The sequence below is a fragment of the Lynx rufus genome, unplaced genomic scaffold, assembly GCF_022079265.1.
Source record: "Lynx rufus isolate CCGP_SWC_20201006 ecotype Redwood Valley unplaced genomic scaffold, mLynRuf1.p SCAF_3, whole genome shotgun sequence".
Classification (NCBI taxonomy): Eukaryota; Metazoa; Chordata; class Mammalia; order Carnivora; family Felidae; genus Lynx; species Lynx rufus.
In genome coordinates, this window is record NW_025814845.1 from 11931962 (window position 1) to 12004050 (window position 72089).

General features: G+C 36.1%; 1 pseudogene; it reads right to left on the bottom strand.

The window, feature by feature from the left end:
- Window positions 1–13349: 13349 nt before the first annotated feature.
- On the bottom strand, window positions 13350–47387 carry LOC124520487 (probable ATP-dependent RNA helicase DDX10; annotated as a pseudogene).
- Window positions 47388–72089: the final 24702 nt, after the last annotated feature.

Sequence of the window (72089 nt, forward strand, 5' to 3'; positions counted from 1 at the left end):
GCTCTTCATCTCTTGTCTGCGTAGATTCTATGCATTTTTCAAGTCATGCTTTAAATATCACATCCTCTTACAGGGTGCCCTAATCTATGTCAGAGTCCCTGTTATAATTTCTGTTAAGTTTCTTCCACTTTTCCTTTAGGGAAGGAAGCACTTGTCCCAATTCATTTTTAAGTCTAGGTAACACCAGTGTCAAAAATTTTCCAAATAGAAGAAAAAAAAATAGACAATATCACAGGTAAGTACAAATGCAAATATTAAATAGCAAGTCGATCAATCAAATATATTTGTACATTATAAGAGAAGTAGACTATATATATTTATCCTGAGGCATGTAAAGAAGGTCTGATATTATGAAATTAATATCAAATAGTGCAAATGAGAAGAAATGATCATACTTATTGATTCCAAGTAACCATCTATGAATCCAATACGTTTCTCATTAAAGAAAAGTAAATCTTAGTCATACACTTTCCCTAAATTAATCTTTAGGTTTGTACAATTCTGTTAATATGTCAAATATGTGTTTTAATGTTTCTGAAAGTAATGGTCCTAAAGTTTCACTAAAGATGCTATTTGTAATAATATTTATAAAGTGATCCTCCAAATTAATATTCCAGAGTGCATCTAGAAGGTACATAATCTGGAATATCTGGGAAAACATTTAAAATGGAGTATAATACAGACTTTTTAACCATTCTTAAAAGGTATTATAAAGATAATTAAAGTCAGTATGATGGGAGTATCAGATTATTATTTTTTTAGGTTTTTTTAATGTTCATTTATTTATTTTGAGAGAGACAGCTGAGAAGGGGAGGGGCAGAGAGTGAGGGAGAGAGAGCCCCGATGTAGGGCTGGAACCCATGAACCATGAGATCATGACTTGAGCCGAAATCAAGAGCTGCATGCTTAACTGACTGAGCCCCCAGAAGCCCCTATTTTTTTTATTTGAGAGAGAGAGAAAGAGAGAGAGAGCATGCAAACACAAGTGGAGGAGAAGGGTGGGGGGCGGGGAGACAGATAGAGATAGATAGAGATAGAGATAGAGATAGAGATAGAGATAGAGAGGATAGAGATAAAGATAGAGAGTTTTAAGCAGGCTCCACACTCAGGGCAGAGCCTGAGGCAGGGCTTGATCCCACAACCCTGGGATCTTGACCAAGAGTGGGATTCTCAACCAAGAGCCACCCAGGTATCTGGGAGTACCAGATTTTTGAAAGACAAATTAATAGAACTATTGGTAGACTCAAGAAATAGATCCATGGCATGTATATGTATGTACACACATAAATATTTGTATGTATGTATATACATCACATATATTAGTCAGAGACAAATTATTTTGTAAAAATTCATAGTGCAATTTATTTTTTAGTTAATCCTTATGCATCATATAGTTAAACAAACGTTAAGGATATTCAATATTTCTTTTAAAGATCAAAAAATAAATATTAGCAAAGGTTATAGGTGACTATTTTAAAATTCATTTAATGTGGAATATCAATTAAAAATATGATCAAAGGTTGAAATTAAAAATAAAGTGGTTTAAAATTACTACGAGTGTAATGAAAGGAAACACAATGAAGGGAAGTAAACCAAGTGACAAGTGGAGAAATAGTTAAATCTATCCATGTGGAAGATATACATAATAGAATAGTATTTCAAATTAGGAGAGAAAAGACAGCATTCACCGCCCACTGCCCCGCCCTCCCCCCCACCCCAGCCTCATTTCTTTCTGGGTCTTCCAGGTGTGTGTTCTCTGTCTTTGCTAGCCTTTTCTTCACTCTGCATTGATGATTAGACATTGCATTGTAATGTTTAAGACACAAGCTCCTAGATCCAACAGGTCTGAATTCCAGTCCTATTGCTGTTCCTTACACTTTCTGAACTACAGTAGGTTACAAATCAGTCCTGCATTTGTAAATTGGGGAAGAAGAGTTACTTATTTTGCAGGATTTGTGAATAGATGATTTATTGTGAGCTAAATATTTACTCTAGTGCCCAACACATAATAAGGGCTCAGTAACTATTAGCCATTTTGGTATGAGTGCAAACATAAAAAGGGTAAAGGGGAAAAGAAATTGAAGAGCAAGTAACAAAAATTGGTAGGACACAAAGAAAGCATAAAATAAATAAGAAAAAATTAAATTAAATTAAGACCAATATATCCAATATGATGATAATGTAAATGTATCAAAACTCTCCTATACAAAAGTCTCAGCTAGAATTTGAAATACTTAATTAACACAGCTACCTGTTGCCTATAGAAATGACATGGCAAATGAGCTCTGTATATTGTCTATTATCAAAACATGGTACAAAAATACATGTGTGAAAGTAACGCTTGGAAATGAAAGTGTCAAATGAAGGTATTTCCAAATATCAACCATGATGATAGATAGTTTGGAAACTATGGGCATTTTTATTGCCACACCAATTTGACAATGCCCATACATAAATTGAAAAACTCTAGTGCTTCATCTATCGAAGCACTTTTATGAACAAAACCTCTGGATAACTCACTAGTAAGTTTGTTCCTGACAGTTTTCACTTATTTTCAGAAGGATTTCAAGATCTTGTGTTTGCCAGGTGAATTGTTTCAGGGTTTCACACTAGAGAGGTGCTGAACATACATGGATATAGCAAGCTTAGGGTCTTTTATATCTACTTGGGCTCCAAACAATGAAATTGAACACCCAATTTCAATGCTGCAGCAAAGGTTAAGGAACTTAGAGACAACTGCATGGGAGCAAAAGCTTTTAATTAGCAGAGAGTTATAGTTGGAGCAAGAGGTCATTGAAAGCTCCCTGGGGAACAGGCCTTTATTAACAAGAGCCCACACCCTAGGTTCCATTTATTTGTTTTCTTTCGTACTTATTTCACTTTTTTAATAGCAACCCATAGTTGAGACTTTTCTAGATGTCCTACTTGTCTCTACTTTCTTTGCAGTGGTTATTCTTTTCAAATTATAATGAAATTATTTCAATTGCCATGATTTGCCATTTCTCCCTTTTCTTTTAATGGCTTTTTTTTTCAGATTTATTTGCTCATTTCTTCAAAAAAGTGATAATAAAATCAAGATCTCTTGCTGTATCTCTTCTTTAGAAATATGTTCTTTTTCTCTAAGTTTTCTTCAAGGTTATTTTTTGTTTTTTGCTTCTCCCTATAATTTTCCTTAGTCCCAGAATATTTGTTCTTAATTGTTCAAGTTGTACACCCTCAAGAACTCTAAATTAGCATAACTAATATAATTAAAATTAATTTTGATTTTCAAGTATTTACATTTTCACATTGTCAGTGTATAGGAACTTGCTTTGTTTTTCTTTGGGGACAGATTTACTGAAAAAAATTAATAACCCAGTCTTTGTGATATAAACGACTCAACATGTACTAGGGAAAAATAAGCCTTGATAAAATGAACCATGAAACTTTCACTATACAAAACTATCTAGAGTAAATGTGAAATCATATTTTCCCTAATAAATGCTCTCCTTTTTAATATTAAGGTGGAAAGTCAACAGAAGAAGTATATTAATTCCTCTTGCTTGAAATGCTCTTAGTAAATAGTTCTCTGTCCAAAAATGAGAAAATGTGGAATATTAATTCTAACTCCAGACTAAATCACTCACCAGTTAAGAGTATCTGTTTCTAAATTATTTTAATCATTCTGAAACAGCAAATAAAAATATGTTCAGTATTTTCAAGAATCACAAGCACCCTGAGATTTATGAAATAGGGGAACGCTGGCCATTTTTCCATTCGGCTGTTGTAACCCTGAGAGTTATTGATGGATTAACGATATGTGTAAGTGGCAGCGATATAAGTAGGTGGAAAGTTTCAGAAGTCTGGAATGTGTAAGTTTTATGTCAAGTGACTTTGAAATGGAGAACTCTTGCAGTTCACTTACAGCAACATGAAATAGCTATTCACTTAGGTTCCAATTTTACCCTCCATAATTGGTTTGCTGGAAAACAATAATACACCAAAATTCTTATTTGAGCAATTTTTCTATAGCAACAAGGCTTGCTTTTATTACCTGTGTATTTTGGTTTAGTTTTTAAGAGTCAGGCTATTCCCAAAGAGGCTTGTATGTTTCCATTGAATTTTTAAAAGTAATGAGTTTCCACCTTATAAATGAAAGATAGGAGGGAAGGTTAATTTTGCAGTGGAAGAAGTTACAGGAACCAATAGGCTACGTTTGTATTTCATTCCAGCAGACAACAGTTTGCTGCATTTGCTCAATGGAAGCCAAATAGTAACTTCCATCCGTGGTTAATTAGCAGGGGATGAAATTTCAATATGTTCTGAAATGTAGACTGCTATTTAAACATTTTACCCATTTTACATCTAATCTTCAAAATCATGGCAGCTGGTCAATGAGTTAGACATTGGGCTCTTAGAGTTCCCTGTCACTCAATAGGGGTTTTGGTACCACCTGGTAGACAGGACAAAACGAGATGACTTTTTGGTCTTCAGTTGCCCTAGTAGATAATATTGCATAAAATACTACATTTTTAAGAGAGCCTATAAAAGCATTTATGAAGATTATGAATATAACAAAATTCTCCTTATAATAAAAATATGTATAAGTCCTAAAATAGTCTAGAATCCTTGAGACACATCACTTAAAGCTTCATGTAGGAAACCTGAACAAGTTAATGTAACAAGCAGAAAGCCATCTGTATGAATGACCACATGTTGAAGCAGCTATCAAATCACAATGCCATTACTTTCTCTGAACTATGTTGCTATTAAGTAAATGAAACTCTGGTTTTGGTGAGTTTTAGAAAGAACATATTACCTTAATATGCCTCATTCTTGTTTGGAGAATTGTGGTAGACAAACTCTAGGATGACAAAGTATGGTAGACAAACATCCATGATTCTCACCTATTGGTGTTCAAGCCCTTGTCCTGTCCCCTCACCTTAAGTATGGGCATGACCTGTGACTTGTCTCTAACCAATAGAACACAACAAAGATGACAGGATGTATGTGATTAGATGTACATGATTTTGTACATGATATTGCGGCATCTGTCTTCCTGGAGACTCTCTTTCCTTTGCTAGATTTGAAGAATCAAGTGGACCATCTTGAGTATTCCCAGGTGGCAAGGAATTGGGAACAGTTCTAGAGCTAAGGCAGCCACTGATTGACAGCCAGCAAGAGCCTGTAACCCTTGGTCTTACACATGCAAGGAACTGAATTATGCCAACAATCTGAGTGAGCTTGAAAGTGGTTCCTCCTCCAGTCAAGCCTCGCATAAGACCAGTGCCCTGGTCAATGTCTTGATTCCAGTAGAATCATAGCTATGCTGTTTCAAGACTCCTCATTTATAAAAACTATAAAATAATAAATGTGTGTTGTTTTAAAACATAATATTTGTGCTAATGTGGTCACATAGTAGATGAGTAATATAAGGATCTATATCTTGTGACTGGATATCTGGTACTTCTACTATTTGATACTTATTCCAGTCAAAAGATCAGAATAGTTAGATGACAGAATCTCCGTAGAAGGTACTGTTTTAAATGTAGTACCATACGACAAACACCAAAGTGAAATTTTTTTTTTTTTTTTTTTTTTTTTTTTTTTAGAAAATCGTACCTAGAAACTATTCGACTTAGCCATTTCTCTTGGTAAGAGGTCTGAGGTCTCAAAATGGTAGCCAATGAGACAAATTTGATTTATATACATGCTTAGTGTGTGGATTACACAGATATTTTGTTTTTTAATTGCAACATTTATCGTTTAAAAAAACCCACAACTTAGCAGTGTTTTTGTAAAAACTACTTTTAAGATTACAATAAAATGTCCAGCAACACTGTGCTTATATTGTACCTGGAAACAAGCAACAGAAGCAAAGTGGTTGCTCTTTTTATGTAGGGAATGTATTGTCCGATTTAGCTTAAGACAAACCCTTTTCTATTATCTTCCATACTGGGGCCACATATCAGGAGTCATTTATCATTGTTTAAGCCATGTATTTGTTTTTACTATTGTCCAGTCGCACAAATTGACATAGTTCTCTCAGCCCTTTTGTAATATGAGTAAGTATGGAATATGAATTAGTGTTATGCTTAAAACTTGAACGCCAACAGGCTGTATATATGGACTACATTTATTTAATATTGTCCATTAGCTAGGAAATCTGTAACTGAGATATGGTATCCTTGACTCTAATTTTCAAGAGACTCAGAGATTGATTTTAAGTGAAGCAAACATTCCTCCAGATTTGTGTGGTACAGAGTCCATTTACTATAATACACAGCCTCTCCTTCCTTTTGTCAATGTTTCCTGGTTCAGATAATGAATTATTCAGTCTATTCGTTATGTATTACCAAAGAAATACCATGTATAAAATGATCAAAGCCCTTCAGTGTCACACAAATGAGTTGGCAGAGTTCAGTTGATCTAGACCTGCTGAGCTTTGTTGGGCCTGCTCCTGTGTCTGTGGTTAGATAGAGATCGGCTGTGAGGCACCTCTGACCTTGGTTGAGCTCACTCACATATCCCAGGATTGACTGACTTTTGGTTGGTCTAAGCTGGCCTTGGCTGGCTTGATTGCAGTGACTCAGTCCTGTTATCTGCAGGGTAGTCCAGGAATATTCTTTTGGCCATAGCAGAAAAGCAAGAGTGAACAATCCCTATCACATAGTTCTTCAAGTTTCTGCTTTGTCGCATTTGCTATATCATTGGCCAAAAGAAATCACATGGCTGATCTCGGAGTCAGAGCTAGAGATCAATAAAAGTTACCTAGCAGAAAGAATGGTCACAAAAGTAGTTGGAGAATTAGGCAGGTAATACATTCAGTCTGCCACAGATGTTACCCTATGTATGTCTGTTTTTCCAATCTGTTCCAATCTATGTAATTTATGAAATATTCTGGCTTTAAAAAATACTGGAGCTATACAAAACCAATGGAATGCATTAGTTCAGAATGTCTAAAGTCATAATATTGCATAGTAAACTCTATGCAAGAGTTTACTATGCCTTAACTATGTTTGCACGTTGAAAACTATAAATATTGTAGAACTTGTGTTTGTAACGATTATTTCATATCTAAACTAGCTATTTATTTGCTAAATCTATTAGCCTAAAATGATTAAGATATTTTCCTTTGTCAGGTTTCTGTGCTGATATAGGTTTGTGTGACCCATTTTTTCTTTTCTCATTGTTTTTCTGTATTAGGTATAAAGTGTGTGTGTGTGTGTGTGTGTGTGTGTGTGTGTGTGTGAGATCTTTATAAAAATTGCTTAAAATTGTCAAGTCTCACTCAAATGAAAGTAATGGGCTTAAGAAAGAATGTTCTTAAGAAGTCTTGCAGAAAACATCAATTTAATTTTGTTAAAATCACTCTTTTTCCACTTTATTTGTTCAAAATTATTTTCATTATAAATTTATGAATATCTTACAAATTTTGTGTTTTGCAATTGGACATGTGGGCAGTTTATCTTGACTGTGGAGTCTTTAGAAAATGTATTTAAATGTGACTTTTCTCTAGTTTACCACTAAATACCTATGTATGGTACTACACTCTACCTATACGTATATCTTTTTAAAAAAATATTTATATTGCTGACATTTACTGACTTTCTAAATCTTTCTTGGTTATTTCTATACATTTCCCCATTATATTTGATTCGCATTTCCAAGAAACATGGCCTGTACTTCCTTTCTCATGTTGTTATTTTTATTATTAGTTTTATAACTCTTTTTGTTGCTGTGGTTTTTTTTAGTTTAGCTGCTGTATTTATAACACATTATTATTACAGGCAGAAAAGATGACATTTTTATTTTGCATATTACAAGCTTGGTTTTGTATCTCTGATGATAAAATAGGCCATTTCATCTCCACACAAAGATTGAAATAGTTTTGGTGGTGCATTGGTTTCTTATATGAATGGCAATTGTACAACGGAAGCATAAGCTTCCTGTTGGAGGAAGTACTATAAAGCTGCTTCTTTTTTCTGCTGTCTACTTTGTACTCTGGGTTATCCACAATATAGACCTTACTTTATAGAGGAGGAAGTAGAGGCTTAGGTAGGTAAATCCATCCACCTAAGATAATGTTACTAATAAGTGATAGCTTAGACTTGAACCTAATTTATTCCAATTAACTAAATGAATAAATGAGATTGTTAATAAAATGGCAATTTATGATAATACAGGAAAAGTATAATGTGTTAGAATGGATACTGGATGCTGAAAAATCTTGAAAGTGTGTAGGAAAAGCTTGAGAAATCAAGTTAGAAAAGGGGCTTATTGTGAAAATATGCATCATTCTTTGACACAAGTGGAATACTAATCAAGTAGTATGTATTTAAATGTCAAATATACAGTGGAAATAATAAGGTGGATATTAACTGTTTCATTAGGAAATCAAGGTCCTTGCATTTGAAGATTGCAAGTATTCCAATTTAAGTGAATCAATGTATACAATTAGACATTTATTAAAAGTTAGACACTGTCTTAGGTGCTGTAAGATATATAATTTTAAAATATGATCATTAGGGGTGCCTGGCTGGCTCAGTCGGTAGAGCAACTAACCCTTGGTCTTGGGGTCATGAGTTCAAGCCCCACGTTGGGTATGGAACCTACTTAACAAAAACAATATACATGATCATTGGTTTCATGAGGCATAACATTAAAGAAAGAAAGAACATATATGTTGTTCAAAAGTTAAAATAAGATAAACATATGGCAATTAATTTCTTTAGGTAGATAACGTATCAAATTTTAAAACTACTTAAATTTTTTTTTTTTTAGGTATCGTGGGAGTTTCTGTGCATTGGGGTGTGAAGGAAGGAGATACATAGATGTTTATAACAATCATGCAATTGGAGTGAAAAAATTGTAGCAATTCTAGCAGTTCTAATACCTGGGGCAACAAAGTATTTACTAATTCACTTCACAGTGGAGAAATCTGGCAGACAGTATCCTACTTAGGGTTGAAATTTAATATTACCATTGATGGGACAAATAAACCTCATGTGCCTCTTGATATACTGTGATGAGAATGGAACATCATTTCTATGGTGTTTCTGGCAAAAATGTGTAACCTGAATCTGTTATGAGGAAATAGCTGGAAAACCTAAAGTGGAGGGCATTGTAGAATATCTGCCCTAATTGGTTAAAACTATTAAGGGCAGTATATACAAATAAAGTAGCAATTTTTCTAGATTAAGGGCGATTAAAGGGCACAGCAACTAAATTCAAAGTAAAATCTTGAATGAGATCTTGATCAGAATAAAAAGGGAATGAAAGGATGTTTTGCTCGTTTTTATTATAAAGGTCATTATTTGGATAAGGACAAAGTGTAAAATGGGATCTGTGGCTTACAAAGTGGTATTGTTATCAGTGTTAATTTACGGATTTAATATATATGTTGTGTGTACATAGGATAACATCTTGCTCTTAGGAAATGCAAACTGGAGTAATTAGTAGTAGTGACCATCATTGACCATCATTTTAGCAATTTAGCATTTAGCAATTTCAAGTACACACAGAAACACACATACACTCACACACGCACACTTCTATGAAGGACATCCTTCAAATTTCTTACATGATACCACTGCCGATGCCATAAAAAGGTAACAAAACTGAAATACATGAATATTCATAGGTATTAAAAGGACCAACACTGAGGTGCCTGGATGGTTCAGTTAGTTGTTTGAGCATCTGAATCTTGATTCAGCTCAAGTCATAGTCTCGTGGTTTGTGGGATTAAGCCATGCTTCTGATTCTGTACTGACAGTGCAGAGCCTGCTTGAGATTCTCTCTCTCTCTCTCTCTCTCTCTCTCTCTCTCTCTCTCCCTCCTCTCTTTCAACCCCCCACCCCTCCCCAGTTCACACTCCCACATGTGCTTTCTCTCTCTCAAAATAAACAAATAAGCATTTAAAAAGAAAGAAAGAAGTAGGAGTGCCTGGGTGGCTCAGTCAGTTGAGTGTCTGACTCTTCAGCTCAGGTCATGATCTTGTGGTCTGTAGGTTGGAGTCCCACACGGAGCTGCATGCCGATGGTGCAGAGCCTGCTTGGGATTCTCTTTCTTCCTCTCTCTCTGCCCCTCCTCTGCTCGTGCTTTCTCTCTCTCAAAAATAAATAAAGGTAAAAAATCATAAATAAATAAATAAATAAATAAATAAATAAACGGACCAACATAAATAATTCAAGTTCTTGAAATTGAGATACATCATACACCTTAAATTTTAAACGTGTTTGTTTTGTGTTTGTATGCATATTGTAAAGCAAGCAGGTAAGAGGCAACTTTAAAAGATGACTTATCAGTTACTTAACATACAAATTTGAAGTCTTTAATTAAGTGAAGAATGGAAATAAGAAAAGTGCTTCTGCTACAATCTGCATCTGCTGAGTTTCCTCTGTGCTCAGTAGACAGGGAGGCTGGTGTGGAACACAGAACACTATGGGCTACAGTTCCCATCCCTAAGGATGTTACAATCTAGTTGAGAAGACAATACCAACATTTAAAGGACAGAATTGATTTATACAAAACAGCAATCTCTTTCAGCAATAAGTCTCATGGAATTGACTGAAAGCACAGGAAAAAATCAGAGAACAAGTCTTCAGCTTGAAGTGGTGTTCTCTGTGTTGACAAGGAAACTTTAAAGAAGATGAATGAATTGAATAGAGCTTTGAAAGATGAGTAGAACTTGTCTGAAAAAGGGATGGGAAAGAAAAATGGATGAAGGAAGCCAAGAGGACAGATTGGAGAGAAGAGTCTGGCTTTGGGGAGAGGAATGGGAAACAGAGAAAACAGGTAAGTAAAAAGGTTGCTTAAGGAGGACTAGAATCCAGGAGAAGTTGCCAGACACAGAGGGAATAAAGAAAGATTCTTTGAGCCAGGAAGTGACATGATCAAGTTGACTTTGAATAAGTTGATGGAGAGACCAGAGCTAGAAAAACAAGCCAGGGGGTGAATAAAAATAAGTCAGGAGGTAGAGAGCTAAGTTAAACTAAGGTATTGGTGCAGGGAGTGGAGAAAGTTATTTAAATAAAGGAGCTGTTTCCAGGAAAAGCTAAAAATTGTCAGTGTAATCTATCTTTAGGAAACATACACATTGAACATTAGCTACTCTTGGGACTACTTTATAACAAGACAAAATACTTAACCAATGACAGTAAAAAAAAAAAAAAAAAAAAAAAAGTGTTCACCTGTTGTGTGTATCTCACCACCAATTCTCCGAACCCAAGCAGTCAGTTCTAGTAAATGAATTAGAAATGAGAGCACGAAGAAGGGCACCTCAATGGAAATTCCAAAATGGTTCGATGAGTGGAAGATTTGAATCACACGAAAATAAAGCAAGTTCAAAGTGCTAGTTTCCAGTTCAGTTGAGGGACTTGCAGTTTCCAGTCTTGCCCCTGGTCCTCTCAGTGTCCCTTTCCCGGGAACAGGGAACTTTCTTTTTCCTTCCTTCACCTACCAGCTCCAATTGTTTTCTAAGAGGGCCTCACTTTTTAACCCCTTACTCCGCACACTGGCTGAAGCAAGCACACCTCCTCCATCCTACTCATGTACTCCTATCAGAGCCCTCTCCAGATTTTATTATAACGTTGTACTTACCAAACATGTCTCTGTTAGACTGCAAGCGCAGAACAGAATTTTTAAAAAGAAAAAATAAATGAGAAACAAAACAAAACCAAACCACAATGTTGAATAAATGAATGAATGACAAAGGCAATGTCTGTCCCTAGGAAGTCTATATTCTATAATGACAGAGTAAGAAGAAAGAAAATGACACTGGAAAGGCTGTCTGAGATGCACGTAGAAATTGTGCACCATGAAAATGCTTCGCTTGCAGGTAATTTCCTGTCAAGGAAAGACCTGTATATCCTCACATGAGAAAAGTGCCTAAATGGTCACTTAAGGTTTTGGCTTCTTCCTGAATCCCTTATGAAATTTCTGCCTCTGCAGTGGTCAGTAACAACATCCAACCTGGCTTCCATGGTTTTGGATCACCATTTTCCAATAAATGTCCTTTAAAAAAAGCCTTGAAACGCATCAAGCCCTGTGTCCCTTCTCTACATTCCTCCTTTGGGAACAGGAACTGATGAAAATGGACTTCTCAGACCATGCCCTTTAGTTATTACAGCTAAGAAAATAAAATTAAGTGAAAATTTCAGTAAAATAAATTAAAATAAAATCACAATATGTGAAAATAAAATAAAATCACGATGCGTGAAATTAGTAAAATAAAGTAAGTTGAGAGCTACCTAAGAAGGTGTCTTGCTCTTAAATTTGTAGTTAGTTGTTTAAACAAAAAGAATACTAAGACCCCCCCCCCCCATTTAACAGTTTTTGGGTATCTAGTCTTCTGTGAGTCCCCAGGATCAGTGTCTTTTCCTTCTATCTTCTGAAGTTCAAACACTGTTACCTTCCACATTTGGAAACTATAGTGCAGGAAGCTCATATCCAAGCCCGGGGTAATGCCTGTGGAGTATCACTTTTATCAAAGCGACTTTGGGAAACTAACTTCCTTCAATGGCTCTTGGGGAAAACAATAATTGATTCTTTGGAGCGGCTGTTATTTTAACTTGTTTCACTATTCTTATGTAGTTTCTGTGTGCACAAACATTTGGAAATGTGTATCAGGTTAACATGGCTTATTTTCACTGCAATAAAATGGCATTTAAAAAGCAGAAATCCAGAATTCTCTATTTTTTCCCTCAAAAATCTCTCAACAATTTACAATGCTTGTTTTGGTCCTCATTTCCTAGGTATGACTGCCATAACCCCAAACTCGTTGAGGATTTCAACAACAGTGGTTTATTTCCCCATTTCAAATAATGGCTGTGGGTTACATGGGGGCTCTGCTCCGCACATTTTCTCATTTTAGGATTCAGGCTAATGGAAAGGCCTCTTTCCAGAACGTGCGATTCTTGTGGCAAAGGAGAAAGACAAAAGAACTGGCAAAACATGCTCTGGATATACATCACTTCTGGTTATAACCCTTTGGTTACAGCAGATCACGTGGCCACGGCTGCCAATGGCGGAGGAACATACTGCTTCCGGTAAGACACGGCAAATGACACAGCGATGAGCAGGCGGGAACAACAGGATACTTTTCCATAGTATCTACGCATACAACAATTCTTTTTCTTCATTCCCTCCCATTTCTTTCTCCCCTTTCTCTTCTACCTTCTGCTTCTCTACTTCTTTTTCTTCTGACAGCAAAAACATTATAAAATCAGCTGTTTCTATGTTGCTCACGTATAAGTCAGGTAAAGTACAATTTTATGAGAAAATTTTACCTGTGGACTTCTGTCATTGATTGCATTACCTTTAGCATAATGTTATTTAAATATTTACTTTATAAAACTAGTATAATTTTCTCATACTTCTATCTCTTTTACAACCTGGAAAGAGAAACAATTTTATACGTTAAATACAGAAATCAGTGAAACATTAAAATTTAACTTCAAAACATTAATTCATTGTGTCCAATGATACTTTGCATAAACTGCTTTGCCTATGTCACGTTCAATTGTGGAGAGAAGTATTACCTGGCCTAGTTCAAGGGATAGTATTTTTACTGGAATAAAGTTAAAGCAGAAAATGCCCATTCGAATTAATATGTGCAAAAGTGATCTTAATGCATCTAATTCATGTTTGTATTCTACATGCCTGCCAAGGTGTCTGGTTCATAGTGGATGTAAAGAAATTATATGTCAAACTTTATTTACCAGCTCAGGATAATCAGACCCCATATTTAACAAATGTTTAAGAAAATGATCCTTCAGCTGTTTATTTTAATGAATGCCAGGCATCCTGTCAGGCACTGAGAATATGATGGAAAGCAAAACAGATTATTTCTCAGCCTGCAATAAATAAAGAGAAAATAATGCGGTAAATACTAAGGTTTAGAATTATTTGCTGCTTAAGAATTTTTAATAGGACAATTAATCTAGCTGGAAAGATAATAAAATGATGACTGAGGTAAAATCTGAGGGAAAAAAGAGTTAGCTTTGGAGTGGGGGAAAGGGGGAGAAGGTGCTCCAGGCAGGAAACACCAACTATGAAGGCAATATGGCAGGAGGGGACACAGAGCATCAAATAAAGCCGGTGTGGTAGACCATAGGGAGAAGGGGATGCATGGAGTGAAATATTGCCATAGAGATGCAATAGATGGGGTACTAAATATTAAGATTGTGAAAGGTATTATCTTAAGGAAAAGGGGAGGCCACTAATGTGTTTTAAGCAGAGAAACATGAATATATAAATAAATATAAATATATAGAATATATATATATATATATATATATATATATAACAAAAATAAGTGGCTTCAGACTACAATTGGGTAGAAAGGTAGGCAAATCCTCCCCCATATTTTGTAAAAATAACACACACACACACACACACACAGAAATAAAGCAAAAAATAAATCTTTTCAGTGATTTGGAAATTAATAAAACCAAAGGCATAAAATAGTATGAGAAGTATTTTGTTTAAAAAAACAAAAAACAAAAAACAAAAAAAAAACTTCTGAACTTCTCACCAGAAGAGTGGGACTCTGTGATATTCTGGCTCAAGGCTGTTTCCTACCCATCCACACCCCCACAAGACAGTAGATATGAAAGTTCTACCAAAGCATGGCAAGACATGAGGAACCATAGCTTCTGCTGCCATCAAAAGGCACTATTTCAGTTCATAGTGGTGGTGATGCCCACTCTTAATCACAGGGAAAACCAAGGGTTCTATTGGCCCAATGTGGTAATCGTTGAACCAAGTGTATAGGAACATGCTTGAGGCTTGACTGAGTCTGAGAAAGAAAAGACCTACCAACCACACCTCTGACCAAATCTGAAGATGCTCACATGCACATAGAAAACCAAAAAGGGCTCAGTGGAAAGTAAAATCTAGAGTAGTTGTGATAATGATCTGAATTTTAATGAACTTTTCCACATATGCAGATATATCTCATATGCAGCACACCAAAATCTTACCGACTTGAGGTGGGTGAGCATAACTTCTGTCCAATTATTAGTTGATGACTAAAGTATACTAACACTGGGTGTATTTTAAAAAATATATTAAAAGAAAAACCAAGAATAATAAAAATGAACTGAGCAAAGATATCAATAACTACAAACTGAAGAGGAGACAGATTTCATAGATTTAGTCCAAGAAACTATTAAATGAAGATAAGAAAAGAAATGAAATGAAATCACAAACAAAAACCACCAACAATCTTTGTGTGGGAAAAACCCCACAAAAAAACAGAGTTGTTACAACTACCTTATCTAAAATGTCCAGTTTCCAACAAAAAATGTTGAGATATGCAAAGAAACAAAGATGTGTGGCCTGGACCAGAAAAAAACAGTCAATACAAACTGTCACTGAGGGGATCTCAGATGTTGCACTTGGCAGACAAAGACCTAAAGGCAAATATAAATGTGTTCAAAGAACTAAAGAAAAGCATATTTCAGGATTTAAAGGAAAGCATGACAACAATAAATCAAAAATAGATATGGTAAAAAAAAAGGATTATAAATTAAAATTAAGAACTAAATTAAAATTTAAGAAAGGAAAAGTACAGTAACTGAAACTAAAAATCTGTTAGTGGGATTCAACAACAGATTGAATAACTAATTAAAAATCTTCCTCAAAGAAAAGCCCAGGCCCAGATGGTTGCACTGGAAAATTCTATTCAGATATTTAAAGAATAAATGACAATCTTTCAAGAACTCTTACAGAAGAAGGGCACGCTACCTAACTCAAAACTATGACTCAGGTGTTACCCTGATAACTAAAAGTTCACAAGAAAAGAATACTACATACTAATATTCATTATGAATATATGCACAAAAATTCCATATCAAGAGTTATCACACCAAGTCCAGCAATCTACGGAAGGATTAGATGCCACAGCCAAGTGAAGCTTATTCCAGGAACGCAAGGTTGGTTGAATAACCAAAAATCCATGTATATTATATACCTTATTAGTAGAATAAAGGACAAAAATCAACATGATTATCTCAATAGTTGCAGAAAGAACATTTTAAAAATTGCAACACTCATTTATGATAAAAACTCCCCTCAAAATTGGAACAGAAGAGCACTTACTCAACTTGCTACAGGGCATCTTCACAGGTAACATCAAAATTATTGTTGAAAGACAATATGTTTTTTCTAATATTTGGAATAAAGGGAAGATGTCTGGTTTGTCAATGTTACTGAACATTGCTAATTAAGGTTCTAATCAGTGTGATAAGGCAATAACAGAGAGTGAGAGGGAGAGAGACAGAGAGATTCATATTGGAAAAGGAGAAGTAAAATGTTTATATGATATTGATGCTCTGAAAAAAAATCCTAAAGAATCCATGGGGATAAGGATGGTTCCTACAAATTTCTTGCTATACACTAGCACTGAAAAACTTGAAGTCGATAAGCAAAACAGTTCTTGTTATAATAGCATCAAAGATAATAAAACTCTTAGTTATAATAGAAGATAAAATGCAAGATGCGCTGAAAACTACAACACATCACTGAGAGAAATTAAAGATGATTTAAAATAAATGAAAAGGCATTTCATTTCCTGGACTGGAAGACTCAATATTTGTTAAAAGATGATTCTTTTCAGATTGATCTATAAATTCCATGCATTTTCTTTAAAAATCCCAGTAGTCTCTTCAAATGGAAATTGATAACTAAACTTTATATGGAAATTCAGAGAACTAAGAGCAGTCATAACTCTTCTGAAAGAGAAGAAAGTTGGAGAATGTACACTATCTGATCTCAAGGCATACTATATAAAAGCACAGTAATCAAGGTAGTATACTGGCACAAAGATAGGTATAGAGAATAATGAAACACAATTGTGAGTCCAAATGATGCTGAGACAATTGCAAATCTCTATGCAAAAAGAAGGAGGAGGAGGAAGGAAAGGAGGAGGAGGGGAAGAGAGGGGAAAAAGGAGGAGAGAAACTTAGATCCTTAACTCACACCATATGCGAAACATTAACTCAAAATTGATTGGATACCTGAATGTAAGAGCTAAAACTATAAAACTTCTAAAAGAAAATGTAGGATAATCTTTGTGACCTTAGGTTGCTCAGTGAATCCTAAGATATGACCATGGTAAGAGAAAAATTCTACAAATTGGACTTCTTCAAAACTAAAAACTTTTGTGCCTCAAATATACCAGTAAGAAAATGCACAAACTAAAAGAAAATATCTGTAAGTCATATAACTGTAAAAGGTTTGTATCCACAATATATAAAGAACTCTCTCAATTTAATCATAAGTAGACCATCCACCCGATTGAAATAGGCAAAATTTTGAATGGACATTTCACTAAAGACTTCACTAGTGAAAGCTAGTAAGTGCATGAAAATGCTCAACAATATCAGCTATTAGAGAGACACAAATTGAAACCACAGTGAGGTACCACCACACACCAACTACAATGACTATCACCAAAAAGAGAGACAATACCAAGATTTGAACAGGATGCGGAAGAAATGAATCTTTTGTACATTGCTGCTTAGAATGTAAAATGATACAACTCTTTGCAAAACCAGTTGGCAATTTCTTAAGTAGTTACCATTTTCATAAGATCCAGCTATTCCACACCTAATAATCTTCCCGAAGAAAAGAAAACCTATGCTCCTAAAACAATATGTACACAAATGTTCATAGCAACATTATTCATAATAGCCAAAATTTGGAAACAATCCAAATTTCCACCATCTGGTATATGGATAGACAATATGTGGTAGTATCCCTATAAAGTAATGCTATTTATCAATAAAAAGGAATGAACTACTGATACATACTATAATATGGTAGAAACTTAAACTATTATGCGAAGTGGAAGAAGCCAAACACAAAAGACTGCATATCGTATAACTGAATTTGGTGAAATGCCCAGAAAATGCAAATTTGTAATGACGCATAGTAGATCAGCCATTGTCTCACATTGTTAGTGAGAGTCAGGACTAAACATACACAGGTACAAGAGAGATTGGGAGTTTATAGAAATATTCTAAATTGTGGTGATTGCAAAATACTCTATGAATTTACTAACAATTGTTGAATTACACAATTACAGTGGAGAACTTTTATCATATGGAAATTGTAACTTTATGAAGCTATTGAAAAATGAGTGACTACAGGGAAGAGAACTGTTTGGTGGGTGGTGGATAAAAGATTAACTACAGAGGATTAGCTAGGAATATATTGCACAAATCCAGGTGAGATTAAATTGAAAGCACCATGTATATACATCGGTGTGCAGAGGTAGAGATGGAAGTGACCTTAGAGAGCTTTGTCTTCCCACACTACTGGATTTTAAATTAAAGCTCAATACGAGTAAGCGAGTTTTCTATTTTCAAATAGCTAGTTACTGGAAGAACTAAAACTAGATCCTAGGTCTGTTGAAATATCCAGTGTGCATTGTATAATTCATTTACTCAAAAACTGTTAAAAACTCAGCTGAAATTGTTAAAAGCAAAGTTTTCTCTTTAAAAACATTATTGCTCTTTAGAATTGGCACAAAAAAGCAAATGCTTTTGTATGAACTCTGTTAGAATGGGCTCTGAGTACATATTGAGAAAGAAAATAAAACCAGCTAAAGGTGTTTTTTTGGAACTTTAAGAAACTTGAATGCATTTTTTTTCCAAAGGAAACATAATGAATACCAATTTGTCTAAAAAAAAAGAAAACCTATTAACAGTGGAAAGTATTCAGAATGCAAGTAATTTCCTTGAAATAATAGGCAAGATGTAAGCCTGATCGTGTTTGTTCCACCTGGCAAATTAGGAAGGGAGTTTGGTGGGTGGGGGTGGGGAACAGCGATGACACATCAATGATATCAGTCAACTCAGTAACAATTTTGGCACTCAGTTTAATTTATTAGTTTTATAATGACGATTAAATCCATTTGAGGCCAAAGAAAGAGTGAGGATTCCAAAAGCCACAATTCTCCTAGGAATAAGATAAGCAAATTTTAGTTTATTTGCCCTGAATTACTGAATTGTATTTCTAGAGGGAAAAGAGTGATCTATGCTCAACATCTCTGAAATTTCAAGGTGACAAGGTGAGCCTGTGAAACACTAGATGCCTGGAAAATCAATCCAAGGATTTCTTTTTTCCAGTGAAGCAGATGATATTTTAATAATTAACCTACCATCAAGTGACACCTACTATAATAAAAATACCTTTCTTACAATGAATACTAGAGTTTAATATACAGTGCTATTCTTATTCTATAAGCACCTACTTTGGTGAGGGTAAGTCTAGAGATTGTTAATGCTATGCTGGCTGACTGAGAGGCTTTGCATAGATTCAGATCTTCATCATAAATGTTCTTTTATTATGGTGATCATAATCCAAGTTCTCTAGATTATAGTAAACATTCCACAGGATGGAAAGATTTGAAAGCGAATCCTGGTAACATCACTAATTATCTTTGGAAGCTTAGGGAAATTGTTTTAAATCTTTGAACCTTAGTATCTCCTACTATAAAATGGGAGCAATTAGATTTATCATCTTTATCTCAAAATACCTGTATTTGATAGTTTGGTCTAGGCTATGTTATGGTAAATTAAAATAAAATAAAATAAAATAAAATAAAATAAAATAGCCCTAGCATGTCTATGTCTGTGATTTATTTCCCACTCATATAAAGTTCAATCTAAATTGCTGGAACTATTCTACTTTGTAGCTATATTATCTGGAATATGTAGTCTCCAAGGTCACAGTAGCAGGGAATGAGAGAGAGGTGAAGGAAGCACACTACCTCTTAATTGCCTCAGTCTGGAGGTGATGTACACCATTGTCCCTCACATTTCATTTGCCAGTAGTAATCACATGGTCCCAACAAATTGCAGTGGAAGCTGGAGATGTGGGAGGCTGCTTGATGAACACTGTTATTGCTCACCATCATTGATGACTCTAATAATAATAATGATAATAACAATATAGCTAACATTTACTGAACATTTACCATGGGCATGATGGTGTGTTAAGTGCCGAATAGCCTTTATTTAATGGAATCTATTCTACAGTCCTCTCTGAAAAGTACTATTATGCTTCCATGAGAAACCGGACGTTTAATCGCTTTGTGTTTTTGCCCAAGTTTACATAGTTAATAAGCATTGAGGCTGGTAGTCAGATTCAGATATGTCTGGTTCCAAAGTTTCCCCTGTAAACCACTATGCTATATATTACAGAGATCCATGAGGCAAATGTAATTCTCATAATGCCAAATGGAGTGTCATTGTTGTTTTAACTTTCCCACGGATGGTCCTTAGACCACTATGTAGGATCTAAATTCAACAGTGGTGGATTCAGGTTCAATGAATTATCATGGGGGTTAGGAGTGAGTGATTTCTCGTATAAAACTGTTGCTGGCATTGCCAGCACGCCCACCCCAATTGTCATTGACGCATTATCCTATCTTGTCTCAATACTCACTCTAGGCCCAAAGCAGATCCTGGCAAATTCAACTCTATTCCCATTGTGGGAAATGGATTACATCAGGCCTTGCAAGCTACAGTGGTTGGTGCCTTGGGAAGCAAGGACTATAACGACATGTGGCATGTTGAAATCAGAAAAGAAGGAAGGAGAAAAAAAGGGGCTACAAAAAGTGGGAGAGGAGGGGCACCTGGGTGGCTCAGTCAGTTAAGGGTCCGACTTTGGCTCAGGTCATGATCTCACAGCTTGTGAGTTCAAGCCTGTGTCAAGCTCTGTGCTGACAGCTCAGAGCCTGGGGCCTGCTTCAGGTAGTATGTCTCTCTCTCTCTCAGCCCCTCCCCCGCTCATGCTCTTTCTCTCTCTCAAAAATAGACAAGCATTAAAAACATTTAGAAAAGAAGTGGGACAGGTAATAAAATCAAGTGATAAAATCAAATTTATCACTGATCTCCAAACTTCATCTTTGCTAGGCCATAAACTAAGTATCAGTTTTCAGCACATATAGGGAACCAGGTGGAATAGTGATTAAATCTTCGCGAGACACCTTCTTCTGAAGTATCTTGGTGCTATAGCCTTTAATCTTGCCCCTAGAAAACAAGTAGAGTTATAAGAGCTGATAACAGTTTTTCTTTGAGGAATGTTTTCAAAGACTAGCAATTTTTAAGTGAACGTGTTTTTATATCTGTTTTTGAAGTTAAATATTGTTGATATTGCTTATGTTAATTGAAATAAACTGGTGTCAATTGTTTTACTATTATGTTTTGTCCTTTATGAAAATATAAATTCTTAACGAAAACATTTTAATAGCACAATTGCAAGCCAAAGTGACAGACCAACAGGTGTTATCCTGTTGATATAGTACTTTTCAAATACAACTAGATACTATTTTAATTTCTTGATTAAAATCAGATTGGAAAATGATGTCTGCCATTTCCACCTTTCTGAATAAATACTGGCTTCTGTGTCATTTTTCTTTTACCACATAACAACTCACCTTTACACCACCAAAATGGCATCTACCTACAGAGATTACGAAACAATGTCATATGCTTTAACAATGGTATTTAATGAACATGCTGCTGCATTGAGAATGTTATAATAGAGAAAGCATACTTGCTATGATACTAAACGATCTGTAATCCAGAAAGGTAAGCTATAAATGAATAAAATATTCCTTGTTATTATTTAATGTAACTCATCCTTCCAGGCATTCTATGCACAATGCCCTTTACATAAATGGAAAGAAGAAGATGATAAAGCAATATCAATTTACATAAATGCTAGCCCATTAATAACTTTGCAGATCAGGTTGAGGTCAAGTATTCAATTAAGTTCCAATATAATGATGGTTCTTTCTGCTAGAAATCTGATTCTCACCTATCCTGAAAATCAAATGATCCAATCTTGGGAATTAGTGGTGTCACAAGCAATTAGATTAACATGTTTGTATTCTGCAGTAAAAACATTGGAAGAAAAAATGCTTTTGAAAAACATTAAAATTATATTAAATTTGATTGAATTGTAGAAGCAATTCCTGAAATGTTGTTCCTAACTGACAATTCATTCTAAAAGCTTTATATTATAGAAGATATTTATAGTTAGATGAATATATGTTTACTATTGCCTAGCAGTGAGTTTTTTGTTTGTCTTTCTTCCTTTTTGATTTTTTTGTAAACAAAATGTATTTCTTTCCCTAGGCTCTGGTTGTAAATTAGCATTTGAATTCAAATGACAGCATGTTCCTTTTCTTTTCCTGTACAATTCTTGTCACAAATGTGCTGTTTTTAATGGCAAATCAGCTAATTAAAGACAGTGTGGTGAGGAAAATGAATGGAGTTAATTGAATTAGTATTAAAACACTTAGTAATTAATCACTTCTTGCATTGCAATTATTCAGAGCTTAAAATTGTTGGCAAAGCTTATTCTTATCCATATGTTTTCTCAGTATTACTAGCATTTAAAAAAAAAACACATTCTAGGCATATCCTAAATGTGCAAAAGTGTGCAAAGGAATCATGACTTCATTTAAGATTTGTGTAAATCTAACAGAATTCATAACGTTACTAGCTCGTCCTTAAGATCCTATATTTAAGTGTTAACTTTCCTGTGGAAAGTTAATAGATACTGAAAAGAGGACTCTGGGACAAAATATTAGTGCAAGTACTTGCCTTGAGTCATTACTTTCCCTTGCAACTTGTGGGCTGCTTGCTGAACACCAGCTGCTCTTCACTCTTAGCATCTCTGAGTTCTAGGAAGATTTTGGCCTTCAGGTCCCAGGTATTTGAATGACTTTTCTCCTTACTCACCCTGCTTGCCTGAAAAATCAACTAGTTCACATCTTGTGAACCTTCCCTCTAATTTGTGAGTCAGCCTAGCGAAAGCTTTCTAGTCTCTAATGGGTACAGCTCTCCTTTGGAAATACAGAAGTTAATGGAAGTAAGACATATATGGTATTGACAAATTGGATAATTGCAAATAGAAGACTGGCAAGGACAGTTGTTTATTTAAATCACTTTCAATTCTGTTGCAGGAAAGTTTAAAATTTGGGCGTACATATCAACGAAATATGTAACATGATTTCTGTACACATTTGTGATGACATTTTTCATTCGTTCACTCACTCACTCACTCATTCAGTTAATAGTTCTATACTGGTGGGACCCAACCCTCAAGCCTAACTGAGCATCTGAAACCTCTCTTGGCTATTTTAAAATAGACATGTCCATACCTTGGAAGATTCTTCATTTGTAGGCCCACAGTAAGTCCAGACAACCATATTAATATGGCTATATAAAAGATGAAAGAATGAAAAATGCCAGAACTAAGAACCATTATTCCAGATGTTCTTCTAGGCACTGGGAATATGAAGACCAATAAAAATGGTCCCTGTAAGATCTTACAGTCTAGAACAGTTATGAACCACTGAGTGAAATAATGATCCCTCTTACACATGGCACTGAGACTGAACAATTAACCACAGGGATATATCCAGTGGTTGAGGAAGTTTCTCCCAGAATCATCTTTATTTCTAAACTTCTGAGTTTAAAATGTAATCCAAGTACATTTGTTTTATTGTGTACACAAGAATATTGGGACTGATTAGAGGTAATAGCAAGAAAAATGCTTTCTCAATTATACTCGTAGATACTTGGAATTAATATTCAAAACCACATTTCTAAAATTTATTAGACTATGGCATATGGATGCCAGGCCCAGGTTTTATTCACCATTTTATTGTGACACCAAAACAGTAAGAGACACATAGAAAACACCCAATAAATAATTGTTGAATTAATGACTGAATGAATAATGCATCTGCAAAATGATGATTACATTGGTTATTGCTTTGCTTTGACTAAATTAATTTTGCTAATGCTCCCCCATTCTTTTAGTGAAAGTCAAGGAAACCTTTCAGTATTATAAAAGTGGTTTTCTGAATTGCTTCCCCAAATCATGACAGTCATAATGGCTAACAGAAATAATTTTCTCACCTGCTGAGCAAAGTACCTCACCTCTTTAACAATCTGTGCAAAGTCAAATGCTATTGCTGCCAAGATGAGATTTTGAATTCCACAAATCTTGGATCCTTCTTTCTAGAATATATCCAAAACAAGGTTCACAAAACCAAGCAAAACGCTGTCAAGGCAATTACCCTGCTGCTTTCCAATCCCTGACTGTTTTAGAACGCAAATAGCATTGGGAACCAAATCCCATCAAGAATTAATTATGGAATTAGGTGAAAATGACAAGGATGATAGAGAATTTGAGCCAATTTGGAGAATTAACTGAAGAATTAAAACTACAGTAATGTGGCAACAATTGAGAGGATTTATTGTACTCACAGTATAGCTTTTGCCATGATTTGAGCACATGAGTAAACAGTGAAATGTCTGACACTCTAATTATCAGTCCTCAGACAGAAAGGTGAGGGAATGACCTATCAGGATCAACTCCCAAGAAAAATAATACCCCATGCTCATCTAATGTTGTTTGTACAGTGCTGTTATAATCTGAGCTCTGCTCTAAGCATCTTGTGAATGTTGATTTCTTCCCCACCACCCTGTGAGGTAAGTCCAGTTATTAATTCCTATTGTTTTTATGGATGAGTGACAGATCAGGAAAGTGTCAGAACCAGGATTTGAACCCAAGCTTTCTGGCTCCAATGCCTATGATTTTAACCACTGTGCTAAAAAAGGAGAGTTTCAAAACACCCTATTTAGAAGTTCCTACTCTTGGCTGTACAGAGATGATAAATCAAATGTTTTATATATCATCCAGCTTTCAGAAAATTTTGTCATGTTTTCAAACTCCTCTGCCTTCTATTATGACACTGGTTCTCCATTACTGAAAAGCCAGCCTAATCAGCCTTCATTTTTCCCTCCAGAATATAGTAACGTTATTATATCTACTGTTAATAAGGACCCACTTAAGGCTGAGATATTTGAGGCACAAATGTGCACAATAGGCTCTCAAATAAACTGCTGAGATTCCATGACTCTGTATAAACACTTAGCAGTTTCGGTGATGATGTCTTTGACAGTGTGTTAATGGTGGGAATTCTTTTCAACTGATGGCATAAATATATTTGGAAAATGTCCCTGTGTTATGGGATGTCAGCTTAGAGAGAGAACCACTAAATGAAAGCAGGAGCTTAATGGATCAGGTTGTGACTTCTGAAAAAAAAAGAAGTAAAGAATTTAACAGAAGACTAAATTCTACTTGTGTGATTGTCTCAGCTCTCTTTGAATAGCAAAATTTCAACTGCATCCAGGTAGTCAGTCACAAAACCCAGTAAGAATCTTTATCTTCTTCTCAAGCCTTCTTAGACAGGCTGCTTGTCCTAAAGAACTGAAAAATCTCTCCTCTTTCCTCTTTGGATTAACCAAAAGAATAGAACATGTAGGTTTATAAACTTGGCATGAGGTCTTAAAATTTGAACTTTGATCATTCTGGTCTTCATTCCGATCATGGCCTTGGTTGTCTTCTACAGGTAAGGTGTGCCGTGTATGACTCACAGGAATTCTTTCCCTCTCGACTAACTAGGCTGCAAGCTCTTGAAAATGTGACATGACTCTGGCATCTCCCAGATGCAGTTGATAATAACCTTCACCTGCAGGCTTAGTCTGGCCAAATTCCTGACGACTTGTGAACCTCTGATCAGCAGCAGGTTTGGCATTCGGATCTTACCTTCTTATGTTTCTTCCTTTGGCTGGATTTGTAACTTCGTGGTTTAGTTTCTGGGTTGAGTGCTCCACTGCCCCTCTGAAATGGAAATCTTTCTTGAGTCCTAGATGGCTTGCCCCTTTGCCATCCTTGATTTCCTGGTTTTGCGACTCCTGGTCACTGGAATCTATGTGTGAATAGTTTAAGCTTAAAGACCATAAACACCTTAGCTCTGCCATTTCTAGACTTTTATCTTATTTATTATTTATCATGGAATGCTTGGCCACTGAAGGCAAGGGAATCCATTTGTAAATCAAGGGTGTGGCTCCATGTTTAACGTTTGGTTGTGAACAACTTTCCTGCTCTTGCCCCACTGTCCCCTTCCACCCTACATCTTGGTGAGCTATAAGAAAGCCTACTTTCTCTCTCCTTTGGGGTCAGTTTGAAGATCAAAACTTGCTCTTCTAGAAACTCTCATTATGTAAGAAACCCTTCACAATTCCTATCTATCTATATCTCTCTACATCTGTCTCCTCTGTCTGCATCTCAATTTCTCTGCCCTAATTTATGTCTCTGAAATCTCAAAACTGAATTAGTGTACCAACTTCCTAGCTAATCTCTCTGCTTTCCTTGACTCCTTAGAGCATGCCGGGACCAAGGTCCCATAAATACAAACCCAATATGACACTCCTATTGAAAATTCTCCAATCACTCCACATTTTCTAAATATGGCCTCGTAGGCATTTCAAGGTTTGGACCTACTCATGCAGACTTACTGCCTGCTAACTTCCTCTTCACCTTTCATACTCCAGCAGCAATGAGATGCTTATATTTTGTCTATACCTCACCCTCTTTCCAACATAGCACACTGCTTTTTCTTATGTGTATCTCCTAGCTAATCCTTTCCTATGCATGGACCTTTTCCTACCCCTGTCTCCACAACCTGCCTGGAAAAATTCTACTCCCACTTATCATTTAAGACTCAGATTGGAGGTCACTCTAATATCTCTGCTGTGACCCCTCTATGCTGGGCTATGTGTTTCTCTTCTGTATGCATTTCACTTATTAGATTCTGTAGCATGTTTTGTGCCTACCTTTACCATTAGACTGTGATGTCCTTTAGGGCACAGGCTATGTCTCATAAATCGCTGTAACTCCAGCACCTAGCAAAGTTCCTGACACATGGCTAATAAACTTTTATTGCACAGGGAGTCTTCAGGCTGTAAAATGATTCACAGGAGAATTAATGGAGAAGTAACATGGTCCGAGAACTCCTCTGGGAATCAGTGCTCTGTGTCATGCTGGCGAGGTCCCTTAACCTTTCTGTGCCTCCATTCTCTGAGCTGAGAAGAGACCACCTATATTTTAAAGTTCTTTCCAGCTCCATATTTCTATGAAATACAGACTCTTCATGCTGCATTTACGTTTTTGACTGTAGAAATTTAACAACTCTCTTGAGATACATGGCAGACACTACATACAGAGTTAAGAAGCTATTGTGAACTAAGTCATTTACACGTGTAAGTTCCCCAGGAAATAATGTAAGTGAATGTACATTGAATAAACAAATACATTTGTGTAACTTTTTATAATCTTTAACTTTATACAATCATTTATGTATATATAAATATATAATTTTCTCGTCATTACAACTTGCTTCTGCAAACTTGGCCACTCTTTCCTTGACACTGGATTTAGAAGCTGCTTTCTTCTGTGCTGCTTCATGCTCTTTAAGGTCCAACCCAAACATTGTGCCATTTCACCTTGAAGAAATCAGCATCATATCTCTTCCTCCTCCTCATCTCTGTCCGGGAACTGCATAGGACCTTCCTTGATCTTCTCTGTCTCGTCAATGTTAGCAACGGATGAAGGTTGACAACCTTTTGCTTTTCCCAGTTGCTCTTTCATTTCTTCCTCATCTACTTTCGATTCTTCCTCTTTGTCCCTAATACCATTAGCCAGTCTGTACTCTGACCCTTCTAGTCCTTTACCCCCTTTCTGAAAGATGGACATTTTCTCAATGAAGTGAGAAAATTTCCACTTCGTCACTGGTGAGGGAGGAAGTTGTTGGCACAACTACTTTGTTATCTTAACTAACAATTCTTTGGTGTTTTTTTTTTCCTGCATTTTGTGAAGAAATCTTACCTGTGATGCCACAGCAAGACCAAGAGACAAGCCATATTCAGGTATAGATAACTTATCCACATCAAATACTTCTTTATTCTTCATCAGATATGCTGAATGTATGTGGGGGACAAAACATCTTCGAGCCTTCTCTGTTATTTTTCTAAAAATTTTTTTTTAATGTTTATTTTTTTTTTTGAGAGAGATTGACATAGTGTGAACATGGGAGGAGCAGAGAGAGAGAGGAAGACACAGAATCTGAAGCAGGCCCCAGGCTCTGAGCTGTCAGCACAGAGCCTGATGCGGGGCTCGAACCCATGAACCGTGAGATCATGACCTGAGCCGAAGTCAGACACTTAACCTACTGAGCCACCCAGGTGCCCCATTTGAGCCTTCTCTTTTAAATCTTTGTCTTTTTCTAAAAACAATTCCAAATTTATTTTTCCTAAACATCTATAAGTTTATCTGGATTGGTTTTGATTTCCTTCACAGGCACTTTCTTCTTGAGAAGCTGCTGAACCATTCCCTTTTTCTTCTGAGAGAAGCAAAACTAATAAAGCTTTGTCATCCTCTCTGTATCTGGCCATTCTACCTTCTCTGCGGATGTGTGTTGGCATTCTTTGGACAATCAAACCGAAGAAGGCAGCTCACAGCCAGGAAGTCTAGACCTTGGCTGCAATAACAGTAGCAAAGAGCACTGCAATTCTCGTGCAGACAGATTCATTATAAACTTCCATTCTGCTCATCGGCTGCTGTCAAACATGGAGGGCAAGAATAGAGGAGCCAGGATGTAGCTGGCAGGACAGTCGATACACACACAGAATCTCTTACAGCTGAAGAAAGATACAATACTTTTCCTCTTTAGGTGGCTTCTCAAAGTGGAACATAGCACATTTATTTTATTATATTTTGTTTTATTTTACTGTACCTCACAAACTATGTCATTCTGTTTCAAAGTGACCCTGGGGCTGCATTTTTCTTTTTCTTTTTTTTTCTTTAAATTTTTTAAGGTTTATTTACTTTTGAAGGAGAGAGAGACAGAGCCCGGGCCAGGGAGGGGCAGGGAGAAGGAAACACATAATCCAAAGCAGGCTCCAGGCTCTGAGCTGTCAGCACAGAGCCCAATGTGGGCTCGAACTCATGATCCGCGAACTGAAGTTGATGCTTAACTGACTGAGCCACCCAGACACCCCTGTATTTTTCTTTTTCATAAACCCACATACACATATGTGAGTTTTAGTCAACAGGGTGAAAAACCCACACAAACATCTGTGAATGTGTGTGTGTGTGTGTGTGTGTGTGTGTGTGGTGGAGAGAGTATATATAGTTCTGATAACCTATGTACTAAAACCAAAGCATTATTTATTTTTAAAAAGTTTTTTTTTCTAGAATTTACTGAGTGTCAAGACTTTCATTATATTCAGTGGGCAGTCTAATCATTAGTAACAACTATATCAAAATTATCAATGAAGTTATACTTTTCCATACCACTAAATACTTATTTCTTCAGCATCTGGGGAACTTTTTAACTCATTTCTCTATGTTTCTGGTAGAATATAAGTTCTGGAAATTCACCATTTTACTTAAAATTCTGGCCCTGCATTTCCTACTTCTGTGGCAAGATATCTGACTTTCCTGTAGCTTAGATTCCTCTTCTATAAAATGGAGATTAATATTAGAGAAACTACACATAGATCAGGGTAGGTATACCATATGAATTACTACATGCCACATGAAACAAAAATATAAAAAAATTAAACAAATTAGAATTGCCTATCATACATAATATACTCAAAATATTATTTTAGTAGATTCTTGCTAAATATATGGGGGATAACATGAAGGTGATAAGCATCTAGACAATAAGAATCAAGGAGATAAGCCATATAAACAAAAAGTCTACTAAGAGGAAAAAATAATGCCCTTATGGAGAGGTGAAATGTATTATAAGGATTCAAAGTTGAGATATATCACTGACATTGAAATTTTTCTAAAAATGCATTATTGCTTAGCCAAACAAAGCTACTACGTTATATATTGTGCTTCATGCTGGAAATAGAATGGGAACAAAACATCTAGTTCATTCCCTTGTGGTACTTAGAGAAGATATACACTGAATAATTTTTTTGCATTTATGAAATTTAGAATGATAAAGTTTTATATCCTATATAAACACATAAAATATAAATCCAATTTAATCTGTGTGGAAGACAGGGAAGATATTACGGAGGAAGTAACTTTTTTGACTGAAACCTGTAAGTAAATTGTTACTGAGTGCAGTAAGAGGTGGGTAGGAGGAGTAATGGAAGAAAAAAAAAGTTTATTAAAATCAATAAGATTAGTAAAAAGTAACTCCTAAAAAGCCAAAACCAAAAAACAAACCTGACCCATATCAAAAGTCTTTCCATGCTTTTGGGGATCATCCTTACCACTGTATCAGAAAATTATCATAGGGATGCCGGGGTAACTCAGTCAGTTAAGCATCCAACTTTGGCTCAGGTCATGGTCTTAATGTTTGTGGGTTCGAGCTCCACCTTGGGCTCTGTGCTGACAGCTCAGATCCTGGAGCCTGCTTCTGATTCTGTGTCTCCCACTCTCTCTGCCCTTCCCCTGCTTGAGTTCTCCCTCTCAAAAAAATAAATAAAAACATTAAAAAATTAAAAATAAAAATAAAAAATATATAAAATAAAATATATTTTATATATATAAAATATAAAAATAGAAAATTATCATGAATAGCTAATGCAATCAAACTTTATACAATGATAACAACATATTCATATCAAAATTTTAAAATAATTATCCTACACAGTTTCTCATTTAAATTTGACAGTTACTAGATGACTTCCATATAAATGTTTTCATTTTACTAAAAAGCTGAATGGTGTGTAAAGCTGAATGGTGTGTGCAAAGTCACACAGCTGATATTTTCAGAAGTCATGTGATCAAACTCTAGATACTGAAGGGTATGCATTACAGAGAGACCTGGCCTCTTTGTACTGATCAGGGCTCAATCTGTAAAGTGAATGGTGGGAAAAGCTGCTCATTCAACAAATACCTGATATTTACCTACCAAGCACCAGGCACTGGCTTAGGTGTTAGGGATAAAGTAGTGAACAATATAAGATACAGTCCCGTCTTTGTGGAATTTATCTTCTAGAGGTGAGAGGCAGAAATTATACAGGATTCATGGGCAAAATATGTAGTATGATGGTGGTAGTGAGGACTCAGAACAAAAATAAAACAAGAAAAAGGGATAAGGAACATTAAGAGAAATCTTAGAGGGGTTATAGAAAGCCTCACTGGAATGGTAACATTTGATTAAAGCCCTGTGGGAGAGGAGGGATAGAGTCCCACTGAGATCTCAGAGATGGGTTTTCCAAGTAAAGACAATGAATGTGCAAAGACCGTAGGCAGGAGGTGTCTGAGGCCAGGTATGTGTTTGTGGAACAAGGAAATCAGTGTGTTTAGAAGAGAAGGAACACAGGGAGAGTAGCAAAAAGAGTAACAAGGGGCCAAAATTCACAAGAATTCTTAGGGCATTGCAAAGATTTTGGCTATTTGACTGAGGGAGACAGGCAGTCATTGCAGGGTTCAGAGCAAAAGGATGGTATCTGGTTTCCATTAAATAAAAATCACCTCGTCTGTTGTATTGCCACGAGACTCTGTTGACAGAAAATGTAGAAAAGTCAGTTAGAAGGCCATTGGAATAATCAATGACAGTGGATATGGTCAGTGAATAGGAGATGGTGGAACAGGATCAAATTCTGGATATCTTTTTAAGATTAAGATGACAGGATTTGACTTAGGACCAGATGTGGGGTATGCAAGGAAGAGAGGCGTCAATGAAAAGCACAGTATAAAATGTAATAGGTCATATTTCACCCTCCTTCATTTGCCAGCTAGGTTTGTGAGTATGTGCTGCTGTTGTTTACCTTGTTTTTATCGTTTTTATCTCTTTGTTGTTTTTGTAGGAGTGGTCCGAGAAAGAATAGAGAGTAAGAAGGGTGAGGGAAGTTAATGTTACTGGGGGTAAGTTCAAAGAGACTGTAAGAACTATATTCCCAGCAAACTTGCAATAAAAATATCATTACAGTAAGCAGGGCCCCATTGCTTATTCTGTTTTTCACCTAAAAAACAGTTATTGTCCCATAGGCAGAAATTACAGGAAATGGCAGAATTGGGTTAGATGTTCTATGGAATTTGGTTGATTATAACAAAATCAACAGTAATTATGCAGACAGCATCCTCTAACAGATACTAACAGCTGATTCATGCAAATCATTTGGAATGTTTTTATTCTCAATATTTCACCTGGAATAAAAATGAAGTATTGTGCTTACACATGGAAAGCCATGCTTATCAGTCTGCATTTTTCCCAAACCTGGAAGTTGAACTGCTTTGAGAGAAAACACCTTGAAGTGAGTACTTGGAAAGTGTACTTAAGGAGTAGCGGGACAGATATTAGTGCTGAACAATGACAAGTATGACATAGGTGCTAGACTTCACACTGAGGGGTCACCGCACATGTTATTTCACAATGGCTGCCTCAGTAGATGAGCTGACATAGCAACCCACCGCCGGTGCCATAAACAATTGCCAATTTCATTTTACAGGAGTCACATGGATGAGTTGAACCAGAAGAAGTGATGATGATAGATGAAACTGAATATGTATGACTCATTCAGAGCTGCCTTATTAGTCCAGGGGAGCTAGCACGGATTCAGCATTGCAGAGCCCAGGTTCAAACCTCAAGGCTGCCATTTATTAGCTAAATGAACTTGAGCAGACCACTAAGCTGGTTTCCTCACTTTATAAAGGAGGAAATTAATGTAGACTTGCACTGGAGAACCATGTGAGTCAAATGAGACAATGCATGTGTAAAAATGGTTAAAATACTGTATAAATATTTGATGTTATTACTGAACAGGCTTTCCCTTTGGAAAATGGAAAGGAGAGAATAGGAATGAGTTAGCAGTTATTGAAAACTCTCCTTGATCTCAGGGATTGCCCACATGCTACTCCATTTAACGTAAACAAGAATGGCATATCTCTATCTTGCTAGCTATCCACGCATCCAAGAATTCTGTTGTGCATCTTGCCCACTGTCACTGTGTATGTTAGAGTCAAGATCCAAATTTAGGTCCATCTTTGCTCCCAAGCCTGAATAATTCCTATTATACTAAGTCACTGCCTGTGAATTTTACTCGGAGCCACACTGTGTTAGAAATGGAAGATATAATAGAAATCACCTTGTGGAATGTTTTTCAAATATTTAGCTGTAAAGTCCTATTGGGAGGCTCAATATTTGCTAGAGTAAGGCTGCCCTTATTAAAGCAGATGTGGGGACTCCAAAATGACTTCCCAACCTGGCTTTCCTCCACTTTTCCTCTTGGGATTGTGGAAAATGTAGGGTTTGAAATATATGAACTAAGCTTATCCCCCCTCAGTTTAGTGACTAAAAAGAGAGGCCAAATGAGTGTAAATGATTTACCCAAGAGCACAAACATTTTTAACCCCAAAACAAGAACACGGAGCTCAGTTCTGTGGAACTTTAGTAACATATGCACCCATAGGCTTCCTGCAATAGTCCTACAGCACTGATATTTGAAGGATCTCATTAAATTATATTCCTATTTCCCATCCAACTTCTGAACAAGTTAACATATATGAAAAGGATTTCATCATATGGAGATAAAAACATCATTCACGTAATTGGTGGAGCTGCTGGAAAAAAATGGCTCATTGTATGGTAACAAAAGACTTTTCCTCAGAATCAGGGCTTACCTTGTCATAGGTAGGACCCCCCCCACACACATACACCAAGGAGGAACTTTTACCAGTAAATTTACCATTATGGACAAAACTGGACCAAAATATAAGCTTATTGGAGACCATACTCAAAAACCGAATGGTTAGGGGGTTGAGTTCTGACCACCCAGTTTCTTTTTCATAATTTACCAAATTATCCATCCTCCATGAGAATACACACACATACACCAAGGAGGAACTTTTACCAGTAAATTTACCATTATGGACAAAACTGGACCAAAATATAAGCTTATTGGAGACCATACTCAAAAACCGAATGGTTAGGGGGTTGAGTTCTGACCACCCAGTTTCTTTTTCATAATTTACCAAATTATCCATCCTCCATGAGAATACAGGGACAGTAAGAGTTCAGTGCTATCTTAATATAAGACTCTTGTTATGAAACAACACGTCAGAAATATCGGCTTGTGACTTTACATAATGCTCTTCAAAGAGCAGAGATCTGAGATTACACATAATAGCATATAGTTTTATTGTGTTTAAAATTCTGGCTTTAATTTCTGATTTTTTGTCATACTATTAAATATTTACATTTTCATGAACATATCCAAGTGTTTGAGTATTTATCAAATTTATGAATGTTCTGTATTTCTTGGTGGTTTCATAATTTATACATGAACTTATTTCTGAAACTAAAAGTAATCGCAGTGACATGTTATAGAAGGCAAAACTAAATGTGGATAAAATCTTGAAATAGTGCTTTTCTCTCTGATCCTGAAAAAAGAGAGTCAAAGTGGTTGTCGTATCTTTAAAACAGAAGACTTCCCAAGGTCAGGGAAGAAATTGGAGTCTTGGAATTATTGAGACCATGCAGGACTTATGAGAATCATATAAAGAGCCTGTGGATAGATGGTAATTGAGAAAAGAGGCTTGGAGGTAAAAAGGGATTTGAAACACACATCCTTCAGGTAATGTTAAAGAGTTGTTGAAGATCCTAAGTAAAATTCCAATACATCTTGAATCTATGATTAAAAGAAGATTACGAATTGTCCCTTGAAAATAACGATTCAATTTAATTCAAAAACAGGTTTAGCATTTGGGAGCAACAATTTAAAAAGCCTTCATTGAAAAGTCAATGCACTGTGGTGATCGTGAAGACCTTCTTCCTATGTAATTATAAGGTATGGTTTCAACAGCTAGGAGTTCAAAATAAAGTTACAATTATTTTAATATAAAAATTAATATAGATCTAAGCTTTAATGGTGAAAGCTCTAAAGAGCAAATTATATATTTTTTCTTATTATTCTCCCCTTTCTTCTGAATCTCAAGCCTAACTTCTATCACTAAGAGGCAGATCCCTCTGGTGAAAAACCCATCTCTACTGACGATGCTGTTGTCACTACTTCAACTCATCCTCCAACTCTGAGCTTCAATATCACTTCCACAAGGAGGTCTCCTATGATCTTCAAATAATAATGAGTTTCAGAAAATAATGCTGTGTTTCTCATATCATCCCAAGATTTCTCCTCTCCCTTTGATCTGAGCTTGTAATTTTGTTCATTTGGTGAGTCAGAAATGTTTATTGGGCATCTATTACATGTAAGACATGTTTCTAGGTTCTGGATATACAATTATGAATAAGACAGACTAGACCGCTCTCCTTATGGAATACACATTCTAGAGGGGATACACCATGCCATCAAGGGTCTTAATACTCTGTTTTTCCTTCTGATATTTGCTAAACTTCTACAACAGTGGTTAATATTTTGTGGGTTCTCCATAGATATTTACTAGCTAAATAATGAATAAACAAGTGGAAATTACGGGGAATACATTAATTAATAAATAATATGTAAGATATTGATAAATTCTCTGCAAGGAATTACTACTGAGTGAAATAATTGATAGTGACTGACTTATCCTAGATCGGTCGTTATGAAAGACCTCTCTGAGGTCTTGACATTGACGCTGAGATATTCATGACAGAAAGAAATCAATTTTATGTGCTATTATCCAGAAATTTTCATGTTCTCAGAAAGTCCAAGCAGTGGTTAGAGGCCTGGAGTTTGAGATATGTCAGAAGAAGAGAAAGGGAGAGAGAGAGAGAAGAGAAGAGAAGGAAAGAGAAGGGAAGCAAAAGAAGAGAAGAGAGACATTAAAGTGAACTAAGGCAACAAGCTTGAGTAAAGAAGTCATTTGAAGTGGATCTTCTGGGTATAATTGTCACTATGTGGATGAGAGATCAACCATCTGAATTCCTTTCTCACAAAACTGAGAACAAAGGTAAAATAACAGTTTTACATCACCATGTCCTACAGTTGTTTTACAACAAAGAATAATTGAACCGTGTCTTTATAACCACTTCTGCATTCACAGAGCTCCATTACTGGCCTGTATTAGGTGAGAAAGAAAAATTGGACAAAGAATAATTAAATTGAATGAGGAATCACACCACTTCCTGCTTCTTAGATTCTCTAAGCTTCAGGCTCTTTCTTTACATGTAAAGTAAGGACGCTACATAATTTTCAGTGATTGAGAAAATGAAATCATCTAATATGTAATGTGTCTAATATTGTGCTTGCACACTATATGGTAATGGAGGTGGTAGGAGTCCTTTGTTGATTTCATTCAGTTTTATCCACGATGCCTAAAGCATCACCTATTATACATAGTTCTCGTTTGTATTTTTTTTTTAATGAATGAGGGAATGAGTACATAAAGTAATCTACCAGATCCTGTTCAAGTCACTAGGACCATGTACATCACAGTGGCTCTAGATATTCTGTCAGTTCTAGTATAATAAGTACTATAGTCATAACCTGTGCAATGGACTATATGAGTCAAGAGTGCAACGTCTGATTTTGTCTGGACAAAGAGAGTCAGGAAATATTTTACAAAAAAAAAATAAAAGACTTGTTCTATCTTAGAGCACACTTAATTGATGATTATGAATGCATCAAGTAAGCACATTTCTAAAAAAGGAAATTTTGTTTTTGAACAAAGACAAAAACGAGACTGATAAATCACATGTTGAGGGACTTGATGACTGGGGTTGGGCATAAGATAATGTGGAAGAATGACATGGTAATCAGAAAAGCAGAAATCTGATGATGAAGGACTGCACATTTCACAACAATGAGTTTGACCTTCATTGTATAGGGAATAGAGAGACACTTAAAAATTCTATTCAGGGGTCTGGCACTTTCTGACTCTTGATCATTGTGAAGAATGGATTGGAATGCTTCAGATGAAGGCAGTCTAGCTAGGAGGCTGTTGCTATTATCAAGCAGGGAAATGATGCTGACCTGAATGATAGTAGTGGCAGATGATTAGTAAGTAAGGGACAAATATGGGAAAAAAATTGTAGGGATAATTTATAGGACCTAGTTGACTAATTATATATGGAAGTTGAGAAAAATAGTAGAATCAAGGATGATTCATTTTGATTTGCATTACTGAAAACATGATGATACAATCAAGAGAAATTTTTGTTTAGTGCAATTTTGGATATTGTGGTAATCAGATACCGTCTTCCATAATACGGTAAAACAACCAACTTAAAAATCTTAGTGACTAATGAACCCTGTATTTTTCTTGCTTACATGACTACATGCTTGCACAGGATTGCAGGCTGTGGGTAGAGCATAGGTCTGTTTCATGTGTCATTCATTCTTCTTGGACCAGATGCTATCTGGAGCATTACCTATATCGTAAAAAATGCAGGAGCCCAGGATAAAAAGGAGAAACATGCAGTACCTCTTAAGGTATAGGTACATAGCACACATACTGTCATTTCCATCCACATTCAACTAATTGGTAAAATGGCGAAGCCCAATATCAACAAAGCACCAACACACACTTTGTTCACACCAGGAAACAATACATAGTCCTATAACAAAGGACATGGATACACAATTCTAATATATGGAGGGGAGTGAGGATTTGGAAACAATGGCCAGTTGATCATGACAGTAAGTTAGTACATCAAGTGAGGATATCCATGAGTGTAGCTGAATGGAGAAACACTAGAAATTTCCACACAGGGTCTCTTTCTTGCCCCAAAGTTTCATTACTCTCACTTCACAGTGCTTTGAACTTATTACTTTATGGGGTTTTCTATACTAAGTTACTTTTTATATCACATTCGATTAATTTTTGGACTACTGCATGTAAAGAAAGCTGCCATATTACAAAATGCAGCCAAATGTCTCCAATACTAGCAAGCAATGAATGATGGCAAGTGTAGATGCATGTCAGTACCCTGTAGTCTCAAAGGTTGTTCCCAAGAATGAACATTTTTCCTTAAAAAATCAATCCCATTTTGGCTTCAGTGTGGTACTATTTTTCTAATGCTCAAATTTGGATTCACAACTGTTCTCTTACTGCCTGCAACATGACCAGCACCATGAGGAAGGAGGTAGATAACTTTGCTAAGCGTTCAGGAATGAAAAATCAAGATCAGTCTAACTCCTCTTTGCTTCATAATCCAGGAAGTGACCCTTAACTTGGCTCCTAGACATAGGAAAGGTGATTGTATACACGTATCTGAGAGTCCACCAAAACCAGTTGAAATTCATAGCCAAGAATAGGGGACTCAGAGTTTTTTGGTCAAACGTTTATAGTAGGCAGAATTAGGGCTTCCCAAAGATGTTCATGTTCTAATCTCCAGAACCTCTGAATATGTTAGGTTATATGGCAGTGGAGAATTAAGGATATAAATGTGATTAGTTTCACTAATCAGCTGACTTAAAGAGATTACTCTGTATTATCTAGGTAGGCTCAATGTAATTACAAGATGGTCCTTCAAAATAGAAGAGGGAGGCAGAAGAAGACATCAGAGTCAGTAAGGGATTTGGAAATGCTGACCTCCTGACTTTGAAATTGGAGGAAATGGACATCAGCTAAGAATACAGCTGGTCTCTAGAAGTTGAAGGAGGTAAAGACCAGATTATCCCCCAAAATCTTTGGAAGGAAAGCAGCCTTGATGGCACCTTCATTTTCACCCAGTGAGACTCATTTGAGACAGCTCAGCTTTAGAACCATAAGACAATGTGTTTCTATCTTTTTAGGCCTCTAAGTTTGTGGTAATTTGGTGCAACAGCCATAGAAAATGCATGCAGCCTCTAAATCTTTTGCTGATGACACTGATACCAGAAATACCAAACGCCTTCAAAGAAAGAACTCCTCAACATGAGATTAAATTTAGCCTATGGGTAACCACACCGGAGTGCAATAAGATAATTATATCTCTGACAAAGATACAGCCAACAAACTAATCAATCAGGTTTTTCTCCCTTTAAACAGTTTACCAGTCTTTTCTTCCAGAATTCCTTCAAAAATACTGACAACACTGAGGCAAAAACAACAAAAAAGATATCCATTGATTAGCCAGGTGCTAGTAATATGGCTTCCTTCCCCTCTGGCTGGAAGATAGGATCTATTAGGGGAAAAATCTAGTCTTCTTCAACTAAGGTACAAACTTAATGTATCCTATGGGATTGTAAGCTACACATAGGTATAAATAAATAAGTAAATAAACAAACAAACATGCCAAACAAACAAACAAACAAATAAGCTTCTTTGTATCACAGGGCTTTATGCATAGTAGCAATATTTATGCCTTACCACCTCAATATCATCAAAATTCTTATCTCATTCCATTGTCAATGAGCTCAAATTGACTGCCATTTCATTTCTGACTCTTTTGAGTCTCAGACATGCCTGGCATATAATTCCTACTGCATAATTATTGCTGGAGTAATTACTGACATTATGCTTATTGAATTGACCCAAAGCACTTCAAAATTTATAAACAGTTCTTAGAAATAAATTTTGCATACAAGATCCTTTACAAAGATAGTTTAGACACTATGGACAAGCCTAGGATAAGTCAACAATATTAACATATTCACCATGTTAAATTAATGGGGCAATAAAAGGCAATTGCTAAAGGGAGAAAAATATCTGTGGGTATAGTTTTAAACAGGATGATTAATACTAGAATATGTTAAAATTGATTGGCAATAAGAGTCTATATTGAGCATTTGGTTATTTTAAACTGTTTTCTTTCATTTTTATTCATTTTTTTATGTGTAGTATTCTGGAATAACTTTCCACTAATATGTTTTTCCTTTCTCCAGAACTATGAAATGTAAATGAATTTAATCAATAGGCACTGAGGACTAATTAGTTTTATATACGTATGTGTGTGTGTATGTATGTGTGTGTGTGTGTGTGTATACACACACACACACACATATATCTTCAGGACATCCAAAACTAAAAATACTACAATTAAAAAAGTGAATATGCTATAAGTGATATTCCAGGAGTGTTATTAGAGGAAATAAAAGCCATTTAAAATAAACAGACTTTTTGGCAGTTGAATACACATGGGTTTCATCTTATATTACTATTTGGTTTGACTAAGTTAAATTTTCCAAGTAAAATAATGATTTGGTTGATATAATGCCCCCCAAGTTCCCATTTGCTATTTCCAGTCCTTGAACGTTTCAAAATCTATAACACTTGCAGGACTCACAGTAAAATACTGGATGGCAAAAAGCAGGTAATAGTGGCCTAGAAAACACAGAGCAATTGGACTCAAATCTATGAATAATATTATTGTGGTTTTAAAAATTTACACAAAACAAATGCAATTAAACTAATTTAGATTAAGCCAAACATCTCCGAGTTTATAAGGTGGATGTTGCTTTACACTCTGTAAGTCTAGGACTCCCACGGCATGAGGTAAAAGTGAAACATGCAACTATTTTGGAAAGAGAGGTTCTTATTCCCCTTATTCTCTGTCCTGATATGAACAAACTTATTCTCTGTTTTGATATGAATAAACCACATGAACAGACCAATTAAAGGTTTCAGGAGCAGAGATAGGTGCTGGTCTTTTTTCTGGGCATGTGGCTGTTTAGCACCCAGGGGCTCAGTCTCTCACAGCAGGATGCAAACAGCTGAGGCTGAAGGAAGAGGGCCCCAGATGTAACCACAAGGAGGCCATGGTTTAGGAAAAGATGTTGATCTGTGGATGTTTGTGGTGGCTGAGACCTGGAAATGTAATTAGAAGATATAGGACCACATTAGCTGCAAAAAAAAAAAAAAAAAAAAAATGCAGTGAAATGTGAAATGGAGTGATACTAATGCCATTGGAGAGTACCTGTGCTGGTATTCCTCAGATTTTGCTTAAAAAATGTAGAGGTGCTCGGGTGGATCGGCTGGCTCAGTTGGCTAAGTGTTCAACTTCAGCTCAGGTCATGATCTCACGCCCCTTGAGTTTGAGCCTGTGGCAGGCTCTGTGCTGACAGCTCAGAGCCCGGAGACTGCTTCAGATTCTGTGGCTCCCTCTCTACCACTCCTCTGCTCATGCTCTGTCTCTCTCTCAAATATAAATAAACATTAAAAATTAAAAAAAATGTTAGAGCATGTTAGTAGAAAAGCATTAGAAGGTTGTGTGTGTGTGTGTGTGTGGGTGTGTGTGTGTGAACATCTTGGTTCTTGTCTCTATCACTTAGCAATTTGGGCAGGTATTTTCACTTCTCTGAGTCTTATGAGAACACTGAAAACTAATCCTCAGTGTTGGATTTTGCCAGAATCTGGAAAGATTTTCTAATTATAGCAATGACCTAAGAAGCACAGCTGGTTTCCAATGCATATTTTGCCATCAGAAATGGAGTAAACCCACTGGGCTGAAAGGGGGAAGGAGACATGTTATTTCTCCTCCCTTTTCTGCCCTTGTCTCAGACACTGAAGAACTGGATAGACTTTCTGAGAAAGAATGAGTACAGCATTCTTCCTTTCTATCAGTACCTCTTCTCAGGAGAATATTTAGTGACTTCTATTTTAAAAAATATTTTTTAAAAAAGGGGGCCCCTGGGTGGCTCAGTCAGTTAAGCATCTGACTCTTGATCAGGTCATGATCTCACGGTTTGTGGGTTCGAGTCCTGTGTCAGGCTCTGTGCTGGAAGCTCGGAGTGTTCTTGGGATGCCCTCTTTCCCTCTCTCTCTGCCCCTCCCCGACTCGCATGTTCTGTTTCTCTCTCTCTCAAAATAAATAAATGAACTTAAAAAAATTAAAATTAAAAAGTCAGGATAGGAAGGAAGATTAAAGGAAGGAGACAACAGTGGCTCATTGCATCCTTGAAATGTACATTTACAGAAAAAATAATTAGTGAAGCAAAAACTGAAACATTCCTGAAAGTAGTGAAAGCTGTAGATTGCAGCTTATAAAATTCATGTTTCCATGTGTAAAGAATGAGAGAATGGGGGTAGAAAATGGCTCCACTTTTATTTAGCAAGACTTTTAGATAAATTTCTTCTTCCTTTTCAGCTGTATTGACATATTACACGGTGTGATACATGTTTAAGGTGCACACTGGGACAACTTGATACACGTGTATATTGAGAGATGTTTGGGACAATAAAGTTATTCAACACATCTTTCACTTCCCATAATTACGATTTCATTGTTGTTATGGTGAGAACGTTTATTTTTATTTTTATTTATTTTTAAAATTTTTAATGTTTATTTTTGAGAGAGAGAGAAAGAGAGCCAGAGCATGAGCAAGGGACGGGCAGAGAGAGCAGGGGAGGGGCAGAATCTGAAGCAGGCTCCAGGCTCTGAGCTGTCATCACAGAGCCCGACATGGGGCTTGAACCCATGAACCGTGAAATCATGACCTGAGCTGAAGTCAGATGCTTAACTGACCGAGCCACCCAGGCACCCCTATTTTTATTTATTTTGTTTATTTATTTATTTATTTATTTATTTATTTAGGAGAGATAGAGACAGCGTGAGCAAGGGAGGGGAAGAGAAAGAGGGAGAAGGGAGAATCCCAAACAGGCTGTAAAAAGTCAACACAGAGTCGGATGCAGGGCTCTAACTCACAAAACTGTGAGATCGTAACTTTATCAAGTCAGATGCTTAACCGACTGAGCTACCCAGGTGCCCCAAATAGTGAGAACCTTTAAGATGAACTCTTATAGCCTCTCCCAAGCATAAATACAGTATTGTTAACCATAGTCACCATGCTGTGTGTTAGATCCTTAGAACTGATTCCTTCTTTAACCTGGTGTTTTTACAGTTTGGCTAACATCTCTCCCACCTCCCAATTGCTGGTAATAACCATTCTCTCTGCTCGTATGAAATTGGCTTTTTTAGATTCCCCATACAAGTGAAATCGCACAGTATGTGTCTTTCTCTATCTGATTGATTTCACTTAGCATAATGCCCTTAAGTTTTATCCATGTTGTTACAAATGTCAGAATTTCCTTTAATTATTTTTTATAAATTAAAAAAAAAATGTTTGCTTATTTTTGAGAAAGAGACAGAGCATGAGTGGGAGGAGGGACAGAAAGAGAGGGAGACAGAATCTGAAGCAGGCTTCAGGCTCCGAGCTGTCAGCACAGAGCCAGACGTGGGGCTCATACTCACCAATTGTGAGATCATGACCTGAGCCAAAGTCTGATGCTTAACTGACTGAGCCACCCAGGCGCCCCTTCTTCTTTTAAATGGCTGATAATATTCCATTATTCATATACACTACCTTTTCTGTATCCTTTCATTATTGGTGGACATTCAGGTTGTTTCCATGTCTTGTGTATTGTGAAAAATGCTTCAGTGAACATAGTGGGAACAGATACCTTTTTGATAACCTGTTCTCATTTTCCTTGGATAAGTATCCAGACGTGGGATTGCTGAATTACATTGCACTTGTACTTTTACGTTTTGGGGGGAATTTATATACTGTTTTCCATACTGACAATACTAATTCACATTCCCACCATCAGAGCACAGACTTACCAACATTTTTGTCATCTGTCTTTTCCAAGAGATGTGAGTTGATATCTCTCTGTGGTTTTGATTTGCATTCCCAGAGATTAGTGATGTTGAGTGCCTTTACCTATACTTATTGGCCATTTGTATGTCTTTGGAAAAATGTCTATTCAGGTATTTTACCCATTGTTTTAATTCAATTATTTACTTTTTGGCCATGTAACACAAGTATCTCACATATTTTAAATATTAAATATATAATTTGCAAATGTTTTCTCACAGTCCATAAGTTGCCTTGACATTTTGTTGATTGCTTCTTTTGCTGTGTTTATTAAGGTGTAATCCCATTTGTTTATTTTAGCGTTTGAGGCTTATGTTTTTGGTGTCATATGCAAAAATTATTACTAAGACTGATATCATGGAACTTTGTCCTATGTTTTCTTAGATGAGTTTTATGGTTTCAGGTCTTATGTTTAAGTCCTCAGTCTATTTCAAGTTAACTTTTCTGAGTGTGTAAGATAAGGGTCCAATTTCATTCTTTTTCATGTGAATAGCCAGGTTCCTCAATACTACTTATTATAGATTATCTTTTCCCTACTGAGTATTCAAGCCTCTCTTGCCAAATATTAGCTAACAATATATGCATGGGCTTATTACTAGGTTCTCAATTCTGTTCCATTGGTCAACGTGTTTGTTTTTATAACACTATGCACTGTTCTGATTAACGTAGCTTTGTAATATAATTTAAGTGCAGGAAGTGTGAAGCTTTGTACTTCTGTCTCAGGATTGTTTTGGCTATTCAGGCTCTTTTGAAGTTCCATACAAATTTTAGAATAACATTTTCTATTTCTTGAAAAATGCCATTCGAATTTTAATAAGGATTGCATTGAATCTACAGATGGCTTTGGATATGTTAAACATTTTAACCTTATTAATTCTTTTGATTCATGTACATTGAATCTCTTTCCTAACTTCTTAATGTTTAAACTCCATATACCTTTTCCCCGTTTATTTGTTTCTTCTTTAATTTCTTTCATTAATGTCTTATAGCGTCCAGTGTATAAGTCTTTTACTTTCTAAGTATTCCACTGTTTTTGATGCTATTGTAAATGGAATTGTTTCTTTGTTTCTTTTCAAGATTGTTCACTGTTAATTTATAAAAATGCATCTGATTTTTTTCTTGATTTTGTGCCCTGAAACTACTGAATTCCTCTATGTGGTCTAAACGTTATGTGGTAGAGTCTTCAGCATGTTCTCTGTATAAGATCATGGCATTCTTCCTTCCCATTTTGTGTGGTTATTCCCCAGTGTTTTGTTCCCCTCTGTTGCAGACTCCTGAACTCTCCCAAAACTATTTTGATTTATGAATAGCTGTGTAATTACTATCTTTGTGGGGTCTCAGGCTGGGGACTTCTATTCTGTTATCTTAGTGACATCAGTTCAATTTTTTTCTTGATGATGGCTATAGGATTATATTTGCAATTAAACTTTCCTGAAGATGTGAATCTGAAAAGCATATTCTACCTAAGAGACCAGTGGACAGTGAGTAAGGATAATAAGTCCTATGCCATATCTCCTATTATGCAGGGAAAGTGCTTGTAAGATGTTAATGTGTCTGCAGATCACCTACAGATCCAGCAAAAATACAGATCTTGGGGCAGAGCCTGAGGTGGTGCATTTCTAATAAGCTTCCAAGCACTTGCTGCTGGAGGCTATGCTTTGGGAAGGTGAGCCACCACAAATTAGAAGGACTCTGTGTTAGGATGAATAAAAAAAAAAAGGAAAGACAGATATGGGCAACAATATAGTAGGATAAATTACATAATATGTATAAGAAATATCGAACTTACTTCAGAAAATAAAAAGAGACAGCAAGTTAAAAAGTTAGAAAGTTAGAAAGTTGGGAAATTAGGAAGGAAGGAAGGGAGGGAGTGAAGGAGAGAGGGAGGGAGGGAAGAAGGAAGGAGGGTAGGAAAAAAGGAAGGAAATTAGGAGGATGAAAAGAAAAGAGGAATAGAGGGAGCGATGGCAAGAAAAGAGGAAAGTAAAGGGAAATGACATTAAAAAAAACAAAACAAAACAAAACAAAACACAGTCTAGAAGAAATAAAAGAACAGATAATCCAAGGAAAAGTGTGCCTTCTTAAGGAGTGTTGTATTAAAGATTACAACTTGTTTATTGAAAAGATTAGAACTTGTTAAGATTCTAATCTAAAATACATAAACACATGCTTCACAACGACATGCTAAACTGAGAAGATGAGTTGAAAATAGAGACTACAAAACAGAAGAAATGAACATAAAAGTATTATTACCCAACAAAGGTGTAGATTAGACATGGCAAGGAATAGAACCAACACAACTGAAAATGGAAAAAGCCCAGGTTGTTCACTGAACATGCCCGGACTGGAAACCCAACTCAGCTATCACTAGCCCTGTGGCACTGGTCAATGACCTCATCTCTCTGCTCCTCCATTTCCTTGCCTGAATCATGGCAACAAGAATAGCAACTTCTCCACTGGGTATTGTGGCAATTTCAAATAGAGATTATTGGAGACATATTTAAAAGAGCAACCAGAATATTCGGTTAATTCCTGTCATTTCTGTGTTTGTAACTTTCAGTGGTTCTCATCTCCCTTGGAGCTCAGAGCAAAGCCCCTCAAATGGCCTCCAAGGCCCCATGGAATCCAGTCATGGCTACATCTCTGGGCTTTTCCCCACTACAGTCACTCTTGCTCTTCCTGCTTCAGCCACACTGTTCTCCTCGAATGTTCTGACTCACAACACTTTACACAGATTCCTTCCTCTGTCTAAAATGCTCTACTCTTGTTGCCCACATGGCTCCCTCACTCATCTTCGTGAGGGACAACAGCCATTCCCTCTAAAATCACCACCGACCATATATTTCTAAATTTATAGTCCTTTCCATCTTTGTCCTGACGGCACTGTGCATATTGCCTACCTTGATGTATTAGCATCGTCCTGCACATCCAGTTTGTATTCTTTATCTTCTGTTTCCCTCCCACTAGAATGTAAGTTTTATGAGGTTGGGACTTTGGCAGTTTGGCTCACTGCTGCATCTCTGGCACATAAATGGTACCTGAGACTCAACAGATATTTGCTGAAATAATTTTACACATGAAGTCAGTATTCGGATTTAAGATGGGATAAGGCCAAATTTTGTGACCTATACACATAAACACACATAAACACTGTCATTTAGTGATAACCTAACATGTGTCTCTCAATTTACCAAATATTTTTTGCACATTATTTTATTTAATTATAATAGCAGATCTGAGATAGGGTTTACCCTCCCCATTTTTCAGGATTAGAAACTATGCCTCAGAAAAATTAAGGAGTAGGGACTGACACATATGGATAACAATTCTGAGAACTGGTCTGGGTGCATCCAGTTCATTCTGCTTATCCTCAGACCTGTCCTGATACATGTATTTGCACATGATCTAAAAATGAGCTAATAAATCTACACCGACTCTATACATTAAGTCATTCCAGTTCACACAAATAATATGCACCTGCTTAAAGATGAACCTTCCTTAATTCTGGCACTGTGTTTGGTCTCCAGGGCTCTTGACCTGAGATTACATCCACCGATGACAGCTCTACAAGCGTACATTCATCAGAGATATGTAAACAAATTGTACAGAAAAATAAAAAGTTGGCTTATTTTGCAATTGTTTAGATATAGAGTACTTGTTTTTGAAGAAAGGAGTGTGTTCTAATATGGTAATTGGCATTTTCTCATGAATTATCTAAAAATAATAGCTCAAAAAATAAAATAGCTCAATGGAAAGACATTTAATAATTTTGATCCATTTTTTTCAGCCTATTAAAACTCTTGCAGTCTTCCCTCTGATTTGATTTTGGCCCTTGCCTACTGACATGACAGGTTTAATGATCACATGTCAGTATTCCAAGAGCCTCCTATTTAACAGAGGAGCACTGTTCCCTCAAATACTCCAGTCACCTCTCATCCACTGACCTTTCCCCTGGAAACATTCATCACCAGTGACACTGACTGATGAGCAGCATGATCCCCTGACCTCCAATTTATTCACGTTGATGGTCTTGACACTCTTCATAGTCTCCGAGGCTCCACACAGCTGCCTACTATCATCAGTGGAGCTTTACTTCCCAGAAATACTTTCTATTTCCTCACTGTACGACAGTATTACTTTTCCTCCACCCAGCACAAACTGTCACTTTTTTTTTTACTTACTGCTTTTCAAAATCTTCAGACTCTTTCCCACCCCCCACTGCCATTTATAGGTCTCTCATTTAGTTACCTACACTCTGTCCATCCTAGGGGGTCATTTTCCGTGGAAAGGAATACTTTTCCTGATTGAATATCCTCATCAGTTGGGTGAGAAATTGCACATCAGTAATAAAGGGACAAGTCAACTAATCAAACAGCTCTCAGGTTTAGATTACAACAGGTTATAATAACCAGTTTCATGACCTTACTTAATCATGAGTACTACTGTTAAGTTGTCCATGTCCCTTCCTTAAGAAGTTTCCACAATCCGTGCTGCTGATAAATAGACTACTAATATTAATAGTAATAACTACCATTTATTGTTTTCTGTTATTTTTCAAAAAAGAATGACAGAAGGAAAAGAGGAACAAAATTAATTTAATATTTATAATAATAAAATACCTTTCTTGAACAGTTACCATGGGCTAGATATTGTGGTTAGTAATAAGTGTTATCTCATTTAACTCTTCTATCAATCCTGCAAGGTAAATGACATTACCATCTTATTGTGAAAACAATAATATGCCTGATGTCACATGATGGGTCATCAGCAGAACCAAGAATTTACTGGATGATTCAATCATTATTTTGGATTGATAAGTTTCATCAAGCAAATCTGTACAGTATTTAGATAATAAATTTGCTATCTCTTGTGCCAATGTTCTGTGTACTTCATATGCAGATTTTTGTTTGTTTTAGTTCTTAAGATAGTTACCTTCCTGCCTATTTTATAGATCAGGTGACTGAGAATTGGAGAGGTGATGTATTTTTCCTGAGGCAATGGGAGTGATTCAAAGCAATTCTGTTTGCCAGCTGAGTTCTTGCTTTGGTGCATGTGAGGGTCCACATCATGAATTATTATAATGAGGGAAACTTTTACCAATGGTAGCAGATGATGGGCCATTTGATCAAAGTCTCATTATGGGTAGCTGTACAATTGCTTCACTTGTCCCTTAAATAGACTAGAAATTTTTTGACAGCAAGTGTTCTGTGTTATCTGAGATTCTCATCCCTACACTCTCAATAAATAGTCATTGAATTAAAAGGAATGAAAGAACGGAAGCTTAGGGAAGCTTAGGGGCTTGATTAGTCTCCCAGGGCTGGTTGGTGGATGAGCTGAGACCTAGTGCCCTAATTTGTGTTCTGATGCTTTTCTCCAGGTCACATTTTGGTGAATTTACAAATGGGGAATTAAAGTAAGAAATGGAAAATATTCTTGTATAGTAGTTTCTCAATGGTTAGCAAAAATTAGAATACGCTTCTGTAATTTCCATTCCAGTCTATACTTATTGAACAGAACATTTATTCTTTACTCATAAATTATTGATCATTTCTCTACCTCTACTTTGTCTCCTCCTTCAAACTACTTTGTCACAGCTCATTAATCATTAAAAATATAAAAATGCACTCATATAGGGTCTTTTTCCTTCATATATGGTCTTGAAGGATAATAAATCTCGGATGCGTTGCATAATTTCGAAAAGACACTTTCCCCTTAAGTATTCTATTTGTAATTGGTGAAACAAATGCATTTTTCAAGTACCCCAAATATGCTTATACTTGCTGGTGATCAACGCTGAAGCAGACACTGATGATTTTGCATTCCCCAAGAGAATGTAATGATCTCAATGACTCTGTTTTCCATCCATAAGTTGGAAGAAAGATAGCTATATAATGGGTGTTCTACATTGCCTTTACCCATTGTAAAACACAAAGTCTCAGTCTTAAATCTATCTTAAAGTATTTAAATATTAGGATGTGGAAAAATTTCACATTCATCAAACTTCATTTTCCTTGACTCTTCAGAAAGCACTACTGTATTTATTGTCTTAATATGTATGTTGCATATCTTGACCCTTTCATTTTACATTCCTCATATCAATAATATCACTAATAGCAATAGGCTTATAAGTCTTGATAACATTTTGCATATTTTCTTCCTTAAGAGTTGGCTAAAGAGTGACATTAGCAAAATGGTAGCATAGGAGTTTTAGCCCTCATCTGTCACACCCACCCCCTCAACATCAGTTTAAAGAACTATCTAGGGGCTCCTGGGTTGCTTAGTGGGTCAAGCATCCGACTTCAGCTCAGGTCATGATCTCAAGGTTTGTGGATTCGAGTCCCACGTCAGGCTCTGTGCTGACAGCTCAGAGTCTGGAGCCTGCTTCAAGTTCTGTGTCTCCCTCTCTCTCTGCCTCTCACCCACTCATGCTCTCTGTTCTCTCTCTCTGAAAAATGAATAAACGTTCATTTAAAAATTAAAGAAAGAACTATCTAGAAAAAAATTCTAGGGGAAAGATTACAGCATACAAGTAAAGCACAGAAATAAGACAAGACACACTTAAGAGGGTAAGAAAGATAGATTCAAATTATTCTCATAACCCACCCTCTTTCAAGCCCAAGCATCCCAGTACAGAGAGAGACACCTACCCAATCGCAGGGGAGTGATGTGAGCACCCAACTTCACCACAGTCCCCAGAACCACCTCACCCCAGCACCATGCCAATTCCTGATGGCATTTTTCACAGAAATTTAAAAACATCCTAAAACTCTTATGGAACCATAAAAGACCTCAAATATCCAAAGCAATCCAGAGAGAGAAGAACAAAGCTAGAAGCATCATAATTCCTGACTTCAAATTTTATTACAAGCTATAGTAATGTAAAGAATATGATACTGATATAAAAACAGACATAGAGGTCAACAGAGCAGAATTAAGACTCCAGAAATAAACCTATGCATATATGGTCAACTAAAATTTGACAAGGAAGCCCAGAAAAATAAGTGGGGAAAGGATAGTCTCTTCAATAAATAGTGTAGGGAAAACTGGCTGCTCACATGTGAAAGAATGACATTGGACCTTGATTATAGATTACTCTCATAATTAACTTGATATATATTAAAGGCTTCAGTGTAAGACCTGAAACCATAACAGTTCTAGAGGAAAATATAAAGAACGATTTCCTTGACATTTGTCTTGGCATTGGCTTTTTGGATATGACATGAAGTGCTCAAGCAAAAAGAAACTAATAGGGCTACATCAAACTAAAATGACTTCTACACAGCAAAAGAAGCAATCAGCAAAATGAAAAGTTAATCTTGGAAGGGGAAAAATATTTGCAAGCTATACATCTGATACGGGGTTAATAAGAACTACATGAGAAACTACAACTCAATAGCAGAAAATAAAAATTTAAAATTTTTTTTAAAAAGTAGGCAGAAGACTTTAAAAGACATTTTTCCAAAGAAGACATACAAATGGCCAATTGGTACGTGAAAAGATGCTCAACATCACTAATAATCTGGGAAATGCAAAACAAAACCACAATGAGATATTTATTACCTTACACTTTTTGGTAAGACTATTATCAAAAATTCAAGAGATGATAAATGTTGGAGAAGCTGTGGACAAAAGGGAACCCCTTGTTCATTATTGGTGATAGTAAATTGGTATGGCCACAGTGGAAAACATTATGGAGTTTTATCAAAAATTTAAGATTAGAACTACTGTATGATCTAGTAATCCCCATCCTGGGCATATATCTGAAAGAAATGAAATCACCATCTCAAAGAGATATCTGAAATTTCATGTTCATTGCAGCATTATTCTCAATAGCCAAGACATGGAAACGACCTAAGTATCCATCATCAGATGAAGAAATAAATAGATAAGTAGTATGTAATTTTTTTAAGAAAAGAAAGAAATCGTACCTTTTACAACAACACGGATGGAACTTGAAGACATTATAGTAGGTGAAATAAGTCAGACAGAGAAAGACAAACACTGTATGTTCTCACTTACATGTGGAATCTTAAAGAGCCAAACTCCTAGAAATATAAAGTAGAATGGTAGTACCAGAGTTTCAGGGTCAGGGAAAATGGGGAGATGTTGGTCAAAGTGTAAAAAGTTCTAGCCATAAGAAAGTAAATTTAGGGAATCTAACATAAAGCATAGTGACTACAATAAGCAATATTTTATTATATACTTCAAAGCTGTTAAGGGAATCAATCTTTAGTATTCTCACCACACATTAAAAATGGTAATTAGGGGTGTCTGGGTGGCTCAGTTGGTTAAGTGTCTGACAGGCTCAGGTCATTATCTCACAACTCGTGAGTCTGAACCCTGCATCAGTCTATGCTATCAACTCAGAGCCTGGAGCCTGCTTCAGATTCTGCATGTCCCTCTCTCGCTCTGTCCCTCCCCTGTGCATGTTCTCTCTTCCTCTCTCTCAAAAATAAATAAAAACATTAAAAAATAATAAAATAAAATAAAATAAAAAATGGTAATTATGTGATGGAATGGAGGTGTTAACTAACCTTATTGTTAGAACTATTTCACAATATATATATATATATATATATCTGTCAAATCATGTTGTACATGGTAAACTTGTATATGTTGTATGCCAGTAATAGTTTGATATACAAAGCTGGAAAAAAGATCATTACCTGAACAATCAATCTGTATAGTGTCAACTAAAGAATACCACTTAAAATCTACCTGCACATCTAACAGCATGGATTCAGAATTACACTTTCCCCGTTGCATGCCTAGCTCTTGATATCCTTGCAGGGACAATTTGACTTCACATGTAGACCTTACAGAGTAGAATGGCATTGATTAACAATGATTATAATTCACAGGGGAAACATATGAGATAAGCAATAGTGTGTGTCTACAGGTAACATGACATAGAGCATTACTGTGCCTCATCCATTGTAATTTGATATTTATTGGGCACTTTAGGTATGAGGTGTCATGCTAGGTGCCAGGGATATAATAATGGCTAACACACTCATCACTGTATGGAAATGTATTGTCCAACTGGGAAGGCAAACAAATATAGAGGAAGCTATAATACAAGGTGAAAATTAGTCAAGGGGGGGGGTTCCTCTGATATTATCTACACCAAGTTGTGAATAGTGCGCAGGAGTTAGCTAGGTAGGAGGGGATGGGGAAATTAATCCAAGTTGAAAAAAACTACATGTGGGAGAAGCTAGGCAGGAGAGAACTCAGCATTTCTAGGGAATTTTGAGTGGAACTGAATGACAACAGTGAGGAGTTAAGTGTTTAGAGAGAGCAATGAATAGGAGGCTATTATCCAGGCTCTATTCAACCATGATCCCCAAAGTAATAGTGACCCTGGAGAGTATAAATTGGGAAAGGACTCATTGGATTGATTTGGATTGATATTTCAGCAAATTTTTAAGCAAAATATTATTCTCCCTATAATTTACTATCTGATAAAAGTGTTTTGTGCAATATGGTACCAAAACTATCAGGTATCTATTATCCTTTTCTCTACATTTTATTTACAGAGCCCATCACAGAGGCTCCAATATCCTGGATCATCAAGACTGGAGGAGAAGTATACAGAAGCTCCAAAACTTAAACTGATAGAGAATAATCACCATATAACTCAGAGGAAAAAGGTGTAGGAGATAAATATGTTTATTTTATACATCAACTCAAGAGGGCATGTGAGAAAATATGAGAAGAAAATAACCATCTAACTTAATAATCATGAGTCAAAAAAAAACCCTTTATGTGTCAGGAGATTCACAACAATATTTGTAATAATGAGTAACCGGAGCAAATAGAATTGCCTGAATAGCTACCACATGGCATATATTCACTATAGGATTTTATGCCACAACTGAAACTCTTCTGCTTCCATTTCTGCCTTTAGTCTAGCAAACTCGTGTTGGTAGCCTCAACTTGCACCAGACTGTAGGGTTCTTGCTTGTTGTTTCGGTGTTTTGTCTTATTCCTATTGTCAGTAACAGTTGCCCTATATTTTCTCTCAATCTCTAAGCCTCAAGTCCTTTTGTTTTAGCCTTCCCTAAATCCCTCTCATGAAAGTTAAAGGTTCATTTATCAGTGTCTAGTAATAACTTACCTGCTTAGAGAGAATTACATCCTAATAAGTACTAAAACCTTAAGTTTACTATGGAAGTATTATAAGCATCAGGGAGTAAATGGAGGTAAACTTCTGGAGACTGGGTCTATACCGTTGAACCTGAAAACACCGTACAGCATGCAGGTGGTTTTGTACAGCGCTGGCCATTCTCACTTCCTTCTGTTTAAAATTGAGGAGCACCTGGATGGCTCAGTCGGTTAAGCATCTGACTCTTGACTTTGGCTCAGGTCATGATCTCATGGTTTGTGAGATGGAGTCCAGCATCAGGGTCTGTGCTGACAGTGTGGAGCCTGCTTGGGATTCTCTCTCCCTCTCTCTCTGCCTCCCCCACTCACACTTTTCTCTCTCTCTCTCTCTCTCAAAATAAATAAATAAATAAACTTAAAAAGATTGAGGTATGGTTATATTAGTTTCAGGTATACAATATAATGATTCAATATTTGTATGTATTGCAAAATGATCAACATAATAAATATAGTCACTTATAATAATATGTCTGTCACTATACAGTGACAATGTTTTTTTCTCATGAGAACTTTTAAGATCTACTCTCTCAGCAACTTTTAAATACGCAACACAGTATTATTAACTATAGTCAGTCACCATGCTGTGCATTATATCCCCAGGAATATCACACTTCCTCTTCTTACCATCATTCTTCTCATTTTACAGATGAATGAAGTGAGACAAAGGAAGGATTAGTAAAGCTGAGTGCCCAGCTCAGGTAGTCTGCAACCAGTCCATGCATTTATGCCCTATACCACAGGGCCTCCCCATAATTTCTTTTGCAATCATTTCTCATTGCAACTTACTCATCACATGGTGGTTGGTGTTTCTGGCCACAATCCTGTATACCGTATTTCACATTTTCTCTCTTGCTCAGCTACTTTGGACGGCCAGTGGCAGATTCTATCCCCAGACACTTCCAATTATCCATCCCCAGACATTTCCAATGCTAACATTCTACATTTGAAGTCAAATGTTTTGCATTTATACTTGTCACTGATATAAAGAGATATTAAAAAGGAAATATACATCTCTTAAGAGAAAAAACATGCATTTTATATATTGCTTGGGGCTTGTCTGATTCAGTTTGGATTAAAATTCTTTACTATCCATCTGAACAGCTTATATTTTCCAGAAAATTACTAACAACACAATAGAATGATGGCCATGAACACTACCAACAGTTTTGCATTTTGACACCCAATTTTAGTTTATTGATCCCCAATATTCATTTCATCTGAAAACTGCTGTCTGAAATTAATATGCTTTCTAAATGAGAATAGTAGCACCAAGTTGATAAAGTGAAAAACGGAAAATGGCATCTCAAAGTCTAACCATTAATGCCAGTAAAGATAGAGACCAACTTTTTTTTTTTTTTAATTTTTTTTTCAACGTTTATTTATTTTTGGGACAGAGAGAGACAGAGCATGAACGGGGGAGGGGCAGAGAGAGAGGGAGACACAGAATCGGAAACAGGCTCCAGGCTCTGAGCCATCAGCCCAGAGCCTGACGCGGGGCTCGAACTCACGGACCGCGAGATCGTGACCTGGCTGAAGTCGGACGCTTAACCGACTGCGCCACCCAGGCGCCCCAGAGACCAACTTTTAAACAGAAGAGGCACCATGGAGTGGCAGAAATTGTTTTCTTTGATAATAAAAAGAAGATTCATCTCCTGAGACAATAAGATCATGAAAATATAAGTAACCTTTGTCTTCACTTGGTATTCAGATTTCCATCTCAGGCTTACTTTTTTTTTCTTTTCCAGTAAAGTTATTACCTTTCTTGAGGATTGAGTTAAAAATTAACTGTCTCCTTGTACCTTTTACTATCATTAAAAAGTTCATCCTCACATGAATGATTTAACGATTGCTTTCGTGTCCGTGTTTGCCTGTATTGATTAACCTTCAAGATGGAGGCTAGTGTATGTATGGAAGATGTTACTAGTGTTCATTGGAGTTGTTGTTTCTTTTTTGTTTTATTTTTTTTCCCCTTCTGGATTCATAAGAAGATAGTATGTCCCTGTTCCTATTAAGTTAGGAGTGGCCATGGGATCATTTTAGCCAGAGAGTTTTAGGTGGAAATGACAGATGTCATTTCTGGGCCAGAGTATTGAATCACCAAGAGTGAGACTCTACAGTGCTCTCTTCCCCTGCTGTCATGGTCAGTTATGTGGGCGGGGCAGCAATCGGGATGTCCCTGACTGAGTGTGACACACAAAGTCCCCATGGAAATCTACATTAAACAAAGAGCAAGAGCAAGGTAAAACCTTTATTATTTCATTGCCTCTGTGTGTGTGCGTGTTTTAGTAAAATATTGTTTTTATTGCTTAGGTTATTCTGCCAAATGTTGGATTATATTAGTCTTTGATTTCACCACAATGCAACATTTATCTCAGTGCTAGCATATGCTAAGCATTCAAGACGTATTTTGAATTGAATTTTATTTCTCACATTTTGTCATTGTTTATGTATTAATTGGGTTATATAAATACTAAATTCCAATTGTTTTGTAGATTTTAAGAGTATTTTTCAGCATTCAAAGGATTTCTTTTGAATGTCATCGAGTGTATACTATTTTTTTTTTAGTGTAGGTACATGGAATCCTTAGACTGTATAAGAATGTTACCCAGGCCTTTTGTTGTTGTTGTTGTTATTTTCTTGTCATCTTACCTAAAAGTGCACCTAAATACTTCAGATATTGTATTAGAATCCAGAATTGTGACATTCTTTTTAGAAATAAAAAGAAAAAAAAGGAGCCTTTTTTCAAATCAAAATACTCTTAAATGTTCTTAGCATTTATTAGATGTTAAAATATTCCACAGTAAAATTCAACCTAATTTAATGAAACATAGCAAAGGCTGTACTCCAAAAATTTTTGAATCATGATTTGTTTTAAGAATTAATCGTATTGAGGCTAAGAAAAACTCCATCCATGTGCATAGCGATGCAGGATGCATATGTGTATTTAAAAATAATCTTGATGAATTTAGGTAATCAAATACTCTAAGAACTCTGTATTTTGTGTGTGGGAGGTAAAGTCTCTCCAACTGGAGCACTATGTATGATCACCAAATTCACAATCCCATAGGGATAACATTTATTATCATAAAAAGTACTATAGCATTTGAAATCTGAGGTTAAACATTTACTACAAGGTTTACGAGGAGACTATGAATCTCAAGTGAATTCACTGCATGAGAAAAGTGGATTTATTATCAAAGGCATGAAAGGAATTAGTCTTCTGAATGCTTAATACACTCTGTTCAAGCTTCATAATAAACTGTTCACCTCATTGCGTGCTATTCCAAAGTCTACAATGCAAGACATGTCTAACCTCTAAATTATAGTCCTTTTAAAAGCATGCCAATAAGGTAACTGATTCATATACATACATTATGAAAAAATCTGCCTAAGAATAGTCAGGATTATACCATTAACTTTTTAAAGTTATTTGGTAAGAATAGAATCTAGCTAACTTCTAATGTAAAGGGCTTGCCTTTAAATATGCAGTGTGCATCACAGACAAAGCATTCTAAATCTCAAAAGACCATTACAATATCAGAGATAAAATGATGGGTACAGCTGATAATTTTTCAAAGCATCTTGGAGGATGCAAAACACATTCTGGCTGGTTCATAAATACAAGATTAGTTACTATGTGATTTGCTAGATTTTAAAATACAGAACTACCTCAAAACCTCACCACAGAAAAGGTCAATGAATCTGAACTGGCAATACCATGAGATCTTTGCTGGAATTTAATTAGCACTAAGTTCATATTCTGAAAACCTTTTGTTACACTGACAAAGAATAGAAAAGATACAGATGATACTGGAGAAAAGTCCTTTCCTTTCTAATAGATACATCTATGATATATGATATATGATATATGATATATGATATATGATATATATACGTATAACATATATATCATATATATATACAATATTTTATATATCAATTCCATTGTAGATAATTAGAACTTCATCCTTGAAACAGTGAGAGAATAGAACAGAACATATTTTCTTCCTTGAAAAGCACTGTTTTAGCAGCAATGGAACAGACTGCTGAGGTCAGAAGGGTCCTGGAGCTAGACAGTGTTTGCGAAGCCAGGGAACAGGTTTTAGTGTGAAAGAAATTCCCCATGGCCAAATGATGGAAACATAAGGAAATTATTCTGATGAATATGAAACATGCTAAGCATTATTTACTTCTCGTGATAAAATAGTATAATGGGCCTTCATTTTACTACATGTAGCTTTGGGGGTGTACATTTCTCCAACAAACAACAAATGGGAAACCAAGTTGGAATAAGGCAAGCCCTGGGTATGGCATAAGGTAAAATGTCCACCCAAGCTGTGAGCTTGCCATTGAATTGATGTTGCTACAGAGTAAATAGAAATCAGTAGAGGAGAGGAACAAAGACAGTATAAGGAAATTGGTTTAGATGACCCTATTTTGGTCCCTGAGTTAGAACCAAGCACACTTTTTCCTTCAGAAACTATGTTACCTTTCAACAAAAAAGGCAAAATGGATGAGAGCCCGTGTCATGGTGATACATTCAGAGAGAGTAAGGAGATTCTCACTCTTTTCTGATTTATATCACCCACCAATACCTTCTGAAAGTGAATCCAAACAAAGTATCATGAAATAATTTACAAGGGTCATTTTTTCTACTAAAATTCTACTAAAAAACAGCATGACCTGGCGAAAACTGTATAGACAGGAAACAAAACCAAATGTGAAATGAGTGAGGAAAAAAAAAAAACTTAAGAAAAATAAAATGGTCAGATTAAGACTTGTACCCAGAGTGGCCAGAATGAGCGGCATCACACCTCCCTACTTGAGTCAACGAGATCAAAAAAATGAAATGAAAGATCATCAGGTGACCGGCATTGGAAGTGTTTTGAAGAACAAAAGACTTAAGACTTGTTTTTAGGCCACTTAATGGAAGAAAACTGAAAGTCTTATAAAAGAGTAAGAAGATACTGCAGCTTAGTATATGTGGTAGAACTTCAGAGAAACAAAATTTATAAAATGTGAATGTCCACAAACAAGGCTTATGTAACACACATGTGTATATTTAGGTCCAGACTTAGAAAGGGGTATAAAATATTTGAGGGGTGCCTAGGTGGCTCAGTCTGTTAAGGCTCTAACTTGGTTTCAGCTCAGGTCATGATCTCATGGCTCCTGAGATGGAGCCCCATGTTGGGCTATGTGGTGCTGGTGTGGAGCCTGCTTGGGACTCTCTCTGTCTCTCTCTCTCCCTGCTCGTGTGCGTGCACACTCTCTTTTTCTCTCTCAAAATAAATAAATAAACTTAAAAAATTTTTTGAGAAATAAGAGTAGAGTCCTCAGATAAAAAGTGCAGAGTCAGAAACATCTAGAAACCAACCATGCTGAAAACTAAAAAGTAGATAAACATAGTACTAAGGTGAAGCAGAAAATGCTACAGGTGGAAGCCAAGAGTGACCATGAGCTGAAGTATATCCTATGTCACATACACGGGGGTAGCAGAGTAGACACAGGAATGTATGTGGACCACCATGGTGTCCAGGTGCAATATTCTGGAGATGTGATTTTTGCCCATGTAAATACTTTTATTACTTTTTGTTGTTGTGATTCTTTTGGTTTTGTTCCCAATCCCATGATGCTAGACGCATACACCGTGGGAGTAAAATGTGAGAAAAGGTGATACCAGGACACTTAGATTCAGAGAGAAATGAAATGCAACATGTAAAAGGAAAGTTGTGTGAGAGAAAATCCAAGTATGGGGAGTAGAATAGCTACTTTTACTTCCCTGAAAGTCTACCTATCTTTAGGAAAAATATTTAAAAAAAAAAAACCTCACTTCCAAATATTCCAGATATTACCTTTACAACAAACCATGAGCAATGGACCTTACTGGGAAGAAAAAAAGTTTATATGCTTTTTTAGAAATCTTTTCGTCTAAGGTAGTTTACAAATTTCTAACACTCGAAAATGTGCCTTCGGCAATTTGGATAATTCATTACATAAAAAACTTCATTCCCCGGCAGTACTGGGACATAGGTGTCACTGCACAGCTCTTCCTTGGTAGGAAAGCTTGTGAGCGTTCTATTACCCAAACACTAGAAAATTTATATGCAGAGAAAGCAGAAATCAGGACCTGGCACTTAGAAGATGCAAATGAAAGAGAATCATAAAACATACCCATATTTCTCCAGGGAAACAATCCTTTGGCCGGAGAGGGAAAATGTCATGCTTGTTGAAATTTTGCTCCTGTGTTAATGTTAAATTATTAATACATGATTAGGGAAATTTTTAAGTGAAATTATCAGAACTAGTCTTCGATAGAGATTTTGGTATGCTCAGGCTATGTGAAACACAGGTGAACACATTTACATGTTGTAGTTTTGATGCTCATTTTCTCCTGAAAGTCATTAATTACCACAGAAGTTTCATAAAGGAAAGTCAGATTTCAGGACCGTCAGATCCCCTGGGGTCAGTGTAGCCCAGTAAGTCAGGCAGGGTAATGTTTTGAAATATCATCCAAAGTATTTTTCAGTTTTAAAAATTTATATTTTCTCCCTGGAATCATCTTGCAATTAAGACTAGGCCAAAGGGATTAGGTTTATTGCCATAGATAAGAGGCAGGCAGATACAGCCTAGGAAAAAAAAAAAAAAAAGTCAGTGCTCAGCTTTGAACTTCAAACCAAATGCCCCAGGTTGAGTTCTTTGGAAGCAGATGTTGAGACAGAGTTTAGCATGTGAGAAATTTATTAGGGATTCACACCTGTGGAAAAGAGAGGAAGCAGGATCAGGCAGAGGGAGAAGGAGGATTACCATGCAGGTCACAGAAAGCCCTGGAAAGGTCAACCCCCAGGGAGCTGTGGGTGTAAAGCCTCCTCAGTGGTTTGTATACGGGCCAACCCCTGATGGGTAAGGCGGCTTCCTGGGCTGAGGCTGCTGTTGACGGCCAAGGCTACAAATGTTTCCTTGAAGAAGAATCTGGCAATGCATCTCTGATTCTTTTATACAAATCTTAACCTATAAAAATCAACTTATAAAATCAACTTGTAAAAATTTGGTTACAAAAATCTAACCAAAATGTAGGGAATTAATCTCAGAGTAAGCCAAGAGCTAGAGGGAATGCAAGCTTGAAAGCAAACAAATTTACCACACCACTGACCAAGTCCTTCCAAGACTGATGAGACAGCTGAGGGAGGGGGAGAGAAGGAGACAGAGGATTTTACCATGATCTTCTCTTGCTGAAAAGCTCAGAGTTTTTGGAGTGCCGGTTTATCTGCTTCCTGATTGAGCCTGGAAGTTTTGGCAGCCTCTGGGAGAAGCCTGCTACTCCTGGGGTCTGGGAGTAGAGCAGCAATGGCTAGAGAAAGGCCTGAGTTGAGTCCTAGGGCTTCCTCTTAGGGAAGTGCACACACCAGCCTCTGTGGGGAAGCCAGGTGAGGTTTCTGTTCCCAAGAGTGAGGAATTGCATGTTTTGTGAGAAACAGTGGATATGAATAGGCCTGAAGAAAATCACTCACACAAGCAGAGACAGGATCCACAGTTATTAAGTTTAGGTATTAGCACAATTGCCAAATAATTGGGGGAACTGCCATCTCTCAGGGAATCCCACCAGCAGGCCTCTGGATGACCAAGGCTAGTTAACCTAGTTACAAAACAAAGACTCAGGAGACTAGAGGTTGAGGTCCAGAGACAAAGGATAATGACACACCCCAGATAAGGTTCAGAGGGCATTCTGAAAATACTGAAGATACATAAATACCAGTCCTCACACTCCCACTGCACCCAACTCTCAGATGCCATCTTGGGGAAAGGATATTAGAAGAAGGGATAGGACAGAAGCAGTCTTGAGAACAAGTTCAGAAAGACTTTAAAAGGCTTTACGTGGAAGAAATGGGTTAAACTGAATGGGTTTAAACTAAAAGAGATAAGATACATTAAAACTGTGCCAAAATCATATCATCTAAATATTTTAAGTAGGATGGACAGTAGAATTGGACTGTGTGAAATGGTAGCCACTAAGCCACATGTGGCCAGTTAAATTAATTAACCAAAGTTAAGGTCAAGTAAATGGAGTTAAATAAAGTTCAATAAAATTAAAAATTCAGTTCCTCTTTTTTTCTAGCCACATTTTTGGATCCTAATAGTCACAAAAAGCTAGAAGCTACCATGTTGAATAATTCAGATACAGAACATTACTTTTATCACAGAAAATTCTATTGGATAGTGCTGCTTGAGAAAAGCAATATGAAATTAGTTATTTAAAAACCTTTTTAATATATGAATATTTTTTTACATCTGAATTCTAAGGTGTTGTTTTTTTTCTATTTTTTTTTTCTTTTTTTTATTTTAAGTAAGCTCTGCCCCCAAGGTGGGGCTTAAACTCAGGACCCTGAGATCAAGAGTCACATGTCCTACTGACTGAGCCAGCCAGGCACTCCTGAGATATCTTTTGATCATGTCATATGGAGAAACAATTTTTCAGTCCTGTTCAAAGCTGGGAAGAATCCAAAATGAATTTTTTTTTGAAAAATAGATTCTAGTGAAGCTAATTTTGTCACTCTCCATGAAAATACCATTCTCAAGCTCACTGCAACTCTCTTGCTTTTATCAGCTTACATTCTTTTTCAAATAGTTGATCAAATATCTTATATCTGAAAAGCCCTAGAAGAATCTGTCTCTCCATGAAACCCGCCATTACAGAATACATGCTCAGTAAGTGTTATCCATTATTTCTCCAACACCCCAGGCAACGTAACAGTGATTAAGCTTGTCTCAGAAGCCTTTGCATCAGGTGTCTCTCACTTAGCACATTTTTGAGGTTCATTTACATTGTGGCAGACATCAGTGCTTCATTCTTTTTTGTGGTTGAATAATATATTATTGTATTGGTACATACATTATTCCATTCATCTGTTGATGGACATTTTGGTTGTTTCCACCTTTTGACTATTGGGGAGAGTGTTGCTATGAACATTTGTGTACAAATATTTGTCTGAATACCGGTTTCTAATTCTCTGGGCTATATACCTAGAGTGGGATTTCTTGATCATATGATAATTGTGTTTAATTTTCAGGGAAATCATCAAACTGTTGTCCACAGCTCCTGCAGCATTTATATTCCCAACATCAATGTAGGGAGGTTCCACTTTCTCCACATCCTCATTAACATTTGTTACTTTCCATTTGTTTCTTTTTCTTTTTTTATGTCTATTTTTAATTTCTTTTGAGAGAGAGAGGGAGAGAGAGCATATGCACGTGTGCAAGCAGGGGGTGGGGGGGAGAGGGGGAGAGAGAGAGAGAGAGAGAGAGAGAGAGAGAGAGAGAGAGAGAGAAAGAGAGAGAAAGAGAATCCCAAGCAGGCTCCATGCTGCCAGTGCAGAGCCCAATGAAGGGCTCAATTCCACAAGCCATGAGATCATGACATGAGCTGAAATCAAGAGTTGGGTGCTTAACCCACTGAGCCACCCAAGTGTCCCCCCTTTTTCTTAAGAAAAGCTGCCCTAATGGCTGTGAAATGGTTTTCCATTTCGCTAATCACTACTAATGGTGAGTATCTTTTCATATGTTTATTAGTCATTTGTATATCTTCTTCAGAGAAATATCTATTCAAGTTTAAAGCACCTATTCAACATGTGAGCAAATAGACAAGAAATAGGGAAAAAGAAATTCCTGTGATTACATACGAATAGAAATAATTGGGGCGCCTGGGTGGCGCAGTCGGTTAAGCGTCCGACTTCAGCCAGGTCACGATCTCGCGGTCCGTGAGTTCGAGCCCCGCGTCAGGCTCTGGGCTGGTGGCTCGGAGCCTGGAGCCTGTTTCCGATTCTGTGTCTCCCTCTCTCTCTGCCCCTCCCCCGTTCATGCTCTGTCTCTCTCTGTCCCAAAAATAAATAAACGTTGAAAAAAAAATTAAAAAAAAAAAAGAAATAATTATCAAATACTGATACTACCCGCCAAACATATATATTAAGCTTTGCATTTCCTCTTCATAATTGTGAAGCTTTTATGAAAGTGTTTCACATTTTACATATTTTATTCTATATAACAGAGTCTTTGAATAACAGCTACCAAGTAGATTTGTTTAGAAATGTCTTTCTGAGTCAAAACTTGTTACTTGTTGTTATGTACATTTTTAGAATTGCTATCAAATTTTGTGAATGTTTTTAAGATTTAGGATTTGTGACATGTTTCAAGATTGCAGTGATTTTTTTTTTTTTTTGCACAAAGCTAACCTTGACTGCTCATTGATTTTACAAAACCACTAAGCAATTTGTAACCTATGCCCTCCTTGCAGAGGCATACCATAAGTTTTAAGCTACCTTGAGGATGTCACGAAGTCTTCTCAAAGTATCAATATTTTTAATGAATTATAACATATATGTTTTATATATGTTACAGCTCATTATAACATATGTATGTGATATATAATACATATGTTATAACTCATATACAGTGAATTATATAAATTATATAAATTTCACTGTAAATGAATTTCATAGAAATAAATAATTCATACATAAATTATGGAAATTTCACAAATTAAAAAATTAAAAAATATATAAAAGTCACAAATTAAAAAATATCTAACATACTTATATATAACATATATATGTTATAACTCATATATAAAGATTCATTTAACCTAAGGTTTTAATTTTTGAATTTGACATTTACTTAATTCACTATATATGAGTTATAACATATTTATACATATATAACATATAACACACATATATAAATCTAACTCATATATACATAGTGAATTATGTAATATTCACAAATTAAAACCTTAAGTTAAATGAATATATATGTATACATCTGCTATACTATCACCCAAATCAAGATATAAAGCATTCTCAGCACCTCAAAGGATTCTCTTTTATTCATCTCCAGTCCATTCTCATCTTCCAGAGGTGACTTCTAGTGCTGATTGTTTTACAAAATTTGTCTTTCCTTAGTACAGGATATCATACACTATTTTATGTCTGAATTCTTTCATTCGACATAATATCTGAAAGATTCACCCATGTTGTTGCATTAATTTTTTTCTTTTTTTATTGCTCTGCAGATTTCTATTTTATGTATACAACAAAACATATTTATCTATTCTCTTACTGATGAATATTCAGTTGTTTCCAGCTATTAGCTCTTATGAATAAACTGTTTCGAAAGTTTTTGTTCCTTTCTTTGGGTGAACATCCACACTTATTTTCCTTTGACTCTTAGGACTAAAAATTGCTGTGTCATTTGGTAGTTGTGATAAGCAGCTTCTAAGATGGTCCCCCATGATCTATACTTCCCAGGGATCATCCCCTGTGTAATTCCTTTTCCTTGACAATGAGCTGGATTTACTGATTCACTCCTAAGAAACAGAATATGGTAGAAGTGATATGATGTTACTTCCAATATTAGGAAATACAAAGATTCTGCCTAGAGTACTCTTTTCCTTTCTCGGTTGCTTATTTCTGGAACAAGCCATTTGAAGTATTCCACAATGAGGCCTGACTGAGTGAGCTCAACAGTAGATTTTCTGAAGACTTTCAACTGTGGTGTGAATGATCCTGGAAGCAGCTCTTGTGAAGCCTTTCAGCAGTCATGTAGGGGGGCTTCATAGCTGACCTTCCCTCAAACTTTCAGGTGATGCAAGATGAGCTGACGTTTCAGTGATGGCTTGTGAGACACTGAACAAGAAACAGCCAGTTGATATGCTTCCTCATTTTATTGTTGACATCATCACCCATACAGTAACTCAGGTCTAACTTCTAGGGCTTATATATACATGTACATATATATTTTTTTAGATTTTTAAAAAAATTATTTAAAATGGGAGGGAGGGGCAGAGAGAGGGAGACAGAGAATCTCAAGCAGGCTCCACAATGCCAGTTCAAAGCCCCACGCAGGGCTCAAACCCATGAACTGTGGGATCATGATCTGAGAGGAAATCAAGGGTCAGAGGCTCATCCCACTGAGCCACCCAGGTATCCCAGAGTTATGTTTATTCCTCCCTTTCCCTCATCCTGTAATAATCCAGTCCACTGGAAATATGTTGGTGACAAATTACCTCCTGAATTTAACATTCTTTACATATTCACTGCTATTCCTCCAGTCCAAACCACAATGATCACATTCCTGAACTTCGGCAAAAGCCCCTTTATTCTCCCTTCTTCATCCTTGTCCCGCTTTAGTATGTTTTCTAGATAGTATCTAAGGTGACCGCTGAGAAAGTAAATCAGATCATATTTTGTAATGGCTTTAATGCTTCCATTACCTTGTGACTGCAATTAGAATAAAATTCAGTTCTATGTCAGAGTCTTCAAGGCCCTCTTTGTCTATGCATCTCTCATACTCCAAGTTATATCACTTTATCTCTCATTGATACCTTGTAATAGCACTTGATCCTTGTTATACCTTTAAAATACCAAGATTTTTTTCTGCTGAAGTACTTTTTAATTTTCAGTTTCCTTTGCCTCAGTTTTCTTCTTGCCACAGATATTTGAATGGCTGGCTCTTTATCATCACTTTTTAAAGGAAGTTCTTAAAAAAAAAAGTATTATGAAGAGAGACAAGATCATTTGAATGGTCTTTGACCACCAAAATCAAAATCCAGGGTAATATGAGCATCAAAAATAATGGAAATAATGAGTTATGAAATTTATGTGTCCACACAGAAAGAAGGAAAGAAAGAAAGAAAGAAAGAAAGAAAGAAAGAAAGAAAAGAAAAGAAGGAAGGGAGGAAAGGAGGGAGGAAGGGAGAGATAGAGAGTGAGAGAGAAAGGAAGGAAGGAAGGAAGGAAGGAAGGAAGGAAGACAAAGAAAAAGGAAAGAAGAAGGAAGTAAATGTCTTATTTATCATGGAATACCAAACAATAAATGCAGAAAATATTGTAGAGTTAGAAAATGTATCATATTTCAACTATCAATGGGATAATGAATTGCATAGACAATCAGAGCTAGATGCTAAAGCTAGTTGTGAAAGTTTGATAAGGAACAGAATATATACATAATTCCAATGTACTTTCCCCAAAATTACTTATCAATTACAAAAGGTGAGTTAATAATGACAGAGTGAAGAAACCTGACAGACATCATTTTAATCAAGTGACCGAAGTTAATTTCATCAATAATGGGCCAAGCTTATATCATGTATTTTTATGACAGGATGCACTGAGAGGGGCAAAATACAACCTTTGTTATATACACAATCTGTCAATGGGCATAATCTGAATCTCTTCACCGGGAAACATCAGACAAATTCACACTGAGAAACATTCTACAAAACAAAACAAAAACAAAACAAAACAAAACAGGCCTGTCTTCTTCAAAAATGTTAATTTCATGTAATACAAAAAAGTCTGAGAAATTGTTTCAGATTAAAGGGGATCAAACATACATGCCAAAAAAAGCAGCATCACATTTGCCAGTTACCCTGAAATGATCCAGATATATGTGTTTTTGAGTAATTGTGAATTTTTAACACATTTACTTTGGACGTAACTCCTCAAATTTTGCTTTGATTTCTTCGAACCATATTCCCCACCTCCATGTTGTATCTTACCTTTCTGTGGATAGATTTCTGATAATTTGATGGACTTAGTGCATGTTCTGAAAGTCATTTTTCCATGTAAAGTAGTGGATATGCAGAGAGGTAAATAAAAAAAAACCCTATGTATTAAAGCCAAACATATGGTAACCACCTGAAAAATAGGTCAAGAAAGTAATCCCAAGCGTGACCACTGCTACAACAACGTTAAAACTATTGGTATTACCTTCTGGCCTATAAAAGTAATGAAGGTTGCGAAATCTCTACAGTAAATATTTTGATGATTCCTTGTACAGCTTTATAACCCTTTTCTGTTTAGAACTTCAAAGAAACTGTTTTTGGACTTTGCAATGTTTTTAATATTTTATCAGTCGTAAATGAAATTCATCTTTTCTATTGAAATTGCTAAGAGGCGAGACTATAGATTTTTGTAAGTGATATTATTTGTGCAATGCTAAAAGGGTTTACTTAAAAATAGAACATAAAAAGTGATAGCTAAAAATTGTACTCACTGGGAATCAGATTTCAGTTGTTAAATTTCTATAGAAAATACATAGGAAGGTTTGGAAAAATAAATGCCTCCTCAATATCATGCTGATTTGCTTATTAAAACATATAAAGACATAGTATAGTATTTACTTAAAAATGTTAATCACCGAATATGTGATAGGCTATGTATGAACCATATGCTGGAAGCCATGGATACTTACACATGGCCTGGTACATATGGGGCTTTCCAAGCTGAAGACAGGGTTACACTCTAGGGCCTGGAGTAAAGGATGAGATGCTATATCTTTATCCTTAGAAGGCATCTTCATTTTCCATTATAAAATTTAGAACTTTCCTTAAAGTTCTAAAGAATTAATTCCTTAATTAGGCAAACTTAAAAATTCTGGTAGAAGACGATTCCTTCATTTTCAAATAAATGCTGGTACCTCAGGAGTAGAAAAGAAAGCCTTGTTTCTGTTTATATCATACTCTTCTTCAAATCTTTCAGGTTAGGCAACATATAGCACATGGTCCTCTGAGCACTTTCCACCTCTAATTGTTAAACCCAGACATTTTTTTTTTTTTCGACAGAAATTTAATTCTTGAGTTCCTTATCCCTTCCCACCGAACTTATCAACAAGCGACTCTGCATGGGATATTTAACACTCAGCATCAATGATTCGTTTTTTTCTTAAACATAAGAAGCTGTGTTTTGCCAAGAGTAAACAAATGAAAATATTTAATTTGGGTTGATTTCATCAAGTAGTGTACATGCTTGTGTGCCTGTGTGTGTATGCTACTTTTGGCAAAACAGATTTCTTTCCCTGTTCTAAAAACTATTGACAGGACAGCAAATGAATTAAAGAACAAGGAAAGAAAGAGTACACCTGACATTCAACGTGAACCAAGAGAGTCATCCTTGAATACAAAGTTGAGAGGATAATTAGTTGACAATACACATAAATAATGAATTCATTCCATAATTCTATTTCCTCCAGTGTTTAAGTTGCGTTTATTGGCACTAAATATTTTATAAATTAATATTCGAGGAAAAGTAACATCTGATACTAGAAACCATCTATGTTATTTGTTTAGCATATATTTCATGTTTCTTAATTTTCACATAATCTTGAGAATTAAGAACAATTATTTACATTAAAGAAATGATAATTTTAAGACACTGAAAGGTCATATGCTTTCCTCAGTTGCACACCTACCATGAAGTACCTGAGACAGGATTCACATAGAGGCCTCTTGGATTGCAAAGATTGGGAATTTTAGAATAGCTTAATTCTCATATTACTTGGCATACAAACCGATATTATTTTCTAATTTATTTAAAAGGAAAAAAATTAGTGTGATTTGACTCAATCTGTATTGTACCTTAGTTCACTTATATTACAAACCTATAAACGACTACCCACTGGTCAAATTTTAAGCTTCTTTACATGATTTTAAGTAGTTTATGATGGTGTCAAAATGGGATCGATTTAAGAACTATTATTCAAAGTCCTGGCTTTCACTTTTGGACATTGTTTTTCTTTGCCAAAGATCTTGGAGTTGAAGAAATTTATTATTAAATTTATTAATAACGCATACAAAATCATAACTACAGAATCGAACTTACTGGTAAAGAGCCAAGGGAGTTCACTTGGTAAACATTCCTTATTTAGAAGTTTCCATGCAAATTATATGAAAGGTATTTTCCCATGAAATTGTTGTTTAAATGTGGCTAACCAACTAGACAAAGAAGTCAGCCTACTATTAAAACTCAAGGCTTAAAAGTTACTTTTGATTTTCATTGCAGAAACTTAAAGAATATGTACTTTTACCGGCTAGAGAAACTGAGGCAACCTGTTACTTGTAGAAAATGAACACTGAGTTGGGTAAATACATAGAGGATTTTTTATGCCAAATTTTCACAAAAGCATGATATTTTCCCCCCAAACATTAAAATGTTAGCTTTATTATTACATTACAAAATCAGAAAGTGATTCTAAGGCTCAACTGAGCAGATATCTCACTAGTTCTGATGTGGATGATGCAGTTATTGACATGCATGCATGAATGCCGAGTACCTGACAGAGTTCACAGCTAAAAGAAGACTGGGTTTAAACTGCTCATATAGGTTAAGCAAATAGACGCATAGAAAGGATACAGCAAATAGTGTTTAGTGCTTCAGTTTGACCCAAAAGTTGGCATCTGCTGCTGGAATCAAACATTTCTGTGTGTGTGGCTAAATAATGTATTGGATGAAGATTACAAAGAGATCACTTTCAGTTAAATTTTGGACAGAATATTTAAGCAAACAGAGCTATTCCAAAATAAGAAATATACCAGTTGGGGCATACATCCAACCTCATAAATTAACTATATTTTAATTACATCTATATCCCTTTAAAGCACCAATTACAATGTATGTGTGTTTGTTATTTCTGTCTACTGTATCTATCCACTTCTGAGTGAAGGGTGCTGAGGTGTCCAGCACGTTAACTGATACAACTACTTCTCCTTGAAGTTCTGAGAGTATTTGCTTCATGTAGTTTGATGCTCCATTGTTAGGCATATACAGGTTAAGAATTCCTACATCTTCTTGGGGATGCCTGGGTGGCTCAGTCAGTTAAGTGTCCAACTCTTGGTTTTGGCTCAAGTAATGATCTCACAGTTTGTAAATGGAGCCCCGTGTTGGGTTCTGTGCTGACAGTGCAGAGCCTGCTTGGGATTCTCTTTCTCCCTCTCTCTCCCCCTCCCCCTCACTCACACTCTCACCCTCAAAATAAATAAATAAACATTAAAAAAAAGAATTATTGCATCTTCTTGGAAAACTGACCCTTTTACCATTATGCAGTGCCCTTTTTTACCCTTGATAACTTCTTTTACTTTAAATTATGCTATCTGAAATTTTATTTATTTTGAGAAAGAGAGAGAGAGAGAGAGAGAGAGAGAGAGAACGTGAGTTGGTGGGGGTGGGGGGCAGAAAAAGGGAGAAAGAGAATCCCAAGCAGGATCCATGCAGCACAGAGTCAACATGGGGCTCAACCTCACAACTGTGAGATCTTGACCTGAAATCAATAGTCAGAAGCTTAACCAACTGAGCCACTCAGGTCCCTTCTATCCATTTATTTTCAATGTATGTGTCTCTTTATATTAAAGTAGGTTTCCTATAGACAATAGAGAGTTGGTCATGTTTTTTGACCTGCTATAACAATATCTCTTTTAATTGGTGTATTCGATAATTGATTTGAAAATGATTATTGATGCAGTTGGACACAGTTGGATTGGTGTCTACTATATTCTTTATTGTTTTCTATTTGTTGCCATTGTTCTTTGTTCCCATTTTTGTATTCTACTCTTTCTGCCTTTTGTGGTTCTAATTGGGCTTTTTTCTGTTATTCCATGTTTTCTCCCTTCCTAGCATATTATTATAAATCCTTTTTTAGCATTTTTTTTGTGGTTGCCCTAGAGATTGCAATACACATTTACAACTAAGACAATTCTGCTTTCAAGTAACAATATACCACTTCATGGGAGGTATGAGTATCTTGTAAATACAAAATAATTCTAATTCTTTTCTCCTATTTCTTGTGTCATTCCCATCACATCAACAGGTAACAGTTTGTTCAAAATAATAATAGCAACAATGTTTTTGATTATGTATGCTTATATATATAATGTATATACATACACACACTTACATATATATATATATATATATATATATATATATATGGGATGGGACATATATGTTTTTATTTTACCTTACTTATCCCTTCTTCAATGGTTTTCCTTTCTTTGTGGAGACTAGAGTTTCTGACTTATCTTATTTTTCTTCTCTCCAAAGAACTTTTAACATTTTTTGCTAGGCAGTTCAATTAGGCTCTGGTAATACACCAGTAGGTTAGGTTCTGTTTAACTAGTTTCCCCTGAGGGCAGCCCCTTGTTAGGAACAACATAGTGCTCTGGAATATTTCAAAATGGTCCTTTTCCTCTCCCTATTTTGGAAGCCTGAGGGGATTGTTCTCACATATTCACTATGAGAATCTGATGGAGCTTCTGGAAGTAAATCTGATAATACTGTGGAGTCCCTCCTATGACTGGGTCCCCTTGGAGTTTTTAACTGCTTCATGTGACCATGTGTGACCTCCTCCAATGTGTCAACGCGGTTCAGATTTTCCCACCCCAGCACCAATTCTGGAGGTTTCTGTTTTTAGTCTGCACCAGTAAGCCTCGATTCCCTGTGTTTGCCTGTATGTCTTCTCCAATTGTGGGTGCTGTGGCTTTCCCTGTTCCCTCTCCTCTTCTGTGGATCCAAAGGAATTATTTATTTGAGTCTGTTTAGCTTTTTACTTGTTAGGATGAAGTGGCAACTTCAAGATCCTTACATTCAGAACCAGTAACTGGATGTCTATTTGTTACTTACAAATCTCTTTAATAAAACTGTGATCTTCTGAGGGACAATGGCCCTGTCTTACTTCAGTCTGTATCCTTCAAGTGATTCAAATCTTATGGAAAGCCACCATCTTGTAAAAGCTTTGTGAATTTATTAATTAAAGAATTCTATT